Below are 69,101 nucleotides of genomic sequence, written 5' to 3' on the forward strand. Positions count from 1 at the left end.
CCCGGACATTATTCTATTTAAAAAGTTACTCTTTCCGTGTAAAACACCGGCTCCTAAAAAGACTTTCGACGATAATATCTATTAAAAAGTGATCCCCACCAAACCTAACGGACAATTTTACTAGATCTACAACTCTAATATCCTCCATTGCCAATAGTTAACATTTTGATTGTACTACTACTACTGGTGCCGCTACTTCTATTGCTATTACTACATGTACTTCTTCAACTTGTACTACTACTACTACTACTTCTACTACTAGTACTACAACTGCTACTACTGATACTACTATACCTGCTTCCACTAATACGTCTTGTACATCTACCTCTTCTTCTCCTGCTGCTGTTGTTGCTGTCACTTATTCTCTGCTGCTGCTGCTGCTGCTGCTGCTACTGCAACTGCCACTACCACTGCCACTACTACTACTTTCTATTGTTGCCGCTACCGTACTTTACTGCCACTGCCAAGTATTGCAACTTCTATTAATACTAAGTTCTATGCTAGCAGTTTCTTGTGCAGTTTTCTTCTGAAGAATTACTTCATACCTAAGTTTGCAGGGATTATTGACACTAGTGTGTTTTGTGAACGTATTGTAAATTGTTATTTTCCTGAAAAAAAAAATGTATACACCAAGATAGAGCGTCTAGAAATAGAATCCCTTTTCCCGTTGCGGAATGCTCTGATTTATGTGTCAAGTGATGGTATCTGGGGCTATAATGGTCAAACGGAAGGACGGACGGACGGACGGACGGACAAGGGCAAATCTATATGCCCCCTCCCCCGAGTGGGGGCATAAAATGCAGCAATTAGGCCTTAGATACATGAGTTATCACTAAATTTGACCAAATGACCGGGGGTCGTTTTTTATGGGAGTCAATATTCTTCGTGAGGTTCAGTTTACTTCACGTGGGGGAGTCATAGTACTATGATCTGGAGGTCATAATACTATGACCGGGGGGTCACTTTTTCTATAGAATAATGACCGGGGGGTCATTATTCTATGGGGGTCGAAATACTTCATTACACCGGTATTAAAAGAACTGCATTGGATACCAGTTACTCATAGAGTGGACTTTAAGATTCTAGTTCACACATACAAAGCATTGCATGACCAATAACCGATCTATGTTAAACACTTGCTGGCACTCTATCAGCCAGCAAGAAATTTGAGATCCAAGAACAACTTAAAACAACTAGTTGTTCCAAAAAGCAAAACTGTGAGGTACGGTGATCGTAGTTTTTCATCAGCTGCACCGAAGTTATGGAATGCTCTTCCAGCTACCATTAGAGACGCTAAAAGCTTGGATGCTTTCAAACGATCATTGAAACACACTTTTTCTTCAAGGTCTATTGAAACTCACTTTGCACTGGAAAACAAGCTTTACAATGGAAATTATTTCCTAATGTTAATTGTTCTTTAAAATATCTAGTACAATTAAAATGTAGAGTAAAACCTGATTCAGGCTAAATACCTTTTATTGTTGGTATATTTTTTGTGTTGTATTGTATGTTCATATCATTCTGTGATATGTAGTTTGTACAGCGCTTTTTGAACGTTTATTTTATAGATGAAAAGAGCGCTATAAAAATCTGGTAAATAATAATAATAATAAAGTCGCTAACTTCCATTGAAGGAATTACAGAAATGTTTAGTTTATAATCTAGATTATAGACCCTGTAAGAGTCGGTATAATTTAAATTTTCATTGGGCTAAACGATCAAAGTAAGTTTCATTAACTTGTTTACCTGTAAACACCCAGAGTGTTTAACAAATTATTTTGTAATGAAAATTAAACGTTTAGCAAGATAAAGATTTAAAAAGACTTAAACCCTATTTATCAGCATTTGTATTGGAACCTTCTAGAAAACCATAAAATATGAATAACTTTTTGACATATACGATGTCTCGAAACCAGAACACGTTTTACAGTAAAAAGAGACACCAATATTCAAACTAAATGAAAAAATAATAAAGTGAAGCATAATTAGGAATGACATGTGCATAACAAAGAAAATAATGTTAACTGTTTTTTTGTTGTTTTTTTAATAAGGTCATGCCAGTTTCAATGAAATTGGTTTAAGGAGACAAGAGTTATGGCTTTAAGTATTTATATAACATTTGTTCTGGTTATGTGTTTAAAGTCGCTCTTTCTAAAAATAAAACAAAAATAATTTCTGCTCAGTATTTTCAGTAAGGAATATGGCTTTACACCCAAACTTTAAATTTTAAAGCTAGCTTGGTGGCCGTGGTTTTATTTGTATTTTTGATTGCTTGGATGAAGGTAAAGATGATTGTTACTAAATATAGAGATATGATGATCTCTAAGGAATAAGGTAAGTAGACAAAACCGGGTAAACATGTAACTTTTATTGAAATCCGTGTTTTAGTTGTATTTCGGTAGCTTTGGACAAGGAATAGGACGGTATTACAAAAGTAGAAAAAGTAGAAAAAAACTGTTTTAGTTAGTAACTTGGGGTAGGAATGATATATGATTTTTTCACTAAACATGATACTTAGGTATCGTGCACAGAGACCTAGGTTCAGTTGAAATTCGATTTGCCAGGGTCAAGGTCATTGTTACGCATGTACTTAAAGTATGAAATTTCTTTAATTTCTCTTAGAAATGAGGAACTTCTATTAGAAATGTGTTTATTTTTTTCAATGAAATATCTTGAGTAAGGAATCAGACATTGGGACTAAACTGACATCCGTTAAAAATATAAGTACTTTTTATAGGCAGAAAATGCTTTTAAGAATACCGTTTCAAAATAACATTAATGAAGATTTATTTTAAGAATCTTTGCCAAATCTAATTAGGCAGAATTACTTTAATTTCTTTTTAATGTGATGTAATTGAACGCAAGCATGTATTTAAATGTTTGAAAACAATGAGCCTGATCTTTTCCACATATTTTACCAATATTCTTACTGATTTGCATTGGTAAAATATAACCTTGTAAGTGATACCAAATATATATGACATTTTGACTTTAAAGGTTTAAGAATCATGGTCATCTGGTTTAATTTTACCACCCTAGCTGTCACAAGTTTGTTTATCTTGAATCATTACGAATGGTTGTTGTAATACTCATGTTTATTTTAGAGAGATCCCTTGATGAAACATGTGGAGATGATTCACAATGTTCTCTTGTAAGCAACAGCATATGTAACAGTGGTATCTGCTCTTGTAAGAGTGGTTTCTTTCATTCTGGAAACATATGTACAAGTAAGTTTTGTCTTAATAATTTTAAATGCATATTAATGTCATCTTTGGCTATTTAAGTTGGTTAAATATATAGCTGTTTTCACTGGGAAAGTGCTTCAAAATGTGACGCATAAATGTAGCATCCCGGGATAGGATTCTTACTTTTGAATAGCACTTTGATTGATTTTATTTCTTTATAATCCCCACTCAACAGATAAGGGCTATAGAAGTGGAAGTGAATTTTCCATGCGTGTGTGTGTGTGTGTGTGTGTGTGTATCCGTCATGCATGTACCTCTTCTCCAATATATCTTAATGGAATTTGGCTATATATAATGTATAATCCCGAAAAGTCCTTGCTGCAATGGTACAATTCAGGACTAATTGCTTTATATTTATAAACTTTTCTTAGCTTGACAATTGAATAATAAGAAGAGCTAATGTATGTGCACTGATATAACCGCATATCTCAAACTGTTTCTCGTTTTTTACGCATACACCTTCCCCGCCTTAAACCTCTACTCCTTCAGATCATATCCATCCCCTCCTTCAATATTTATATGTCATGTGGAACGATGTGTACAAGGATAACTCAAAGCGATTTGGTTTTGTTTGGCACACACATAAGTTGTATGTTTTCTAACTTCGGTAGTAGTAATAAAAAATAATATCCGATATCAAACTTGCTCACATTGTTAATTGAGAACTACGTTTAGGCCACGTTTGAAAATAAGATGAATCATCCAAATTTATATATGACACTTGAATTTCTCTAAATTTCAAATAATGACCATGTCAATTCTTTGCCTTTGATAGCAGTTTATATTATTATTATTTTTAGCACAGATAAACCTTGTTAAATCTTTAGTGAGACTCTTCTATAAGCATGTTTTCAAAATAAAATCTTTGTTAGGGTTGGCGGGCATGCAGATGACTTAAAACTTGTCGTTTCTGATCAATAAGTTTAGTTATGATTGAGATATTGAAACGAGACTTGGCTATTAAGATCAAAGTTTGGATTACATTTGAATTCACTGTTACTAAAAATCCGCTTAATAACTTAAGTTTGGATTGATGTATAGTAATGAAACTTGGCCAAAAGGCAGCTTACAGAAAAACCAATATTGCCAAGATCAAGGTCAGCATAACTTGATTAATTTATATACTTTAAGAAGCAAAAACTAAAATTGATATAGTTTTTATAAATACAAACATTCTGACTACGTTCAGAAAATATGACCTCAAGTGCTTAACCTTTTTTCTGTCTGTTGTAATTATTAATAACAGCGGACGCGTTTGGTTCCATCCTTATCTGGACTTTTACTTTTTTGTAATATTAAAGGAGCTGTAGATATCGTAGGTTCAAGGTCAGGATCACAGTTGCGAAAACATAAATTCAAATCACTGGGATCATCAGATAAGTAATTTCCTGTTAATAAATTTAGTTATTATTGACATACTGCCATTTAACTTGGTGTATAACAGGTTAGTATAAAGACCTAGATTGTATTAGGAGTCACTGCTGCTGAAAAAGAAGATGATTTTCGCTCAATATCTTCATTTTAGGTATACATTTTGTCACCAACTTTTTAGGGTAGATATTTTTATCAAGACAAAGGTTGGGTTTGTATTTTAGGTCACTCGGATCAGGGTCGTTGATACTATAGACAGAAAATGATTTCCGCTAAATATCGTTAGTGTTGGTACATCTATTGTCATCAAGGTTGGTGTATAGATAACTTTAACTCAGGCAAGGTTGGGTTTGTATTCAAGGTTGCTGTTACTAGAATAGAAAGACAACAGTTTATTAAACCATATTTCGTGGCGTTGCCGTGTTCCTTGTCTACGTAATTTATCTAAAATCTGGACAGAGTGTTTCTCCTTATGACAGCTAGTACAAAATCAAAACAAGGTTATCTGAAGTAATTAAAAAGGGCCATATCATAGAAACATTTTGTTAAGCACTTGAGGTCATATTTTCTGAACGTAGTCAGAATGTTTGTATTTATAAAAACTATATCAATTTTAGCTTGCCTATTTGAAACCTTTCAGATATTATAGTTCAAACATCGTTTTTAACCAATGACAAGCGATGGAATTTCGAAAAAGTAACAAAGTTATTTTCATATTATATCCTAACGGAAAAAATGAGTCACTTAATCACGAAGTGCTTCAAATTTATTGGTAGTCATTGATACGCCTACTTTGAGACAACAACATTCAAGGAGGCAGAAAAACTGCCAAATACATGGACTACTAATAAAATTAAAACCTTTTAATAAACATGTACCTCCTCAAGCATGAGTGAAGATTAGACTTGCCAATAAAGTCCTAGAGACTGAAGAAGGCGTGGTTTAGTTTACTTTAGACGGAGATTTTTGTTGTTTTGACCTTCAAACGGGTTTTTTACCTATAAGTCAAATTGTGTCTTCACTAAGCTCTCTCCGTTTTGGCAAACTTAATTGCGTTAGAATGTCAATAAATGATCTATATCCTATACTTAGCGCTTATTGTTCACATTATTACGATTCGTCAAAGGAGTGTGGTCTCTTTCCCTATATATATATAGTGGAAACTTTTAAAATCTTCTTTTATGAAACTGCTCGTCCAATTTTGAAATAAGTACATAAAGATAGTCCTTGTGTTATCATCTACCAAGAATGTTCAAATTATTTTGAATCGTCAAAAAACACGACCTCCAGAGGGTGTGGTCACTTTTCCCCATTTATATATGGTGGAAACTTAAAAATCTTCTTGAAAGAAACTACTCACCCGATTTGAAAAATAATTTATCATAAATGGTCCTTGTTTGACCCTCTACCAACACTGTTAAAGTTATTTTGATTCGTCAAATAAGATGGGCACCAGGAGGTGTGGTCATTTTCCCTTATATGTATATTGGATATATAAACTATTCTTGTCAAAAACAGCAGGTAGAATTTTAATAATTTTACACAAATGTTTCTTGGGTGACCTTATACGAAGATTGTACAAATTATTCTGTTTCATCAAAAACTATTGCCACTAGATGTGGTCATTTAACCCCTTATTTATATAGTGGAATTATTACAAAATATTCATGTTTGATATTGTCATATCACATCATTCCCCCAATGTCTTACCCTACCTTCGCTCACTTTAACGCGCACATACGCATTACCTGCCTGTATATATTTAGTAGAAACTTTTAACTGTTTAAGCAAGCAACTAAACTCAGGTGAGCAATATAGGGCCACCATGGCGCTCTTGTTTGTATTATTGCTACATAATATGAACTTTACATGAATGAAGAATTATGGCTTGTGCCTATATATACCTTTATTTTTTTTTTGGCTTATTTTGTTAAGTGCAAAATGTATCTCTGTTAGATATGTAGAACTTCTAAAAGGGAGCTTAATATTGCAAAAATCGCGAACTAGCTATTTGGGACCAGAAAAAATGTGTTAAGGCAAGCAATTAGCTTTATCAGCTACAAGATACAATGCCATCGCCGAAGTGTCGTACAACTTCTGCATGCAGATCTACATAATTAAACATCTCACAACTTAGGAAGCCATTTTTTAATTTATAGATTAATCATTACCGATGACAGTTGTAATACTTGTCTTTTCAATGCCTTATTTATTTTAGAGAGAGTTCTAGGTCAAACATGTAGTGCTGATTCCCACTGTTCTCCGGTAAGCAACAGCATATGCAGCAGTGGTACATGTTCTTGTAAGAGTGAATACTTTCGCTCTGGAAACTCATGTACAAATAAGTTCTGTCTTCATATTTTGAAATGTGAAGTTGTCTGTGGCTGCTTAAACTGGTTAAAGCAGCTGTGTCCACCTAAAGCATCACTTAGAATCTTAAATGGCGACCTAGATAGTACCAGTAAGTTCTGTCTTTGAATTTTTAAAGTGTAATAAAGTTATCTTTATCTATATATAAATTGATTAAATATATAAGTTTTCACTGGCAAAGTTCTTCTAAATGTGAGACATTTAATTAGCATGCCAGGAAAGGGTTCTTGTGTTTGAATAGCACTTTCATGAGTTTTATTTCTTTTTAATCATTCATCAAAAGAGAAGGGCTGTGGAAGTGGGAGTGATTGCTCCATCTGCGTGTCATTCATCATGCATGCTCCTCTTCTTCTGTATTCTTAATGAAATTTGGCTATATATAATGTATTATCCCAAAAAGTCCCTAGAAGTTATTGCTGCAATGACAGTTTTCTGAAGTAATTTCTTCTTTTATAAATAAACACATTTATAGCTTGACAATAAGACAAGGTGCATGCGTAAGACTCAGATGGAGCAGCCCCTCGAATGCAGAGTGCCAAGTGGGCCACTTTTGGTAAGCAGAACTGGCGCTGTGGGATGAACCAAACGCCCGGTTAAGGCGCCCGATGCTGACGCTCATCAGTTTCCAATGATCCCTAGCTAAAACGTCATGGGCACACTTACAGGTCAAATAGTTTAAGTAATTTTTCTTCTTCTGTCTTTACCTTCTTTATAACAGATACCCTGGCATAATCACTCGGTTTATAGGTGATATGTGGTTTTGAAGCCTATTACCTTCAAGTTTACGGTCAAAGTCACTTTTAGCTATGACATTTTTTTGTGTCGGTTCGCCGTAAAATCCGATACACTAATTCATACACTCTTAGAATTTTGTCTAAATGTTCCATCATCGAAGTGCCAGTACTCATGTGAACCACACTTCTGTGTCCTGACATTACTTATGAGAGGCATTCATTTCTATATTTTTATTGTTAATCGGCCTTTTTTAAATAAAGAAATATTTGGTACAGGGTTTTAAGTATAATGCTAGTATTCGTGAAGTCACTGAGCATGTTGGTTTGTAAGTTAATTGAAAGGTATTATTTGGGTTGACACTGACGTCTCTCTTAATGTAAATCTCTTGTAGCAAATTGTTTTTAAACACAACACTCACAGACATTATCTATTCTGGCAGGGATTATACATAATACAGTTTTGAAAATCAAAAGAACAAAGATCTCAAAGACATATATATATATAAGATTTTCCCTGAGGTTACCAAGTTTAATTCTTTATGTTTTCAAACACCTTCCATTTCAGAGAGATCCCTTGGTCAGACATGTAGTGCTGATACCCATTGTATCATAGTAACCAACAGTGAATGCAGAAATAGTTATTGTTCTTGTAAGAGTGGCTACTATAAAGATGGAAATACATGTACAAGCAAGTTTCTGTATTTAACTCAATAATCTGAAGAAGGTTAAAAAATATAATAAAAAGATCCACATTAAGTATTAATCCAGAATAAATTACATTATTGTGCGCCACCTTTGAAGAATAGGAGGTATACTGTTATACCCATCGTTTGTTTGCCTGTTGATCCGTCCCTCTGTAGACAATGTGGTTTCCAATCAAAGATTGGGATCGAATTGGCCAAGCTTTATAGGATGATTGCTTGTGATCAGTAAATGACATCTTATTATTTGGATCAGTACGTAGAACAAAGGTAAAGTTCACAGAGAATAAAAATTGTCTGCTCTGTAAGCAAATAATGCTTGGCCTAAAGCCCTCAAACTTCATAGAATGATTGCTTGCGGTAAGTAGATGACCCCTATTATTTTGGGAGTCAGTAGGTCAAAGGTCTAGGTCACCTTTACCTCGTAATAAACTTTCTTCGGATCCATGCCTGCTTTAATTATCACCTCGTCGAAAGGCAAAGGAGATAATGGTCTCCATCAGTCCATACGTTTGTTCATGCAATCGTAACGCTTATTCTTCGGAGCATAACCTCAAAACCATTCAAACAATTTTGTTAAAACCTCACACAATTACGGAGACCAGTGTATGGAAAGTCAATGTACAAGATACATACACCTATTTTGCACAATTGTTGAATTATCACCAAATTTTGATTTGGTCATAACACTTATCTGAAGCATAATTCTAAAACTACGGAATATAATTTATTTACACTTCACACGTGGACTATTGACCAAAAAAGTGTGTACGAACCAATTCATCACTCTCTGAAAATGGCCATTGCGAGGAAGTGCAGTGAAAAAAAACATAGCTGTATCTTACTAAATGTTTTAACTGTTACTAAAAACCTTTCAGTTAGGAGCATAACTCCAAAACTGTTACAGGGAAACTGTTAAATTTTCATGCAATGACAGAAGATATTTTGAGAAAATGCAGTATACAATAACTACAACTCTACTGTGCTTACTTTTTAAACCATTTCCCTTTATTTCATTTACTCATAAATCTTTTGTCTCTAGCATAACTCCAAAACCTATTGAACTATTTTATAGACTTCATTGAGGTCATAGAGGAAGAGCATTGTATGTGTAAGGAAACGCAATTTTTCTTACTTTTTACATTTACTCCCTTTATTATTATTTTTTTGTCCGAGGCATAACTCATTAAGTTCTAAAGGGATTTTATTGACTCTGCCTAATAAGGTGAAGGACATTACTGGCAATGAAGAGTTAGGGAGCTGCAATATGTATAAAACATAAATATTGCATGCATATTGAGCACAGTAGTTCCTGATAACCGTCTGTTTTCATTTAACGCATATGCACAACATTCGTTATTTCAAAACCTTTGCTAAGATAGAGTGATAGCCAAGTGCTGTTCTTATGACCATAATAATGTATTTCTGCACACCTATCAAATATTAGGATATATAGCCAAGAAAAGGACTGCAATTCAATTCAGTTTGTAAATTATATCTCACCAATACAAACAGAAAATGATTTAAAAGTAATATTATAGCTGTTTTGTGGAATTTCTTTATCCTGACACCAGATACTATTTCAGTTAGGTCAAGACGATGACAGTTGTGTCCCTGCGTAAAACTAATAACAAGAGTAGATTGGGTTTATGTAACCTTTTACAATTTAGATTTAAAATTAACACAGGATTTTTATTTTTTTGCACCAGAGCTGAATATAGCAGCTTAGTCAAACTTGTGCTGAAGACCACTTCCTTATGAATCCGGCTATTTTCCCCTCCCGTCTAGCCATACATGGTGTAAATGTACCTGTAACATGAGACTACCTGTCAACAATAACCACCATTTCCAAATTTTCAGTAGTAGTCTTTATAAACAGGTTTGACTGTAGGGTTTTTATTTACTGATATTTATATATGTACCTGAAAGGAAAAACCCGTTCCTGTTATATTCATTATATATAATATTTACATACAATAGAGCGCCAGTTGGGACAATCATGTGATGTAACAAACCAGTGTTCAGCAGTCAATGCAGTGTGTAGTAATAGAAAATGTCAGTGTCGAAGTACATATTATGATACAACCGGATCTGCAACTGGTGGATCTTGTATTCTGAGTATGTTTCTACATTTCTATTTTGGTTACTTGATTAAATTATTTTGATTTTGAAGTCCTATTAATCTAGACTGAGGCTGCTGAAATAGACATTAATTAATATGTTGTGCTAACATGAATTCGTAAATAAAGAGTTAAATTGGTTAAATTGATACCAAACACATTTTATTTTGTTTGCATATTGCTTTTCTTCCAGAGATTCCTCTTGGTGGAACATGTCCACAACCAACAACTACTGTACCAAACACAGCAACCTGCAGTGATACTTATGCTACATGTACAGGAAGTGGTTCTTACACATGTCAGTGTATCAGTACATATTATGACAATATGGACAGTACAGACAGGAAATGTGTACAAAGTATGACAAACCTTATTTCGGTTATTAGCTCACCCGAGCACGAAGTGCTCAAGGGTGAGCTTTTGTGGTCGGGTGAATAGCCGTAGTCCATCGTCGTCCGTCGTCCATCGTCCATCAACACCTTCCAGCCTAAACCACCGGTCCAATTTTGATGAAACTTCACAAGAATGATCCTTGCGTGATCCTCATTATAACTTGGTCAAAGAAATGAATTCCATACAGAATGCTGGTTGCCATGGCAACCGAAAGGAACATTTTAAAAAATCTTCTTGTCCAAAACCACAGTAGTTAGGATTTTGATATTTGGTATTTGGCATCATCTAATGGTTCCCTACCAGTTTTTGCAAATTATCCCTCTAGGGTCAAGTATGGCCCGCCGTTTGGGGTCACATGGTTTACATATATTTATATAGGGAAAAACTTTGAAAATCTTCTCGCCCAAAGCCACAGGGCCTAGGGCTTTGATATTATGTATGTAGCATCATCTAATGTTCCTCTACCAAGATTGTTCAAATTATTTCCCTAGGGTCAAATATGGCCCCGCCCGGGGGTCACAAGGATTATATAGACTTATATAGTGAAAAACTTCGAAAATCTTCTTGTCCAAAACCAAAAAGCCTAGGGCTTTGATATTTTGTATGTGACATCATTTAGTGGTCTTCTACTGAGATTACTCAAATTATCCCCCTAGGGTTAAATATGATCCCGCCCCGAGGGTCACATGGTTTACATAGACTTATATAGGGAAAAATCTTCTTGTCCAAAACCACAAAGCCTAGGGCTTTGATATTTGTAATGTAGCATCATCTAGTGGTTCTTTACCAAGTTTGTTCAAATTATTCCACTTGGTTCAAATATGGCCCCGCCCCGGGGTCATATTGTTTATATAGATTTATATAGGGAAAAAAATTGAAAATTTTCTTGTACAAAACCACAGTAGCTAGGGCTTTGATATTTTGTATATAAAATTATCTAGTGGTCCTCCACAAAGATTTTTCAAATTATCCCCTAGGGTTAAATATGGCCCCGCCCCGGGGTCACATGGTTTATATAGACTTATATAGAGAAAAACATTAAAAAACCTTCTTGTCTGAAACTGGAAGGCCCAGACTTTTGATATTTGGTATTTTGCATTGCCTAGTGGTCCTCTATCAACATTTTTCAAATTATGCCCCTTAGTTGAAAAGAGGCCCCATCCAGGGGGTTCCAAATTTTACTTAGACTTATATAGGATTTTTTTTTTAAAAATCTTCTTGTCTGAATGTTCAGTGTCTAGGCCTTTGATATTTGGTATGTATCACTGCCTTGTTGATCTCTAACAAGATTGTTTGAAATTTGGGTGAAATGAGGCCCCACCCCGGGGGTCACTTGTTTTATGTATAACACATAAGTTATTCAGGAAAAAATACTTAAAAATTATCAGATCATATTTCCTAGACAGTTTAATTATAATTACCTGATGATCCCAAGTGATTAGGGATCTTAATACTGACTTTCAGTGACCATGAATGTAACCTACTGACCTACCTTCTTGTATTTTAAGATACGGCCTTGAAATTTAGATGACACGTACAGTTTTGCACACCGGTCTTAATACTGACTTTCAGTGACCATGAATATGACCTACTGACCTATTTTCTTGTTTTTTAAGATACAGTCTTTAAATTTGGATGACGTGTACAGTTTTGCACACCGATCTAAAAACTGATTTTCAGTGACCTTGAATGTGACCTACTGACCTACTTTCTTGTTTTTTTTTTTAAGATACAGCCTTGAAATTTGGATGACTTGTACAGCTTTGCATACCTATGTTAAAACTGACTTTCAGTGACCATGAATGTGACCTACTGACCTTCTTTCTTGTTTTTTTTTAAGATACAGCCTTGAAATTTGGGTGACATGTACAGTTTTGCACACCGATGTTAAAACTGACTTTCGATGACAATGAATGTGACCTACGACCTACTTTCTTAATATCAGTTTGACATTTGATACATGTAGCTCATATTACTCAGTTGAGCGATCCAGGGTCATCATAACCCTCTTGTTTATTTTTTTGCATGCATTGTCTAAGACCTTTTTGAGAGAAACTGACATATATATAAAAATGTCTTGTATATTGCACTTTAGCAAAATGTCAGACGATTTCTCAGTAGTAACAATTAAGGTGCTTTCGTCATACATGTATAACCATGGCTTGTAATTTAGCAACAAAAAGAATATTGTCACTTACATTCAAAGACGATTGTAACCTTATGATTAAGATATTAGATACCTAATAGAAATATTCAAAGAATGGCATTTGCTTGGTACATTCTTAAAGTTGACCTTGTTTTGCACTGTTTTGCAATTTTTGAGCAACTTTTACTGTGACTTTTTATAAATTTTGTATAACTTCCTTAAGCACAAGTAGAGACAAATTTCAAAGTGATGGCCACTGTCTAAAACGTTTGCAGAGTATTCATTATATCAATAATTTGGTGAAAGAAAAGTCAAACTATTGATACACAATTATAAAACACAAAATAAAACTGTCAGTATCATTTTTTCTAGGGTACAAGTAAAAGGGTTTATTGAGACGGAATTCTAATTCAAACATTGAAAAATTAAGGTCGAGTCCTGCGGGACTGTTTATAATGCTGTCACTTCATTCAAAAATAACCTTGGGGCAGAAATAAAACCTACAATAGAGAACTTTTATCGAATATAACTCAGTAATTTTTAAAGATGTCTAACTCTGCCCCCACCCCCACCCCCCTTCCCTTCTGTTTCAGAGGAAAATTCACTTTGAACAGCAAGAAATCGCTTATCAAATCAAAAATTCCCAATTTTGTAAAATAAATCAATGACAAGTCTTGAAAAAAGTAAACAGGAATATAAGGAAAAACAATTGGTCCTTGTGGGCCTGAACCTATGAAACTTAAAAAACCCTTGAAAAATTGAGGTCAAAAGTAGGTTTATGGTATGAATTATTAACTCTTCAAAAGGAGGTATATTATAAGCTATCTTATATCTTAAAACAATTTTAAAATCTCTTTTAAAATGTTCAGAAGCTGGTACATTTGCATTATCTCTGCAGTGATACCTGATAGAAAGAGTTTTCATTATATTATAATTTCAGAGGTTGGACTTGGATACAGCTGTCCTAGACTAAATGCCTGTGGAACTTCTAATGCCGGTTGTGTTGGTGGAAAATGTGTATGTGACATTCAGTACTATGATGACAACGGTTTCACAAATAATGGAGGAAGTTGTGTCCCCAGTAAGTTTCTTGTTACATAAATTAAATCAAACCTTATTTTTAAGAGTCTCATATATGTATCACATAATTAGTTGGGTTGCCTTTTTTTTAAAAAAAATCCAAGCACGTTATTAAGATAAAAGAGCTTTTTTCTTGTATTTTGGTAAGGGTTTAAGGAACATTACGTTGAAATTCATTTTTGAAGTAAATTGAAAACTACACAAAACTAGAAGGTGTTTTTGTCACAAAAAACATATGTCTCCCCCCCCCCCCCCACCCCCTATGTATACCTTTATCTCTGGCGGCCATTTTGTGCAGCGAAGCGGAACGTGTCAGCGATATGCAGAACTAGGATTAGAACTGATCACTCCTGAGAAGTTTAGTCGAAATCTGTCCAGCTGTTTGACATGTGAAAGCCGGATAAGATTTTTCTACTTTTAGCTCTGGTGGCCATTTTGTGCAGCAAAGCGGAACGTACTGGCAATATGCACAACACTTCTGTGCAGTTTAGTCGAAACCCGGCAAGCAGTTTGACCTATGAAAGCTGGACAAGCTTAATGCGGACGGACGGACGGACAGACGGCTAAGGCAAAAACAGTATGTCTACCTCACCTATTGGGGAGACATAATGAGAAGTTAACTTTAAAGCAGACATGATTTTGTTCATTAGAACACTTTATTGAGCCTTTTTTAATTATTAAATTTGAAATGAAATTTATATATACATATTTCTGGATTGTCAGACAATATGACTCTTAATATACCTGGTATGTACTTTAATGCATGCTATGGATATTTCAGGAATATCTTTAGGAGCTTCTTGCAATGGTAATCCACCAACAAATCTCTATCAGTGCAGTGATACAAGTGCGACATGTTTATGGTCCTCTGGTTCCTACAGATGTACCTGCAATACGGGATACCACCCGGAAGGTTTAGAATGTATTGCCAGTGAGTAGCAAGATTTACTGCATTGCTGTAACACAATAATAAATATTACTGAGTGTCTTTAAAGAACAAAATATCAGGTATTGAAATTTTGTTGTAATTGATAGAAAATACTTTTATTATGAGGGATTCATGTTTTGACATCAGTAAGCTATTCTAATGCCCACAATTTAGTGTTGTTTCACCAATTTAAGGTTCAAAACTCTTTTTTACTTAGATTGAAAGTACAAGTCTTTTATTTACTCGGGTTATAAATCTATACCGGCCTCAGTGTCATACGGTAAAAGCCTGCATATGTTAATTTAATTGCAGGTATTGAAATTTAACCTTTTGGTCACCTACCATGCAGATAAATAAAAGTAAACTATTTTCTCTTATTACTGCTGGCTTTGCATAGTAGCATAATTGAAACTAAGATTCAGTCCTTAATATAACGCCACATGCGAAGTTCGTGCTACGAAAAAAATATGTTCACTGCCATGTTTTGTTTTATACAGATAAGCCCCTTGGGGAGACATGTTCTTTTCCAACTGATTGTTCAGATCCTGCATCAGGCTGTTTGAATAGCAAATGTACCTGTGGTCACAATTATTATGACAATAATGGCTTTACTCAAGGAGGAACATGTTCACCAAGTAAGTTTTCAAAGTTTTATGTTTACCTGCAAAATTACATGATTTAAAAGAAATCCAATAAGTAAAGGGCACCTGCCACAGACGGAAAAGGAAAAGAAATTTGAATATGTTAACATCAATTATATTTGAAAAAATGTCACAATAAATTTACCAATAATAACTATTATGCTGAGAGTTTGACAACTTTCAACATCAGCCGTACCATTTCTCAGACTTTATCTTCTGACAATGTGTCAATATACATCATAAAGATATCGTTTTTAAATATGAGATTTTGATTATTGATTACAACATTTAAAACATAAACACAATTTTAATAGCCTTTTTGGTCTGCTGGTATTTCTGTACGAAATATGTACGACGTCATAAACATTCTCCTGAAGATCCATATTAATGGGGAAACCGGTTGAGATTTTTAACTTATATATTTTACTGAATTGGTTTAAACAATATTTTATTCAGTATAATTACAGTTGTTACAATAATACATATAGCAACACTAAGGATTGAGTAGGAAGCTATATTAGCTTTTTTAAAAACTCTCTCCCTAAGAGAGAATTAAACCATGTAATATCAAAAAAGGCATTTCCTTCAATCTTTTTTCCCGCTATATTATCCGTATTGTTCAACAATAGTACATTTTGGATATATATATATATATATATGCACGCCCAGTGGCAAAGGGAAAACGTCATTCGGCCCCAAAACGGATAATTCAAAGGGAAGTAACGTCAACGTAAAATAAAAAACTCCGACATTCCCCCGCATTTCGTGGAAATTTAATGACGTTGAGTGAAAATGTCTTTATTTATCAGTTTTTACGCGTTTTATGCTAGAATAGCGTTAGTGCATGTTTATTTCGTGGTATAACATCTTCAGAATTTCTGGGTTTACGTTGGTACCATCGCCCTACCGAGCTCGGGCACCAACCAATCGTTCGGTATTCTGCAGATGTTAAAGCACGAAAACAACATGCGTTGTCCCTACATGAGAAACAAGGATTTGCCTTTATTGATAATAACAGATTTCAACGAACGCAACGTCAAAATATTTTATGTTGAATATAGACATTAATTCTTTTTCGAATTTCATATGTCCGCATTGACCAGCATTCTAACATAAAATTGCTGTTCTCGTCACTTTTAAATGGTGGGTGGGTTTGGGTTAACAGGAGAGAAACGTGTATTAGCAGAGAGATTCTCGCGCGCACGTGCTGTTATAACTCCTTTTACATTTGCACGTTCCGTGGCAAAGCATAACGCATTACGGCCCCAAAACGAAAAATTCAAAAGAAAAAGACGTCAACGTGTAAAAAACAACACAGACATTCCCGCGCACATGTCATGGAAATTCAGTGACGTTGAGGGATAATTATTCGTTTATTAGTTGTTTACGCATTTTATGTTAGAATAATGTAAACGCAGGTTCATTTCGTGTTATAACATCTAAAGAATCCCTCGATAAACGTTGGTACCCTTGCCCTACCGGGCTTGGGCACCAACAAATCCATCGGGATTCTGCAGATATTATAACACGAAAAAACATGCGTTATCTCTACATTCAAATTTTTGTCGTATATAGGTTTTTGCACGACGTTAAAAAGTGTTTGAATGTCTAATGTTTTACATGTATGTTGTATGCTATGCGAAAACCAAAGTTAAATGTCTTAGTTTAAACTTCATATATACAACGTCGTCTTTTGCACGACATCCGCATTTTTATTTGTGCTGAACAATGTTCATATTTTCCGAGTGTCTGATGTTGCGTACTGATCGATTTTTTTCGAAACGGTTGTATGTCGTATGTCGGGTGCTAAACGATATTGAGCTGTTTTGTTCGAATATCGTATGTCCAATGTCGTTTTGTTTGCACGACATTCTTTTTCTCATTAAATTGTCGTATGTCGCTTGTTGGACGGCATTCAATAGTTTTTGAATGTTGTATGTTGTATTTCGCTACCTGAATGACATTCGTGTTGTTTGTATGTCACAAACAGAGTTTTTTTTTCGTATGTCGAAAGTCGCTAGCTAAACGACATTTATTCTTTTACAAATGACGCGTGCTGAAGGACATTTAAAATTTTATAAATTGTCGTATGTCCAGTGTCGTCATTTTTGCACGGCAGTCATATCTAAATATCGTATTTCGCGTTTCGAACGACATTTACATTAGTTTTTTCGAATACCGTATGTCTTATGTCGCATGTTTAACCAACTTCACTAAGCATTGTTGCTTATGGTTAAATGTTTTTTTTTTCAGTGACAAATCTTCAAGTTACAAATATTGTCTTTCCGTCATCCTCAGTAAAAACAAATGAGATTACAGTAACATGGTTAACACCAGTTAATTATAAACAGTTCATAGATCGGTATACTGTGGAATGGAAGCGGACTTATGATAACAGTATTGCTGTTCAGTCAGAAAGTGTTGCTTCATCCGGTACATCACTGACACTTACAAGAGGAATAGAGTCCGGTAGAGCATACACTGTGACCATCATATCAATAAATAACCAAACACAGACAAATACAGAAAGAACTTCATCAGTTAGTAAACAACAGGCTGCAAGTAAGAGATTAATATTGTTTGAAGTCCTACATGAGGTTGTTTGATATCTACATCCATTGTTTTCGTTTTATTTTCATAATTTAAGTTAAACAATAAGTCCAATGAAATATATATTATACCAGATTTATAGCACCCTTTTCACGATAAACACGTTCAAAGGGTCATAACATAGCACAAAGCACTCTATCAGGGCGCCAAGTTCATCTTCAAGTAAATACACAGAGCGATCTGACCAGAGAGACAGAGTGAGAGACAGCCCCCAGAACACACACACACACACACACACACGCGCGCACAGAGAGAGAGAGAGAGAGAGAGAGAGAGAGAGAGGGGGAGGGAGGGAGAAAGAGAGGGAGGGGGGAGAGAGAGAGAGAATTCCTTTAAATACAGGCTAACTTAGCCTAGCTCTTGATAGTCTGGTTCGTCTTTTATCGCAAATGCACACGAAGCCGTCTTTCCTGGGTAGATCCAGTACTGGCCTCTAAGTTAGGTGGGATACACACAAGAGCATCTCAAAATGGCATGCAGGTCACAAATATAAAGCGTGAACAAATGTTAAGAGTATAATTGCATTTCAAGCATGTTATCGTCATTTGTTTCTTAAATGGAAATCAACTATTTATTCCACAACAAAACGGACAATATTATAACAAACCAGTTGTATCTTGAGACTCATGTATTTTAAAAGATATTGTCATGATAGTGGTCATGGCTGTAAAATGTTCGCAGAGGACATTAGAATGTACAAAATGTTTTGATAAATATATATATATGCATATATTCAATGATTTGGTGTTTTATGTTTACGTGCAGAACATTAATCTAAAGGCAACGTGAAGCTAAGGAGACAAAGACCAAATAACTTAAATCTGTGTCCGCTGCATTAAACCGCTGCGCCGGTGGGAAGATTTTCCTAAATCTAGGATTAAATATTTACCTCCTCAAGACGACGTAAATATCACTTTATGTATGATGGCTGATTTCTGCCATTTCGTGTTTTTGTGTTGGCGGGGCGAAAACACGTCAACACGAAAACACAACAGCACGACAAATTTTACACGAAGGCACGACATTTAGAGGGCGCCGACACGACACATTTATTTGTCGAGTTTTCGTGTTGGCGGGTATGAATATGTCGTATAGGTGCCCTTTATTTGTCGTGTTGTCGTGCTTTCTTTATGTCACTTTGAGGTGAAAGATCAAATTGGTATTTTTTGTCTATGTTCCCAACTACTGAAATAAATTTCATAAAACTGTCATCAGTAATTACTCTCATGCAGACTACCTGCCGGAAGCACATCCCGTATCACTTTATTCTAGGTCAAGGTTACACTAAGAGGTCAAAGATCAATTAGCTTAATTTCATGTCCGCTCGCTCCTTATCGTCTTAACCACTTGAAGGATTTTTATAAAACTGGCATCAATTGTTAACCTCATTAAGACGATATATAGATTGCACAACTCAGGATCACACTTGTATATCAAAGATCACGATTAAACAATTTTATTTTTTTTTTGTATCGACATCTGGCTGTATTAATCACCTTAAATCACAGCTCTAGTTTTTTTATTCCAGCATGTTACTTTTATGTGCTTTCTGTAATGTTATACTGCGTTAATTTTCAGAACCAGCTGTGACTAGTGGACTAGACTGGCCCAACAGTGATCGAGATGCCACTACTGGTACTATCAAGGTGGCTTGGGTTGCTGCAGCTGGTTATGTAGGTCAGTACCAGGTACAGTTGCTAGATGGAACAACAATGATCAGGTCAAAAACAGTTAATTCGCCTAACACACATGCTGAGTTTCAAAGTTCAGGACTTAGAGATGGATATAGATACAATGTTGAAATAGAGGCACGCAGTGAAAGTTACGATTCCGGAAAACGTGTATCAGGAGAAACGTTCACAGCAGAATTCAAAACTACGCCCAAAAGTGAGTTAATTTTAAGAATTAAAATGCCTTTTTTCTTGTAATAGCGTTAGAAAAGCAGGTTTACAGCTATAAAATTTATTTTCTTATTCAGCGTTGTCAGCTTTGCAACAAAATAATTCTAATTACTTAATTTTTTAATAACTAAGTGCTACATTTTGTGCGGTTACACGGGTATAAACCTCAATCTGATAACTTAAAAATCTATGAATTGCGCTAGCAATTCTTGAATAATTTGCAATAAGTTCTATTAATGTTATATCCAACAAACCGCACAAGAAATCAACCATTCAGTTCTTATATATACATTTTAAAGTAACTTTCTACAAAAATAAGTTATTTTCTTTTAAAACAAAAATGATATAAATGCCAGGTCATCGATCTTTGCATTCAATTTTAACAGCCAGACTCTGGTTTCAGACTCTGGTATAATGAAAATGACTTGACTACTTTTAATTGTAATTTGCTTTCGAATAAACAGTAAGTTACATGAACTTTGTCCAATGATAAATCATATAGTCGTGGCGAATCAGTTTTGATAATCACTGTCGGATAAACGAATTTTAATTGTAATTGATTGCTTTTTTTGAAATTTTAGTTTCCAGTTTTGAAACAATATTTTCGAACGATGACATTTTGATTATGTTTAAGGAATAAGGTCAGTAATTCGGTCGAAAATGTTATTACTTGTATTTGTTAAGAAAAACATGACTTCAGTTAGGATTTTAATTTACCAGCCATTGTTTCGACCATTCATCAATGATTTGGAGATCACGGTTTATAGTCATTTCTATATAAGGCGTGTCACTAGATGAGACAGCCAAAGACCTGTCGTCAACACAGAGGCGCGTTACACTTAGTAGATTTTCGGCAATGTCATTTACATAGACGGTAAATATCACAAATCCCGAAAAGTTGTAAAGAAGTAAATGTAATCGGTTTGAAGTTGCCAGGACAACATTAGAAGCAAATTGAGCAGTGAACTGCTGCTACTGCCATGAGTTAGACAGGTTAATAAAGCTGTTTTACAGTTTTAATGATATTAATGACACAAGGTATAGTTCGGTTTTGAAGTCAGTTTTTAATAATGATTTAGGTAGTGTTTACATATCAGTATGATTCAGTATGAAATAACGATATATTTTGTATATTAATTAATTTTAGCGACATAAAACATGTACTGCCTTAATAGACATAATAGTAGTGTGCAGTCTTTGTATTTTGTGGGTGTGGGTTCAATATCCGTCAGTCGCAAATATTTTACTTAGAAGTGTAATCTATATAATCTTTCATCATAAACATGTAAATACATAATAGATCAAATGAAGTTATATGGATGTCTATTGCGTATTATATTTTTCAAGTACGTACAAATACATGTGCAAATAAAATAAGCTGTATTTTTATGTAATTCGTGGCTAGAAAATTTGTATTGTGGACTCTGACTCCAGGAACCGACGGACATAGCTGGCGAAACTTACCTCTTATGAAGCATTATGCGTTAAAATGAAATCTATTGTACAAGACAATAAAAATTAAAAAAATTAATTAGAAAATATATGAAAGAATGAATTGATTTAATTGCACCTAAAAAATCTTAAAAATGAATTGACAAGAGTGTTTAACCAAGCGCTTATGTGACATGCCGCCATCCAACCATAACATCATTTAATTAGACAGGAAGTGAATATATCTAAACAAGGCAGATTTCCATAATCGACAGACGAGTCTATAAGCTGAACGGTCAAACGTCAAATCAATTTATATTTAGTGCATTGTAACTCTAAGTTTAGGCCTTAACTATGATATAATTACCCCCCTGATTGCACCTTAAGAAAATGAAAGTAGGAAATCCATGATAAAGGATGGTTTCGAATTGTGGCCCGGGCACGTTTTCTAAATAAAAATGTACATGTATATTATAGGCATTTATATTCAAAGATTTACTTTTAATGATAACTGAAGTAAAAATACCAAATAAAATTGCAAGAAGTTCCTAGCTCCAAAGAGAAGCTTGGGACTAAAACCTAAAAGAGGTGAGGAAATCAGAAAAAAACAACAACAGGAAGTCTCAATCATCCATCTCCATCCATACATTCATCCATGTAGATTCAGACCATGATTGATAAATAAGAAAGTGTGGGACTCCGCAGATCCGACCAAAACCTTGACTTTTGGATCGGACCGGATGGCCGTTGTAGAGAGGGTCTTCCCCCACGGGTGGCCGCCATTCCTTGTTTGGGAGGAACCCAGGATAAGGTATAAGGCTGCGGTGGCCTTAAATGCTTACAGCAGTTTATAGGCCGAAACTACGGGACCCTAACTTTGGAACAGGACAGGATGTTTTTTGTAGAGGGTGACGGTCTCTGTGTGTGTGTGTGTGGGGGGGGGGGGGGGGGGGGGAAGCAAAATGGCGGTTATTCCGGTAATATTCTTGTTTACTCATGAGCTTGTCTCAAATTTGGTCCGAGACCGTTTTTGGGAAAATTTCACTTTCTTCAGTTTGGTCACCCCAGCTGTGGCCCTGACCATAACTTTTGGATCGGACCGGGTTGCCAGTGTAGAATGGGTTGTCCCCAATTCGGATGGCTCGAAGAAAACTCTTGTTTGGGAGGAACTCCGCGTGAGGTTAGAGGCGGTGTTTGCCGGGAAAATTTTTGTTTGGGAGGAACTCTGGCCTGAATGGGGCTTGAGTGGCTTTAATCGTTATGGCAGGAAATAGACCATTTGTCTGTTGGCAGGAATATATACGACATTGGTTAATTGCTCTCATGTTCAAATTATCTGTTGGCTGTAACAGGAGCCTTGTAAATTGCTGTCATAAACCATTTAACTGCTAGCAGTAACAGGAGCTTGGTAAATTGCTTTAATAGAACATTTAACTGCTGGCAGTAACATTAAAGGAAACTCCAAAAAACTGCTCTCATTGATCATTTCATTGCTGGAAGTAGTAACAGGAGTCTTGTAAACTGCTCTCATTGACAACTTAACTGCTGGCAGTAACATAAATGAAACATGTAAACCATTTCACTGCTGGTATTACATTATTCATAGGAGACTTTTAAACTGCTCGTATAGCCAGTAAACTTCTAGCAATAACATATATAAAAATGGTAGACTGCTCTCATAAACAATTTAACTGCTGGAAGTAACATCTAGGAAACTGGTAAACTGTTCTTAGTAAATATTTAAAGGCTGTCAGTTACAGCTCGTTTAAATGTGTCAACGGTGTTGTTGTACTTATATAATAGACTGACCCGGTTTATAGGTTGGTCAGGGCTACGCTATGTATTGTATTTTGCCATCGAAATATTTCTATAAAATGCTTCTTCTCCTTCCGTTTGGATCCGTCCATGTTTACAAACACGTTTGTTTATTTTATGGACTGTATGTATATATGAGACTGGTAAACGTTCTTATAAACAATTTAACTGCTGGCAGTAAATTGTGTAAAAAGTGACGAAACTGCTCTTAGTAATATCGTTTTATTGCTGGAGGTTGCATATTATATTAGGAAATAGTAAACCTGCTCTTAGAAATATCATTTAACTACCAGCAGTAATATATACAAGGAACTGATGAAGCTGACACTGGCACCAGATATCGTCATTTAACTTTTGAAAGTAATGTTTATAGGGAATAAAAAAGACCCTCAAATAATTTGTATTTCAACAGCTTCCAATATCATATAGAAAACAGCTGAAACTGCACTTAGTAACAATATGTAACTGCTGGCAGTGACATACGTAAAGAAATGTCATTTACCTGCTGGCGATAACATCAGTAATGGACTGAGGAGTGTTCGAATCCTGACTTGTGCCGGATACACCTAGTGTTAACTTGGGATGTGTCTTACACACGCAAATAATCTACTGACAATTTACAACCCCTGTTACGTTTTATGTACTTTTGGTTGACATTATTAAGTGGCCGCAAACCTTATCATATTCGTGCATAAAATAGTTTTGCGCAACTAATTCGACCAGCCAAAGAACCGCCATTATGCAATGTTTTAGATGACAAACTTAAAGATACAATAGTTTCTCACAAGGTACCAGAAAAGAAATAGAGGATATTAATTTCTTTCAGTGTGGGATTGAAAAATCTTTCACGAGTGAACACTAGATGCAATATATTCACGAGTAGAAAGTGAAAGATATGTTGATCTAACCTGTAAAACAAACAAATTTTCTTTTCATTACATATTTTGACTAAATTGTCCACTTTATAGTTTCTTACCAGTGCAAAATATATTTAAAAAACATGTAATAAAGCTCTATCTACTAGTACCTCTAATATTGTTAAGCTCTAATAATAAATATACAAAAAAAATACGTTTTACGCATTTCATTAATCATTGTATTCCGAGGCTTGATTCCGTCAAAATAACTGACCGCTCATTAACTACAATCGAACAGAAGTTTATTAATATGAGGGCAGCCCTACGCAGAGATCAGAATGTGCATTGCTGCCGAGGAGTCAACATTGTCCCAAAATATGTGTTATAGGAACTTTTATCGCAGTCTGAGCCTTGACTCAAAACATAAAATTTTGTTTAAGGACCACGGTTATAAAGGAATTTGACATCTGATAGTATTTTGATAAATCCTTCGTAAGGCATTCACTTTACAAAAGGACCCCATCCTGGTCATCAGTTAAAATGAAATAGGTATATATTTGTGTTCCTAACAAATCATTTGCTTTCCAATCGGTCGGCAAGGAACCCCATAGAAACAAAATTGTGTCATACTTTATAAACTGAGCTAAACGGTGCGTGCTACAATATCATAAAAGTAAAGATGATTAAACAGATGTGATCTCTATAAGTCATATGATAATCCAGTATTATTGACACACTTTTCCATATTATTGTAATTGATTTAGAATAATGTGTATAATTATCTACAGCTCCAGACCCACCACAAAATGGTTTCTGCAAGGATTCAACAGACAAATCTATCACTTTGGAATGGTCAAAACCTGCTGATACAAAAGGAGACTTAGTGAAGTACCACATCTATGTCTACCAGAACTCTAATACTCCCAAATTTATTGTAAGCACAGCAGGAACAGAAACTCAGAAGATAGTTGGTAATCTTGATCCAGGTACTTGGTTGAATATCTTAGACTTTAATTTGGATATATATCTTAGTCTATGTGTATTAGTTGCTTCGTTGAAAAAGTTTGAATGACGATGATGCTGTCTACTAGCAAAGAGAATTATATTTTCAGACGGATAAGGTCTCAATAATAAAAGATAATCCAATATAAGAAATTAATTTGTATCTTTTTTATTTATGCAATCGTGAACGTTTATTTGCAACACGCGACAGTACAATATAGTAGCGTATTGAACGCACGTGCGTACAAAAAACCCTGTATTTTTCAGTATTTGGACGGTTCAACTGTCTCATATTAAACATACGAGAAAGCTCGAAATGCCTGAAAATGTGTGAAGTAGGCTTTTTGAATATGCGTATTGATATCAAGATTATTTGTTATTTGTTTGTTAAGTAAACACAAAAAACGAAAGTACAAGTCACGACAACACTGTCTGTTTTGGATAAAAACACATTTATAAATGACCAGTATTCAATGAATCATTTTTTATTTTAACTAAAATAAAATAGGTAAATAACAAAAATGTTATTTAACATTGAACTGTACAATATAGCCTGGGAAGCCGTTGATAATATTTGTGCTTTGTCAGATGAAACATACCTAATATCTATGCAATAAAGATCCCACTTAATTCACTCTAATTGCATTCGTCAAGTTTCTGATATTATCAATTTGCAGGTAGAAAAATGTTACAAATTGTCAGACTGGATTCCCAAGCTATGTACAATACGATATATATTTGCACTCGTACCCGGCTGGGAAAACGAGCTAGGCGAGTCGAATATCGTTTAAGCCAATTAAAACTGGTTTTCTCAGCTGGGTACTCGTCCAAATATTATGATGTTATTTAACAGTGTTGAGTACAATACTGAATTCTATTGTACGAGTCCAATTGAATTCAGTATTGTGCTTACGTTTTTGTTTCACACCATAAAAAGATAGATCTGATGTAAAATAATACACAAAGTATTCAAATATTTTAATTCATAAACAACAACACACTTTAATTTGATACGTTCTTCTTCGATTCATAAAACGTAGATCTACATTTACTTTCAGCGCAAAAAAAAAAAGAATCGAAAACTTTTCGTGGATACGAAACTAAGAAATTTAGTGCTTACACTGACATTATTCGTTCAAAATATTAAAGTTATCGCATTTTGTAAATAAATTTTACTGCTGCCGCTATATACAAGGGAAGTAATTCGAAATGTCTCATTAAAAGGAATCGGAAGAGTTGTCTCTTTCAATATAAAAAAGGATTTTTGGCACTGAGTCCAATTTGAACGAATGGAGTTTGTGAATTGTAGATTTCTGATGTTGCTACGTATACTTAAGAAATTGTGAATGCGTACTACAGTACTGGTTTCTATTGTATTGTCACGTGATTGAAATGGTTAAAATATATAGGTGTGAAATAAATCTCCTTATTCTACATAAGAATGTTTAATAACTTAATATTAATCATAAATAAATAAATATAGATAAATAAAACAATGGTCTGTTTTATGGCAATACATGCTTATTTAATCACCCAGTATGGTCAAAGTAATTTATTCATTGAAGTTAGGTTTAAATACAATTTGTATTGTGTGTAACCACAACCACTTTTTGCAAAATGTGTATGTCTAATACATTTATTGTTTTATCAAACTTGTATGGCTTATATGAGTTGGTTTTTTTTTGTTTTCTGCAATCCACTGATATGCCATTTACCATATTGTCCAGAATAAGTAGAAATAACTTTCTACAGGAGTTGCTGTGTTACAATAAAATTGACTACCCATGAATTACTTTGTATTCGAAAATCATTTTTTTTCAAACAAGATATATCTTTTCAGTAGACAGGTGGCGTAATGTATGATTTCACGAACTTTCAAACTGAAAAAGAACAACATAAGTATGATGCTTTGTTTTGTTTCGTTTCAATAAATTTTATGCTGCGCAGGTATTCCCGTTTCAAACCACTTAGTACAAACAAAATGTAGGCTATGCGACTTTCGAATATTGTGAGTCGAGTCGGTTCATGGATATAATGCAGATACATTTTTGGGACAGACTTTTTGGACAGTTGCGGTAGTGTTAGGAATTAAATAAAGATGGTACTTAATGTCGAAATTCAAATTTTGAATTGGGTAAATGGAGTATTAATGCAATTTTATTTCCATGCGTATCTAGCGTTATATTAGAATTAGTCCGTGGTAGCTATTTGGTTTTCAAATAATATTTCTATACTGATAGGGATGTCAGTCACTAATTGAACGGATTTAAACAAACGGTTATATTATTCTTTTGCTTCGGGAGAAGAAACTTAAAACATATTACATATCAGATACTAATTTGACCAATCAGCATAGCGGTCACAAACGTTAGTAAGTTCGTTTCATGAAACTGTGCCTTCAACACTCGCTTTAATAAGGCTGCGCTGAAAACAAAGTTTATTTAACATAAATTCTGGCGCTTAAACCGGTGCTAGGGGGCGTGAGAGGTGTTGCACATTTCATTACCTTTCATGAACAGAGTTAATCAAATCGAGTCTGCTATTATTCTTCTTGGATGCATTCTTTACTTCCATAGGATCTTTTTACACATTTTATTATTTTTTGTGATTGGTATAATTATGTGTCTAATATATTTCCAATGTAAGTCATCGTTTACATTGCTCATTTTGGATATTAAACAGTTGTATTGTGTATGTTTAAGGTACATCATATACATTCTGGATCTATACAGAAAATGAGAGGTACAATTCAACCAGTTATAACAGTGTAACAACAGGCTGTAGAACTAAAGCTAAAAGTAAGTGACATAGCTTAAGTACCGCATCTGATCGAGTGCAGAAATATCGGCTTCATTATGACAGAATTATGCTGTTGATAGTAACAATACTTGTTATCATTTTCAAAGCCAATAATAGTGTCGCGATGTTTTTGTGATTGTAGATTTCTATATAACATGTATTCTGTGCTCCTTCAAAAAGACGACTGTTTGAAAAGTTGATTAATTTCTTTCGTAAATAAATTCTTTGTCCCGCCTTGAACAAATGAGTTTATTATTTCTTTATAGTACGTTTCTATCCAATAACTACATGACATTTAGGCATACTGTGGTCAAACTTGATCGCTGTGGTCTATGGATTATAAGTCCGGAGGTTAAAGGATACTATCACAGTGATGCCAAGACTAAATTGCTTCCGATGGAGAGCTTGATTTCCTATCTGTCAAAGTTAGTATGATTACCTGTGGTTGGTAAATGACCCTAGATAAGAGGTCAAAATCACCGTGACCTTCAGGCAGTTAATGGTTTTCGATTAGTTGCTATAAATTTATCAAAGAGACAAACTTATTTAGCTCCTTCAAAGGGCTGGCGTGGGCCTCACCGTAAGCGTCACTGTCACCATCAGCGTCTGCATGACCATCGGCGTTGCATTTAAGATAACGTTTTATGACCAGCTTCTCAGTTTCATTATATCTTCTATAATCATCAAACCTCACGTAAAGATTGGTAATGGGCAGACTTCATTTTATTTAGGGTCAGGTTACCCCAGAAGTCAATGAAACTGGGGTCAGAATTTGTATAAGTTAAAGTTTCATGACAAGTTTCTCAATTTAAGTTCTCCTTATGTTATTAAACTAGCGTATCTGATATCAATTTTAAATGACTCTCCTACTCATTCCTAAACTCCCCTATCAATTACATACCCTCGTACCCATCTCCTCAAAACACTTTATAATACACCTGTTTTGAAACAAAAAATGATGGCACATGCATCATTATGTCTGTCTGTTCGTATGTCCTTCATATTTAGTGTACGCAGCATAACTGATGACAATTCATGGCATTGACTTAAAACGGGGCTCATAAGTGCATTAATTGATAGGTCAAACGTTAAGGCTGTAAATTGAGCTCAGATAACAAGTTTGTTTATATCTGGAGCAGTACTATTGATAAATAATCTAAGCGTAAAGGTAGATGGCGATTAGTAGTTATGCAGAGCGCATGAACCGGGTCGGTAGGTCATATGTTAAGGTTACGGAAAGGTTCAACCTGTCCGTCATAATTTGTGTCCAAAGCACAACTTTATAACCATTCAACGAACTGACTTCAGAACTAACATATAGGTAGGTGGCGATGAGACAATGTGCAGAGCGCACGGACTAGGTTGTAAGTCAGATGATGCAAAGGTCATACACACTGAGTTCAAATGTCAGATAGGTCCTTTGTATTACGTGCCCGGACTACAGCACCAAAATCATTCAAGGTAATGATTTTAAACTTGGAAAATGAGTGAGGACAAGACGATTTGCAAAATGCAACAGTCCACATAACTTCCTCCCCATCCCCGAAAGGTAATCTCTTTTAGTTTCATGTGCCTGTTAGTAAGTACTCCGTCACAGCACCCCCGCCCACACAGCCCTCACCGCTACATTACCTAGCTCCATTCCAACCCCCCCCCCCCCCCCCCCCCCCCCCCCGCCAAAATAAAACCCTTTAAATTCTATTTCTCTCTCATTTTATTGCGTATATTTGCCCGCTTTCTGGAGCTCTTGTTTGACTTCTCACACGCTATAGTACACTTAATATTGTCTCTACGTATCGCCCACAGTTCCCTCTCACTTGTACCTCAATATGTGCACTCGCCCCTGCTGACAAAGTCACCACTTTTTATCTCACCTGAGCCAAAGACTAATGGTGAGCTTTTGTGACCGCTCAATTTCCGTCGTCCGTCGTGCTTCGTGTCTCGTCCGTCCGTCAACATTTTCTAAAAAAATCTCCTGCTTGAAAACTACTTGGCAATATTACACCAAACTTCACAGAAATTATCCTTGGGTGGCCCCCTTTTAAAGTTGTTCAAAGAATTGAATTCCATGCAGAACTCTGGTTGCCATTGCAACCAAAGTGAAACACTTTAAAAATATTCTTGTCCAAAACCGCAAGGGGTAGAGCCTTGATATTTGGCATATGGCATCAAGTAACTGTCCTCTATAAAGTGTGTTCAAATCGGGTCCCTTGAGTGAAAAGAGACCCCGCCCCAGGGGTCCCATGTTTTACATAAACTTATATAAGAAAAAACACATGTCCCAGGCCTTTTGTATATTTTGTATGTAGCATTGCCTTTTGATCCTCTACCAAAATTGTTCAGATGATTGATGAAAAGAGGCCCTGCCCCAGAGTGTCTCAAGTTCTACATAGACTTAGATATAACAAGAAATATCTTTAAAAATGATGGTCGGCGAATTGTAATAAGGAAAGAAGTTTATGAATTTTTTTATCTAACATTCATCTTTCATCTAACATTTTTCAAACTGCAAAACTAAACACCGCACTTTAACAATTTAAATGGTTCTCTTTTAATTTTTCGCAAAGGTTTCGTAGGGTTGCAATTTTGTTTCGTTTATCCTTAGACGAATAATTACAGCAGTAGTTTGATGAAGATTCATGAAGCGGTTCATGAGAAGAGGTTATTAAACGTGTTTATATTTTTAGCTAAATTGGTCCCTATCCCCATTTGTAACAAAATAGCAGGAGACCTCACGATATTGTTACACATCGAGTTTGATAAAAATCCATTACATTTTAGTGGTTAATGCGAAGAAAGGCATATCTACTTTTAGCTATAGTGGTCCCTAATAGGGCCCAAGTTCCTATATAAATAAATTTGGAAGAGGACCTTATAATGATGCTCCAGACCAAGTATGACAAAGATCCACCAAGCTGTTCATGAGACGCTGTATAAAGGCATTTCTAGTTTTAGCTCTAGCAGCCCCTAAAAGGGGTCAAATGTCCCAGCTGAACAAACTTGGCTGCGGGCCTAATAAAGATGCTACAAATCAAGTTTGATTAGAATACATGAGAAAAAATCAATTAAAGGATTTTTTTTATATATTATTTTTATTTATTTCTAAAATAGGCCAACTGATTCCGCTTTAACAAATGCATATTCGCTATTCGTGAATCTTTGGACAATGACGTCACACCTATAAAAAAGTGAAGGTCAAGCAAAACATACAATTGTAATTATATCACATAGATAAACTGTATGCAACGTACCTTCATTTCAGTGTAATGAGATTCAGTCATTATATAGCATATATATAATGAAACAGATTTCAACTGAGTTCAATATTTGCATACCATACTAAAGAAAAATATTCATATATAATAAATCAGTTAAATAATTTATAACAAATATATCAAAGCAAACAAGTACTCATTTTAATATGCAATCTGAATAAGTCATAAAAGCAAGAAACCTTTTCATATACAGACGACAATTGTAACAAGGAAAATCTTTTAAAAAGCACTTCTCTACATAAAAGACTCTTATCACACCCTTATTCATGTGATACGCAGACCGTATTCAGCTCTTTCTTTAATTTGATATATGTTGGTATTTGAACAGGTTTTTATCATATTTATTAAACTTACTTATCATTTTGAGATATATCAATATTCTTGCTAAATGTACTGAGCCAAAGTTAGCTTTAAAACTGTGAACAGCGTCGTTTAGAATAAACGCTTTGTCTACATTTCACTCAGCGTAGCACAATCAACAGAGTGAAAGAAATTGACACTCTCGTCCAATCAGACAGAGTGTTGCATAAATCTTCCAATTTGATAAATTATCTATAATGCGTTATCAAGTAGTTTGATTTGCAAACTGAAGTCACGTGGCATAGGTAACGAAAACGAATTTAGACGGCGTCGCCGAAAAAAAACTTTAAAAATATTCTTGTCTGAAACTGCAAGGCCTAGGCTTTTGATATTCTGTATGTTGCATTGAATTGTGGTGCTCTACCAAAAGTGTCCAAATTATGCCCCTGGTTTGAAAAAAGGCCCTGTTCATGGGTGGTGGGGGTAGGTGGGGGGGGGGGGATGGAGGAGGCTCAAGTTTTGCATAGACTTATATACGAAAAAACGTTAAAAATTTTCTTGCATGAAACTGCAAGGCATAGGCTTTTGATATTTGGTACTTTGCCTGATGTGAAAATATGTCCTGCCCTGGGGTCCCAAGTTTAACTTAGAATTATATAGGAAAAAAATTCTTGCCTGAAAGTTCAATGCCTTGGCCTTTGATGTTTTGTATGTATCATTGCCTAGTGGATCTCTAACAAGATTGTTCAAATTATGCCCCTGGAGTGAAAAGAGGCCCCGCACTTTGGGGTCACTTGTTATATGAGTTATATAGGAAAAATACTTCTAAGATTTTCAGATCATATTTCCTAGGGTGTTTTATCATAAATACCTGATGACCTCAAGTGATAAGGTGTTACTTGACTGTGACCTTGAACTACTTTCTTGTTTTTTTAAAATACAGCCTTGAAATGTAGATGACATGTACAGTTTTGCACACCGATCTTAAAACTGACTTTCAGTGACCATGAATGTGACCTACTGACCTTCGTTCTAAATATTTTAGCATCAGTTTTCCGTTTGGAACATGTGGCTCATATTACTCAGGTGAGCGATTCAGGGTCATCATGACCCTCCTGTTTAATTTCCGAAAAAAAAAATTGATATAAATCGACAAAATATCATTTTTGTTTGTTTCCGCCAGCGTTTCTTTGATTGAAATTCCAACATAAAGTGACTGAAGGCGGAACTTAATCGGGTAATCGTACTGGTAGCTTCTTGCACATTTTACTTAAGAACATGATGGTCCACACGAATAAATGGATTATTGTACATCAGGATCTTAACAGTACAGAGAATAACTAATTAAACATATATATATATATGCTACATCTTATTTATCTTATTTATGGGGGACTGACAGAAATTTCAAAATCGACCCAAAATGTTATGAGTATATTACACAGAGTAAAGGGCTGCTTTAGGAAGGTACTGTATAGGCAGTCAAGTTTTAACACACGAAAACTGTCTTAATGGAGAACATAAAAAAACAACTTTTTATTTTCAAAGTTTCACAAATACCCCGATATTTGATCTATTTCGGTATGGTTCACAAATGCAAATATTGTTATCTTTATTGTAACTGCATAGAATACAGATAATGCCAGCTGTATTTTACTTATATAGTTAATTTGATATTATTATCTTTGGAATATTTGTTGTAAATGTAATATCACTATTAAAGTAAACAAACAATTAAATGCTATAAAATAATGAAATATATCTTACGCCGCTCACTGGATTTTGTTAGTATCTACTATGACACTGAAAAATAAGAATATGGTGATATTCCAATATTGTTGTAGCTTTTTATTTGTGCTCCAAGTTACATCAAGGCCGCAATTAATTGACTGTAAAGAATGTTACCTCTGTCTTTCTTTAACTCTTACGTTGCATCGAATTCCCAGCAGATACTTTTTTATTTTTGTTATAAGCTTTCCAGAGGTAAGGTTTAATAATTTCAACATGATCCTAGACTTTTATTGATCAATATTGTAGTGTTTGAACAAAGAATTTATTAGGTTTTGATATTACTTTTGCGAGAAGAAGAAAATATTTCGATATGGGTATCTTGGGTAGTCTGATTTCTAGGATAGTTTTATAAATTGAATTTTTGGAGTATGCTAATGAAAGTTCTATGAAGAGATTTTTTTTTCATCGCAAGACATAACTGTTAACGACAAAGAACGTACGGCGGCCTTTCACATTGTTTGAATATAGACACATTAATTAGAGAACTCTTATTGTATTTTTTTTTGCAACTAGGATACAACTAGCAATGTATATCATCTTATTCCGATATTCTTTTTTACAGCAGACGATAATGGCTTCGATTATAAACAGTGATGTTAAAAATATGTCTATGAAATGTATAACGAATTAAACATTAAAATATCAAAACGATACAAACTATAAATCCGAATCAATAAAAGTTATTCCGATTCTTTATTTGAATATCAGGAGATAAATCTGTATCAAACGTAAATGAATGGAGCTTCACATATATAGATCTATGAATAAAATGTATAATATAGTAAAGACGGTGCAAATTAAAAATCCAAATCAGCAATTGCATGTAGTCCAATTGTTCGTGTCCACTCATGTTTCAACCTGGCAGACTGCCTAGCTGAACAGATTTACTCCAAGAGAGACAATATTCTCAGGGAATGAGTTCCAGTGGACAATAGTGTGAGGCTTTGTCCTTCTGGTTAGATCGCTCTAGTAGTGGATGAATTTGGCGCCCTGATTGACTGACTTTGCGCTATGTAAAGCGCCTTTGAAGAACGAGCTTTTTATGAAAATGGCGATATACAAATCAGGTATAATGTATAAACCCCGCAAGCTGACGAATGACAATAATCATGCTCCTTCCTCACTCCATAACTTGACTCATCATCGCTTCTTGGCACACCTTTATCCCCACAGTAGACATCCGTTTCTCTCCTGCTCACATACTGCTCCAGTATTCCGTCTTTTTCACTTTTCTACTGGCACTAGTAGTCGAGCGCGCTGCCTTTCAGACAATTCTTGTTGTTTTTGTGATGTGTCAGTCTAAAGGATCTGATTCTGTTCAATAACTCGAGTGTATGCCATGTAAACACGATAGAATGATTACCTTTTATTATGTTACCCTGGTGGAAACGACATTCAATCTACACTTCGAGATTACTTGCACTTAAGGCTATTACAATCAATATAAAGCGGTTGCCTGTTGTCAGCAGAAGATTATCAAGGGTTCTGGGATTGGCTGCATAAATATGTAAAATATAACAGCATAATCCTTGACTGCTACTTCAATTTGTCTATCAGAATAAGCATTTTAATTTGTTTTCAGTTAAAAAAGAACGTCAAGGTTCAAGTTGTTTAGTAATTGCTTATGCATTCATTTTAAATCATGTCAGTCTTTAAATGCCGAAAGTTGCACACGAGTTTAGTAACCAATGAACATGTTTGGTTTAATATTTTGCAGTGTCAGAACCACCAACCAACCTCCAAATAACTGGAATTACAAGTCGTAGTTTTGATATCTCCTGGATGGAACCTACAGAAACCTACAGTCCAGAGAACTATGGTTATGTTCTACAGATTAAGGTTGATCAGGATAAATGTGTGAAAGAGATCATTTATAGATGTTCAGACTGTGTAGGCAGTTTTCAGGTGATGTTGTTTCTAATTTCCTTTCTATTTATACGCTATTTTGGCCATGAAACACTGCCATTATATTATTAACATCCAATAATACAGTATAATGTATAAATCTTTGAAAGAAAGTTTAGGAGTAGAATTAATATATATTGTTTTCAAAACAGTCATAGCAAATTATAGATTTAGAAATTACAAGAAAACGTGTATTTTTTTACTTAAATAAACATATTCAAAATAAGTAGTACATTGACTTATTTTGGTTAAAAACAAAGGTAAGTATCAAACAGGGAATGCCACGCACCAAAAACGCAGCCTCCCTCCCCAAAACGAAACCCACAGCACGCAAACTACTTTTATATTTTGTCTGTAAGAAGAGGGAGTATATAACGTACTGTTTAATCAACCGTTATCGTACTATGAAACAAGGTGTTTCCCAAGCAGGACAATATCACTGATATTATGCATCACTCTAGAGAACACCGAGAGTTGAGGTAGGAATTTTTTGGAATGTTCAAAAATATCTTAATAAGGTTTGCATTTACCGTGAAAATGTTCGACGGAATGCTTCCATTGTACATTTCAGCCATTTTTGACATTATTTGTTTTATAATTTTCAATTTAGACCTTATTAGTAAATGGATTGATATAGATATCAGGATATTTTTGCAATTCTGTGCAAAATATTTGCAAAATAAATGAAAATGATTTTGACAGATTTCTCCAATCATGAAAAAATACCTTTAGTCATAAAAACATAAGTAAAAGATTCTTTCTAATTAAGAAGATCCTACTATCAAGTTTGGACACCCTAAAATGATGCGTTTTTAATATATCTAGCAAACTAAACCTGAAATTCATGAACCCTGTAACGGATAAGGATCTAGCCGTGAATTATATACCATGCACTAAGCCAAAGGTGCATACCTAATCTTTCAGGTGTTTAAGATATCAAAGAAAATTCATTATGTTTTAGAATACAAACAATCATACCATCACTGTAAAAGTTCAGAGAGTGATACCTTTTGTTACATACTTCAGAAATAGACCACATTTAAAAGAAATTTAACGCTACATAAGTTATAGTGTGCACCTGCATGTGTAACGGATAACTGAGGACTTCAGTAGATACTACGAATACATTACAAGTGTTAAATGTTAATATTCATTTTAGTATTTTAATGATATCAGTAACTTAGTGATCTAAAAACCATAAAATAATGATTTATACTGACTGACCAGTACACACTTTCAAATGACATTTTAACGTATTTTTAATTCAAGGGAATTAGCATTTTAAATGACCCAGTAATATTAAAAGGAAAACATCACGTGTTCTAATTTGAAAACTGATTTTTCAGTATAACAACGGAAATCTACTTTATACATCAGTGACTATAATTACATTTAATATGATAAAAATAATTCCTTCAAGAATATTTTAAATTACAAAATGATCAAAATGCAGTCTAAACCTAAATTCAGAAGAATCAACGCTTAACATGATGTCGATGTAGGAAAAGGCATATTAATCTGAAATGAAAATGTTAACCTAATCAGAAATTGTTTGACAATGTGTGGTAACTTAAATATTGAAGTCGCTAGATTAAATGCATAGATAGAGTTCTTCAAATCATACCTATTTGTTGATGTATCAATTAATTATTTTTAAAAAAGTAAAAAATAAACGGTAGATTTTAAACGTTGCTGGTATAATCAGAAAATTGCTTATTTCAGATTTCAAACTTGAATGGTTTATGCAATTCTACAGTTCGATCAACGATAGGCAAGACTAAGCAAGAACTAGAAGGTCAGCTAACATTATCCTGTAAGTCTTAATAGGTTTGCTTACACAGTGACTGTTACTCATCAATGATGTAGGAAGAGGATATCGGCTAAACAAGACAGAAAAAACTATGGAAGAAGGTACCAGTCAAGTCACTTTATTTTCACTTTCGTGTTGAGTGACATTAAATCTGGTTTGGTGCATAAGTAGAACTATTGCGAACAATAGTCTGTGTATACTGTGACACGAGGTACCGTTTACACGCAATTGACCCAAATTCTGTAACCGTTTTTAAAGTAGTTTTAGAATATCCTCATCAAAATAGCCAGGCTCTTATTGAACCAGAGTTTACATGAAATGACTCTGGCATTGACTGCGCAAAGAATTCCAACCCATTTGCAAGATTACCTCTACACATACATGTCTGTCAAGATACAGTTTAGACCCCAAAGAAAATGTCAAACATTTTTGTCGCTTATAAGGCATCTGAAACGTCTGCTTAGAAGCTGTAAATTTCTGTTTCGTTTACTAATAAACAGCAAGGTTATGACTCTTGAAAAAGCATTTTTAAATTTAGGGTTTGTGCTTATCATAAAGTATGTGACATACAGTGTTGAAACTTTAAAGGACAGTAAATAGCTATGTGCAACTTACTTGTCTTTGTCACGTTTAATTATATACAAATACATTGTTTGTTAATAAGGTTTGTACTATTAAAACACTACAAACTGATGAAACAAAAATCTAAATAATACTTGAGGAAAATAACAAATTTGTACCATTAATGTTTCTAGACTTCAATACTCTATAATCAGTTCAAACAGAAGTCTTGGAGTATATGAAAACCGAGCCGTAGATATGACCTTTATTATCTAGAATTAAAAAAATGATATTGACATTATTTTTCTATTGCTTATGTGAAACATTTTATTACGATTCCCAATCAATAAATCTCAGAAGTAAGCGAAGCGAGGAAATCCAAAGCCCGCAAATAATAATTAAGTATGCGTATAAGAGGCGCGACTAAGATGATCAAGGCTGGCGCAGTTCTCACAAGCAGACTGCTACATCCCAAGATGAAGTCTTTTAAAGTAACATCACTGTTTAATCAATGATCAAATCCATATTGCTGTAGCAAAAAAAAATATATTTGAACTTTATTCAGAGATTTGCACTAGTAAGCTAAGTTAAAATGTCGAAGGGGACTTTCGATTTCCACCCTCCCTAATTCAGTATGTCAGTCCATCCGCGCAAATATGTTGGGTTTATGAGACTGTCAGTGTCAATTTATGGTATGTGGGATACAGTACGTGAAGTTTGGGTTAATGCGACTTATTGGGGTGTATGTTTGTTCCCCTATGCCGTTTTACACAAACCCAGATCGTTAAGAAATCCGTCAATCCACACGGACTCCAAGTTAGATCCTGTGATATCTTTAAATATTTTGTTGACGTTTACTACAAGGATAGATTTTGATATGGATATACTAATGTTTGTCATTTTACTTGCAAAGGCGCCTAATACCACAGTTATATAGCACTCATTTCATACAAAATATGCGCGTTCAAAATTGCTTTACAAAGACATAAAATATATGTAAATGCAATGGTAAAAGGAATATTAATCAAAACAAGATCATCCTTAAAATTTGCTCAACGTTAAATTACATTACATACACTATTAAATCAGAGCAATCCATTTCTCAGCACGAAATAAACCTGTCATAATTTTGTTTTTTCTTTTGTTGTTTGGTTGGGTAAAACGCATTTTCAAAAAAATTTCGATTTTGTTATTTTAATATAACATGTGTGAAGGAGATGTTTTTCAAAGATATTTCGAAGATGTTTTAAATGCGGTCAGTGAGCTGTGATCTTTGATGCTTGCTGGAAGGGCATACCAATCTGTTACCATACTTTACTGTTCGACTACTCGGAACAACCAAAGACACTGGGCCATCTGCTGACCTTAAGTGGCTTTGTATTTTAATGTCAAGATTTTGAACTCCTTCATGACTGGTGTGGCGTGATTGTATCACGGAGTCTTGGTTATGATGCGGGTCGCTGTGTTTTGTACATATTAAAGTTTTTGCAGTGTGTCTTTCGAAATTCTACATAGAGAATTACTAGTAACATGCTGTGTCATGACAATGTTTGAATCTATTCTAGCTCTTCGATTCTATACACAAATTAAAGGTTTAATCCGAGAGGGTCATACTTTCACGCAGATATCTTCGGGAATGTTTGTGTGAATTGTGTGAAACAAAATGACCTCAGTTTTTTTCAGTATTGAGCTTCAGCATGTTCTGATGCATCCAAGAGACTGTGTCTTTAAGACATATTTCAATTCGGGATAGGGCTGCATGTTGGTAAAAACATATTTTTGCTTAAACGACAGGTATAGTTGCGAGTCGTCAGCATAAAAGTGATAAAAGTCATGAGCTTGCTATGTATTAAACATTTTGACAGAAAGTGCAACATGTTGTAAATTACAACGTACATGAAGAATTTTAATCAAACTTGGTAATACTATATAGATTTAAGCTAATATTCACAACATACACATTATTTTCTCAGTGTAACCATCACTTCGTCCATCTGTCACATATGGTAGATTCAGCCATATCTGTAACAGAACCAGATACTATTACATGAAACCTAATAAATAGACAAAAGACAATTGAACGCATATGGACGTCGTTTGATTTTTTGTCCTTCTGTATGTCTTTTTGTTTGTCTTCTGTCCTTGCACCATACAGAAAAGATAGGTTTTGAATTAACTTTTAAAGAGCAAGTGATTTTTCATACTATCAGGTTAATCTAGGGAATTTGCAGTTACTTTAATTTAGTTCCAAAGCAAAAACAATATGTTCGTATTGAGTAAATGCCCCTAACATTTATTGCTTGGCAATAGTCTTGTTTAAAGTATTGCTTTTTTTTTCGAAATAACAGAAAAATATGAGAAAACGTTTCTCTCAGGTTAAATAGATGTCAAAACATGATGTAATAGTTATCCTTGATTCCAGGGTTGTTATATACAAGAGAATATGCCGTATACGAACCAGCAAATCAACATGGGAATTCAGGTGCTTTGCCTTCGCAAACGAACACTACATTTATTGTGCTTTATGTGACATAAAGTGTTGTATAATAGTAGTACTACCTGCATACAGCTTGGATCATTAGTGACATATCAGTACACATTTTGTGATATTCTTGCGATGCGGCTTTATTACTTCTAAGACATAAACAGGAATAAAATAAATGTAAGGAATGACCAATTTTCGATACAGATTGCTATATAAAATATTTATCTCGCTATCATAAATCTAAATTGCACGGCACCTCTATCGGTCAGATTTACGTGTCATCACTGCTGTTGCTTTAACTTTCCAACTGTCACTGCTAGTTGATTAAGATTCTACTACACAATTAAAACGTAAGGTTTGGTAAACTTAAAGTAATCTGTATAATGCACGGTATATGTTGTTCATGCACGTAAAATCATAATAAAACAATCGAAAGAAGAAATTTAAAATTAACCTAAAATATGAATGTAACCGAATTTTGCTGTATTACTTCTGTTGGTTAAAGATCAAATGTTGCATAATTTGAACATTTTGGCAAAGCACATATTCTGCGTAGTGAAACCCGTGTATTTTTGCTTTTGAAGTAAAACAAATGAATAAAACTATTATACAAAATTTTTAAATAGATATTTAATTGAAATTCGAAACGCTGAAAGGATAGTAAACAAAACAAACACTGCTTTATGTTTAAAACAATAATTATTGTATGTATCACAGAACCGTATTTCTCCGAAGTATGTTGTGCATTAAATTGTAAGTTTAGTTTTGTTAGTTTGAATTTAGTTTGGTGTGGATGTTGATGGTACCGGAGATACAGTAAACACTGAGAAGAGTAGTATTTTTTATAAACAAATGTGACACAGAAGGGTGGAAGGCAGTACTTATCCAGAATGTTTTGTATCGGTTCGCGTAAGCGGCGATTACAATATAAATGGATTATTTTACCCAGGAATCAAATCAACAAGTTATCAAAACATCAATAAACTTAAAAAGTAAAAGTAGTAGAGAAGAACAATGACTTTAAAACAGATTATGTAACTGGTAATAAAAATCAGATTTCGAAATCTATCCATGATCATGCTTTTCATTGATAATGAAATAACAGCTAGGGAATAAGCAATCATACATTTATATGTCAATGCTAAAAACTAATTTTTATTTGGGTTGCTTCCTTCCTTTGAATGCATTGGCCGTGACTCTGTTCCTGTTTTTTTTTTTTTCTATTTTTCTTTTTGTTTCTTCCAGCCGCAGAGTTAAGCGGGTATTTAATATATATACCCGTTTGTCTGAAATTTATGTTTCAAGGACATTATCGAGATTGGAACACACTATCATATGTGAATCTAACCTAACCGTTTTAATGATATCTTTCTGGAACCTGGTACATAATTGTTAGCACATAGCATATGTGGCAAACTCTAGAGGACGCGTTTGTTTAATTGTGGAGGTTCTAGTGTAAGATCTTGAAGAGGAGACAATTGCGCATAAACGTTACCTCATGTGACAGGTGTGATATACGTTAACGTTCGTGAAGTTTGTTATCAATTTGGAAATATCATCATAATATTTGTCTTATTTAGTGTTCACTGGCACATAAGGACACTTTTAATTATATCTGTTTTACAGCTCCGCAGGTACCGTATGGTAAAAACATTGAGCGAGATAGGAACAACATCATGTAAAATAATTGGGAAAAATAAATGGACCAAAACCTGGAAAGCGAACTTCACGTAATTTTTGATGGCTGACCCCTTGCAACGTCAAAGGAATTTACAGTAACGGTTTTTTGTATTTGTACCTCTTGGAGGCCTGCATGTATAAGGACTTTGAAGACTTTAAATCACTTATCCTTCACTAAAGGTTTGACACCTCGCTTGATTTGTATGATTCCTTAATGTAAAGAAGTCATCCTGTCTTACGGAGGGCGGTAGTTCTATCATTATGAAATATTTCACGTAGGACACCAGGGGTCTTCCACCGCCACAAAAGCTAGAAAATCGTCATATGACATTTAAATGTTGAGTTCTGCTCAACCAAGGGTAAGATAGCGTGGACGGTAGCTTGCATTTCAACTACCGTCCATAAAAAGACTCAATCAAACTGAGCCTGTAACATTTTCGTTTATGTCGTGTTTGGCGAGCTGTGGTTGTTCACTTTTTTTTTATTTTGTTGCTGATGATGTTAAACCCACCAACTAGACAGAAATAAAAGATATATAAATATAACTGCGGTTGTAAATTGATAGGCTGTGTATTAGGTGGTCCATTAATTTGTAGTCAGTTGTCAGTTTTCCACCCGCTGGAAGTTCAAATTGATAACATTTCGCATGGTTTTGCATCTGTTTCTTTTTATCTTCTGTGTGTTAGCCATCGTTTAAGCTTCCGTGCATGTTTTTCATATCCATCTTTTAACTTTTTAAGATAAGTGTTTTTAATCCTCGTATTTAAGAGCTCGACTGACATAAGTAACTTTAACCCCCTAAATTCGAATTCGTTTCATTTGCACAAATTTTCAAATATAATGCCACAAAACGAATGAAATTTTATGAGATATCTGTCCACAACCCGTTTTGAGAAAAAATTACTTTTGAAAAATTTGAATAATGTCTTGTTAATACAGATTTTTAATTTTCGTTTTAGAAGCCCTGTTAATTCATTGATCACTTAAATACAAAGTTGATAGGTTTTAAATGCTTATTTATTTTTTTTCGCATTTAAAAAAAGGTAAAACAGAAATCACCGCCTATAGAAACAGCCTTACTTTTAACATTGTTGCTGTATTTCTCTTCTAAAGCATGGCTAATGAAAACGGGAAAAGGGGTGGGTGTAATTCTACAAAAGATTTAAAGATATAGTTTAAGCACCCTTTTTTTCTTAGCATGAAATTATACATACATGAAATATAAACAAAGTATATATTATACCAGAATCATATTGTACAAAGTTCAGGTACCAGGTGTCCCCCCTCCCTACCCCTCCTCTCATGAAATTGTTTATGCAAATTGTACTTTTATAGTTCAGAGTTAGTTTTACTTTTTTGCACCTTTGTATCATCATCTCCACAATTTGGAGAAGTGCACAACAGTCATTTGGTTATAATTAACATTTTTGTTGCTATTTTTATCCAGATTTCCTTTTTTCCTCAATCTCATAAGAATACACAGTTGCGATAAAGTTGAGTAATCTATTTTATCAAAACATTGTAGAACAGTATTGACCACCTTTTTTATTTTAACTTTGAATCTATTCATAGTGATCTTATATCTCCGATGATACAATGTACCCTTGGAGAACATTCAGTGTAAGTAATACTGCCAGTAAAACGGGAAACACTGTCTAAGAAACTAAAGAAGGCTTCTTAAGTTTACTTGAGAGATTTATTTGGTAAAACCCGTCAGTTTGTCAGTAAAATGAAACAGGTGTGTGTGCGTGCGTACGTGTGTGTGTGTGTTAGGGTACTTATAAGTTGATTATAATGATAATGAGCTACGTTACACTTCGTTTAGGCAAACTTAATGTCATTATAATGTCAATAAATGATCTATAACCTATACTTATTTTCTAATAGCAGCTGCGACATTAACTGCGAGCTTTTCAGGCATTGGCTTTCTGTGAAATAAATAAGTGCTATTGAATTGCATGTCTTTATAACGCCGTTCTAGAGTATTGACTGTCCTTGGATTCCACTTGCAGGACTGTATATGTTTTCTAAAATTAACTTACCATGATGGGTTAATCTGGGTCGGCACCTTTTTAGCAATAACATTTCTTTTTTCGATTGCTTAAAGTGGAATTATGACCTGTACTAAAAGCTTGTATGTTTACAAGAATCCCTCAGACGGTGTTGTATTTTCTTACAAAATATAAAGCGCTCTGGCATTTGAAGCAAACTCGCTTTAAAATGATATTTGGCCTTTCTATGTCTTAAGGATTTGACATAAGAAGTTACCTGGCAGAAGGTCTAGAAGAATATTGGAGCTACAATGTAACTGTGACAGCCGCTACAAATGTTGGCGCTAAAACATCTAACCGAGTACATTTCAGAACTCGTCCTACAGGTATTTGCTTTGTTTAAGCCAGACAATGTTGATAAAGCTTATTTTGTGACTGAACATATTTGTTTTTCAAAAAGTGAAAACCTGCTTATTTTAAAATTGTTCTGGCTGATGTATAGGACAAAGCGATGTTTTCTTTAGACGCTTAGATCTGTATCTGTTGAATTAGAATTAAGATGTTTTGTACGTGGCAAAATATATGTTTTGTTACTTTACATTGTCATTATTTGTGTTTCAGTGTGAACAAAAGTGACCAAAGCAAGCGTTCAGTGATTAATACTATTGAGAAAAAGGGTTAGATGTTAGATTGGTTTCTAACGAGTTTGCCCTGTACTTCATTAGCGCAATTTTACGAACGGGGAATAATTAAAAACAAAATCTTATGAGATGCAATATTAGAAGTCTTGCAAACATGTCTTTAAACAGTAATCTCCTAATACAAGTTGTATATTGCAATTAGGGGTTATGTTTCAAAGTCAGAGACCTTAATAGAATAACGACAAAATATTTTAAAACAATCGTACTAAAATGAAATAAACTAATTCTTTCGTTTGCCAAACCTGTTTTAGCACCAGGGAAAGTTTCCGACTTACAGATAACAGAAGCACCAGGAGACATATATACATGGATGCAGATTTCCTGGAGAGCACCTGCAATTCTATTTTGGAATAGTATTATTAAAGAATACAGTTTAGATATCAGTACATCCGATGTATGTAGCTTTATGTTGAAATTTTTATTATTATTTTTATTATTCCATCTGTCGTTTAAAATATACCTGTCTTAATTACCAAACTTAGGTGATTAGTGTGTAGCGCATGCACAATAAATTTCTCTAGACACAAATGATTGAGTTCCATTATTACTGTTATAAAGAATTTTAACATCATTAAAAATGCAGTTTTCCTTTTAGTATGTATGTTAATCTTAAGAAAACGAATAAAATATGTTTTCAGAGGAATGCAACGGCACAAAGTTTGTCACATGAAAATAATGAACATCATGACTATACGGTAGTTGTGAACGTAGTACCTGAAGAAACATACACATTTAAGGTTAGTTTATTTCATGGACGTATTCACATTTTATACTGTATTGTCTTAAATCTGATATCAAGAAAATAAAAGCAGTTTTGACCTCAACTTTATATCGTAAATATCGTTCTCAGTAATTAATTCCTAGCACAATGATGATTTGAACATTTTAATGAATAAATGTGTGTAAGGTTTTTGCAGGTGTATGCTACAAACAGTCTAGATATGAAGGGTGAAGTTTCCACTGTCGTGAAACAAGCCCCAGCTGGAGGTTTGTTATAGATTTACCAAATTTTAAGTTAGGATTTGTGTATGTTTTTACATTTAACCTTGACAGTGTTTGTTTTCTTTCAAAAAACATTTTCATATAAATTAATATGTTCTTTACTCTCACACGGAAGCCAGGGTAAGGTACGCGATGGGGTTTTTACGTTCTATTTGTTAGTTAATAAAAATATTTAGAAATTTAATTTGATCATATCACAGTCATTCATTAAATATTATTAAATATGTTAAAATTTGTTACATTAGCTTACAAAGTTTGGAAGCATCATATCTTTTTTTAGTGAAACAGTAGGTGACATACGCCAAGGATAATGTGGAATAATGTTGTTCCATATTATCATTTGATTAAGTTAATCTACACATGAATTATCTTACGAAAAATTCGTCTTTATTCTGCCCATAATGTAAATTACAAAACCTCAAAGACCTTTGCTCATTTACTTTTTTGAGTCGGCTAAACGCTTTCAAGCGTTTGACGAGTCCTTGCTATCGCCCGATTTCTCATTCTTATTAAATGGCCTCACAACACAGCGAAGTGATGTAGTTCCATTAGATTGTCTCTAATTTCAAAGAGTTCATTGATCGAATGAAGTTCAGTTATGACAATCCTATTTGCTATGACCAATATACGATGTAATATGTCAAATTTATGACCTGTAATTGTGCAGTACTCGAATAAAGCCACGTATTTTCTTCCGCGGTAACTCATTAAGCATAAACACGCATAACGATTCTGCGGGATTTGGTAATACATTTGCGCATATGATTATGGTGACGAATTTTATGCCCTTTTGTCACAAAATAGCAAATATGATGTTCACAAATTCAAATAAAAACTGCATATTAACTTATTAGCCAAATTATCCATTTGTTACCCTGTCCGTTTCAAAAAATAATCTTTAAAATCATTGCGCAAATAACAAATTTATTGCGCTGTGCATTTTATGAATTGCGCAGGCTTACCAAGCCTGTGTAACATCCAGCGAAAGACAAAATATAGTTCCAGAACATACTGCTAGTATTTTATTGAGTCTGGTACCTCTGAAAGCATTGGAATGTCTCTTATCAAAGAGTTTACCACATCGATGAAATTAAATTATGACAGCTTCATTTTAAATGACCCGAATAAGATATGTGCAGTACGTTAATTCTTCCGCGAGACTTCGCGGATGAATCCTAACTACATTCTGGACACTTGTCGGCGAACACGCGTGACCTGTTTATAATAACGCTTCTACGAATTTGCGTGGGTTGAATTTTGCAGTCAGTAAGCGGATAAATTATCGGAAGAAGAAGCTCTTACTGGTTTGTTTAATTACTACTGATATTAAAAATGATTTTAGTTCTTATTTTTCGAGAAATAAACAAATCGGCGAAACATTAAATTGTATTTTCTTGTAGTTTTTGAAATCGAAAGTAGATCGTCTATGTTTGGCTGCTTTAACGAAACCAAACAACTTTTTTATGAAAAGATTTAAATAAGAGGTAATTTAACCGTAAACTTCAGATACTGCCAATTGCTGCTAAATGTCTTCGTATCATCACAATTTGTAAAACATATTGTTGAAACTGGAGATTTAGAAAAGTGTAATCGTATCCGGATATAATATTTTGGGTAAATATCGAGCTGTGTTATGAAATTTTAACATTCAAGTAACAGACCTGATAGATATTATTGTTACAGAAATGATTCTAGAATTTATTTTTATAACACCTACATAGAATCTATATCAGACTCATATTCTAGTCCTGAGGCATGATCTGAAAGTAAAAAGATCAAGTGACAGTCATTCAAACTTTGGATATTGTAATACTAAAAAGAATCTAGGTAATATTTAGAAATTGAAACATAAAATTTTCAGTTAGAAATCGCACCAAAGGCTGTATCAAGGGTCTACATATTCAAAACTTTCTTGTGGTGATACCCCAAACCCTACTTGCAGGAGGGGAGATCCTCCCACACCCTTCCCCCATATTGCCACTTTACAGTTTGATACATTTGCCCTTTTACCACCTGCCACAATGCCCATTTCAAAATCTGACTGCAATTTAAAGCGGGAAGAAACACCCCTCCCCACACCCACGCTGGTACCGACCACGTAAAACGGCTCAAACATTTTTCAGCCCAGTCTGGGCCTGTCTGTCTACATGAATCAAAATGGATAATTGAAAGTCCATGGACTTCGGGATTACAGACATGATTTTGAAGGGGTTAACAGGTCTGAAATAGAATAAATGATGGTTTTAACTAAAAAAGAACTGCATTTATTAATATCGGTTACAGTATATATTGGCACTCAGCAACATTTACATACATGTATCTCTAAACGCAAAAGTAAGTATACTTTAAATTGACCTCACTTATAATATGATTGAACAATACCTAATATATGACACGGTTATCGCCAGGCCCATTATCTGTAAAATATCTGAATAGTTCTTCCGTCCATCCGTTACAAATTGTATGTGGCAATCCGCGCTGTAAAATTTTAATATATAAATTGTCATATTCAAATTTTATCATGTGCCAATATATACCAGCCGATAATTGCCTCTTTTGGCAACGCCGGACCCAAATGTTTACCGGAAAAATATATATAGTCATGGGCAGTATCTTATAGTTAGCTGTCAAATTTTATTTCTGCGAACCACTCTTCAATTTTAGAGAAATATAATGGGTTTAAATACTTGTATAATGTCAATCAAAGTTTTACTAGGCATCGACTGAATGTTCATTTCATTTATTGTAACAAAATCTCTGTTTAGTTGGAGGAAAAAAACTAAAAACAAACTGAAACTGGTAGACTATACTACCAGTACATCAATCATTAGCCGACTCTCAGGCCCTTCAGGCCTTTGATTTACAATACTAACATTGTGATCAAGATACAAATACAAAATGATATTGTCATTGTTACCGCATTATGTAATGTCCAGTTGATTTTGAAAAGGTATATTTTCAAGTAAAATAATTTAAATGTTGTGTAGCTTCTTCGAAGATTTTGAATATTTTTGACATTGTCAGTAAAAGCAAAATTATTAAAACGCAATTTCGATGTCTTTAACTGATTAACATACTACACTTTATAAAATAGTGTCGTTAGCATTTTGGTAAAAGTCTTTGAAATTTAGGGAAAGGTTATAGTATATAAAGTAACATGTAAGCTATAATAAACACAAGCATAGTGTGTACGGTTCAATTGTTTTCCTATACCCTTTTAAATAATAGAGGTTGACGTTACATAGAACGCAATTACGGTGTATGATCAGATCTATATTTTGCGGATGAACACTCGCTTTTTATCTCACTTTTACGTCCAAGCACCTCACTTTCACTATATCATGTTTTTGATAAACAATGTAAGACCTCAGTTATCATCCGTTTATGCTTACATTAACCTTTATTTTATAATTTAAATAATCTTAGGAACATCTTGATGTTGTTTAAATGTAACAGGCACAAAATGTTTTAAAGTTCCGTATTAAATATGGCAAATAAAACGTTTTTCTTCTCCTGTTATCTCGGACGAGGATGGTTTGTGTGATAAAATGTTTTGTTTATACGTGATTCCCTGTAGTTTGAATTTCTTCTGCTGTTGAATTAAATGATATTTAGTATCAGCTTACTGTCTACGTAAATGAACATTGGGAAACACTGTTACAAATTGCAAAATTTATCATTTTTAAAGTTGAGTTAAGACACGTGCATTTCCTGGCTAGTGGCACCTACATTGTAATTGCCATGGTGTAACAAAAGATAATGTAAGGCTCAATGCCTCAATAGGATTCTACTTTTTAGGTCCGCTTATTTCCTGAAACTAGTTTGATACCACATATCACATATGGTACATCAGAAGGAACGTATATGGTGATGCGTGTGTTACATGAAACTTTTCAAGATATTAGTGTTCATCCTTAAATTGTAGGTGCCTGATAATAAGGAAATACTGTCTTTACTACACTATAAACAGAAACAAACTTACCGTTTTTCCTTTGTAACATATCTAAAGGTGTACATATAATTGCAGAAAAGGCGTGAAAATCAACACGAACGTTACAGAAATGTTATAATACACTGGTGTTTTCCACATGTGCATAGCGGTACTCCCATTGTCAGGCTTAATTCTCGGAAGTTGCGGACTATATACATATTTTCTTTATACAAGTTTACTCCTGGTTGTTCCATATGTTCCGTAATAGTAATTGTTAAATCAAATTACGTGTTTGAAGTGATAGGTTTGGATGATCTTATTTGCTGTTTCATTATTATTATCATTATTATTATATTATTATACCACATTTATATAGCACTCTTTTCATGCACATGTACACGTTCAAAAGTGCTTCACAGAAAAATTGCAAAAATACTAACAAATACGCATACAAAAATAATGCATTCCACAGTAACAAAATTCATAAATGTAAAACGTATAGATTATTATAATAAACAAGATAAACATACACACATATTTAAAAATATTTAAGTACCCTAGGATAAAATACTGTTCTACGCAGTTTTATGAAGAAGAAGAAAAAGCATCAATGTATCGGTCAGTTAACAAAATATTGTACAAAAAAGTGGGTTTTTAGCAGGCTTTTGAAAGCAGCTAGCGTGTCAGCTTCCCTGATCTTTACGGGAAGGGAGTTCCAAAGCTTTGGAGCAGTGCACGAAAAGCTGCGATTGCCATACATCATGGTTTTAGTTTTTGGCATAACCAGTGACAGTCTGTCTTGGCATCTTAGGTTTCTGACCGGTTTATACACTTCTATCATATCCCTAATATAGGCAGGGGACTGATTGTGTAAAGCCTTAAAGGTGCGGGTCAGAACCTTGTACTGCACCCTGTATTTTACTGGCAACCAATGGAGCTCCTTCAGAACCGGTGTTATATGATTGCGACGGGGCGTCTTGGTGATGACGCGAACTGCCGTGTTCTGGACATGTTGCAACTTGTTAAGTGTGCTGTTTGAAATAAGACATAACAAGACATTACAGTAGTCTAACCGTGAAGTAACCAGGCTGTTGATAAGGGTCTTTGTGGCATCACTGGTAAGATATCGTCTGATGTGACCTATTCTGCAAAGTTGTGCATATCTAGCCCGGCACACAGAGTTGGCTTATTGTTCCATATCCATATTGTTGTCAAGTACTGCACCAAGATTTCTAACACATATTTGCCACAGCCTCTATCGGCTTAAAGGATATGTATAATTGAGAGTCATAGGCGTAGAAATGGTGAAGAAGTCCATGCCGTCTGCATATGGCACCACGGGTTTAGTGTACATGATATAGTTCTTTGGACCAAGCAATGATCCCTGGGGCACACTGTATTTCATCAACATAGGCGTCGACACCTCACCGTCAACGCACACAGTTTGATAGCGGTCACTAAGATATGATGACATCCATACAAGTGCTTTGTCTGTGACTCCAAAATGATATTCGAGTCGGTGTAACAGTGTTTTGTGGTCACTCGTGTCGAAAGCTGCAGACAGATCGAGTAGCACGAGGACTGTTACAGAATTTTGGTCGAGAGATGTGAGGATGTCATTCTGTACCTTTATCAAAGCCGACTCAGTTGAATGAAGCTTTCTGTAAGCAGACTGCAGTCCCTCATGTAGCATATTTTCGCTCAAGTGCCGCTCAAGACGCGCATCTACTACCTTTTCTGAGATTTTTGAAATGAAAGGGAGGTTAGACACAGGCCTGTAGTTTTTGAGAATGTTTGGTTCAAGACCTGGTTTCTTAAGCAGTGGTCTTATCCTAGCACTTTTAAACTCTTTTGGTACATAACCTAATTCCATTGATGTATTTATGATGTTTGTTATCAACGGCAAGAGCTCATCGAGACATTTCTTCAAAAACCATGTTGGTGTTCATGAATATGCTTTGTTTTCATCAGAATAAATGTTGTGCTTATCCGAAAAAGTGAAGGTATCGTAAGTTTCAGCCGCAAAATATAGGTTTGGTCAGACACCATGACAACTGTTCAGGTAAATATGCACTGACAGTATTGACCACTATAGAGGAGTTTTCTTTAATGTCGTAAACAGTTTAGACTCATTAAAACATTTTGTCTCAAATGTACATGTGTATAAGGTCCTCATCAATTGTATTTAGATTTATTTAATAATATGAATTATGTTTTCATGTAAAGCTACATTCATAATTGAATGTCATGCAGTAACAGTTGATTGTTAAAAAGTAGCCAGTGTTTTAGTGGTAGTACACATTTATACTACGTTTACCTATACATGCCTTTGTATACAGTGCGTTCTAGTTTAAACCTTAAGCTTAGTAAAGTGTACTGCTAATACACATACAATGATATTTGGATCTATTATACCTTTAAAGAAACATTGTTCTTTATTTCTTAGTCCCAGTTAATATAGAAGACACGTTGCAAGTCGATATAATATCTTTGCATCAAATGAAAAATGTTGAAGATAGGCAGTTCACTGTTATATTAGTGCAAGATTTTTTCGAGGAGTCAACATACGGGCAAATACAAGCATCCGGGCTTATTGCATGTGCGAAGGACTGCAATTTCGAAGGTACGACATCCTTTGTCGGTTTTAACCGGTTGAAGGCACTGCACTTATATACAGTTTAAAAAAACCCGAATGCCTGGTTAAGCTATGTAACAAAGGCGTTGATTTCGATACTCAACAGGTTTTAAGTCTATGTATCAAACAGTAAGAAAATGTTTATAATATATAATTCCTCTTTTAGTTGCATAAAGGCATACATTGCATTCCAATTCAAAAGCGCTTTAAAGAAATTGTAAAAGTGTTGGATTAAAATAGTTTTAGCTGCACGTCTCCAGATTAATGTCATCTTTGTCGAAATTTTCAATACTTAGTAGTTGCAATAAATAGAATATTAAATATGATTTTGTGCTTTTTATCTACGAAAAAAATCGTTTGATTTATAAAGTGCTAGTCACGCTACTGAAATTTGATGCAAAATAAAAGGAATGAAGCTTTTTCATATTGTAATTCATGATACACGTTATGATATCTACTTAAACATAAAAAGTTTATCATTTTCGATATATTTTATCTGTTCCTAATGATTAAAATTGAAAGTTTCATATTCATCTGGAGGCTTGTCTCTTTAAATCATTATAAAATAATCAAAGCCTTGAAATGTCTGATGGTTGCGGGTTTTTTTTTTTTTGTAGATTTATTTTCTGTTTAAATGCCAGTCTATGAATATACATGAATGAGAAACAAATACAAATTTAATGTGCCTCATATCTAAGATGAACTCTGCCTGACCTAGCTTGTGATCTAACCATGGGCTGGAATACATTATCATTGATAGATCTTAATATATAATCGAAATGGTCAGTGTGAGTGGATACAGGCTGAATAAGAATGTTTGTTCATTGATAATTCACCAGAATTGTTCATGAATAGGACTATTTTTTGTAGCACATGAACATCCTTTGGATGTGATTCAGAATAAAATAAAGATGCAATATGATTGTCAGAAATACACTTGTAACTTTGGTAGCGGGATAAACCCGCAACCTGCCCGCCCGCTTAGCTCAGTAGGGAGAGCGTTGGTCTACGGATCGCGGGGTCCCGAGTTCGATCCCCGAGCGGGGCGTATGTTCTCCGTGACGATTTGATAAAAGTCATTGTGTCTGAAATCATTCGTCCTCCACCTTTGATAATTCATGTGGAGAAGTTGGCTGTTAATTGCGGAGAACAGGTTTGTACTGGTACAGAATCCAGGAACACTGGTTAGGTTAACTGCCCGCCGTTACATGACTGAAATACTGTTAAAAACGGCGTTAAACCCAAAACAAACAAATAAACCCGCAACCAAAAACTATAATGAAATTATTGTTTATCGTATATTCTTACTGCAACAAAGAAAAGAAAAATTCTGATTTGGTAACAGTAGGTTTTAAAAAAAAAAACAGTTCAGTCCTGAACAGGCAGTTGCTTGAAAAGAGGATTGGTATTTGAAGCAGTTAACATGCATGCAATTCTGTTAATAGGCATTAAGACACTTGCAGACTTCAACACAATGGATAATTGGCAAGATGCATCACGAAGGGGTTTCACGTTATATCGTGTAACCAATCCAGCATGGATGGATAAGATGCAAACACAATGTACATGTGGTAAGCAAATTTAAAGCAATCTTATCTGTCTGTGCTTGTGTGGTTTAGATCGTTTGCTTCGAATCTCACTCGTAGATTGTTTGAATCCCCTGAATGGATAGAATAGACTATTGCATGACAAATTTTCCAGGTAGTAGTTACACGCGGAGGGACATACTGAGTATTCTGAAAGGAAATCTGGAGAGTCGCAACAGACACACATTTTATGTGTAAAAGTTCCCATGTAGACCCACTTTAATTTTTTTCAATAATATCTTGGTATTTGTGCTAATTACTTCAGAACTAATAAGTTCCCAATCGTGGTTTATCGTAGAATAACCCGTGATTTGAGTTCTTATGCGTAAGAATATATTACGAAGGCCGTAGACCTTAGTGTTATATTGTTTCGCATAAGAACGAAAAATTCTGGTTACTCTACGATAATCTCACTTGGAAACCTATTATTTCGAGTGGTTTATTGCTGAATAACCTGAGATAGATTTTGCTCTACATTTTGTTATTTGCTGGTCGTGTTAGAATGTTAAATATGTATTTGGTTTTAGCTTGATTTCACGTACTGTACTAGCTGTACTATATTTCATATATTTGAAAGTACCCGTATGTTTTATCAATAAATTGCAAGACAAGCTGCAAGACACAATCCAACTTCAGTATATGAATATTAATACATAGTGTATGGGGACTATACTCTTGGGACAGATGCTTTCTAAAGATGATCGCAAATTACAAAAATCAAACGACAGACAAAGCCGATGCTCGTTGCATAAATTACAATACAGTTTCGGTAATAGAACATTCGGCCTAAATATAAGCAAAGTGAATTGATTGAATACAAAGTAACGACAAGTGTGATCAAAGTTGGAAACAGAAATCTATAAGAAGATCTTTTCGAAGCATGCATAACATGCTACCAAGTTAAATAACAAAATCTAACATAAATCGTGGCAATAGAAACAAGAAATGCCGAAATTAACTTGAATTGTATGCAACATACTGCCATATCATCCGTATATCAAAGATGCATTTAAGTATGCGGTTTGAAGAAATAAAGTAACTATCAGTTGATTTAAGATACTTAAATGATCTCTTTCAGGTAGAAGTAAACGGGCTGTAACAAATGTTGAATATACTGTTGGTAGCGATGAATGTTCCGACACTCCTCAAAAGCAGTATTGTAATGGACCACTTAAATCTGGAACAAGTTACAAGTAAAGTTTGTTTCTCCGGATAGGATAAGATAAGATATGCTATCGTTTAGTAATTTAAATCACGTTGATAAACTTATTAATATGCGCATGCGCCATCCTTCCGTTGACATATAATTATCTTGATAAAAGGTTGTTTCGATGACTGGAAATTGTTATTTTTATATGTTCCGATGCGCAATACAAACCAATTTAACACACTTTGTTAACTTTATAATTGATAGGGTAATTAAGAAATAATAAGTTCCCAAACGTGGTTTATCGTAGAATAATCAGTGTTTTGAGTTCTAATGTTTAAGAATATATCACGAATGCCGCAGGCCATCAGTGTGATATATTGTTTTACATAAGAACGAAAAACCCGGGTAATTCTACGATAAATCACACTTGGGAACTTATTATATCGATTGTAACACGACCTACTAGTTTCAACAGTGTTAGAGAAAATGGTAACTACTTTTTACGACCGTGCTAGGCACCTGGATCGGATGAAGTCATTGCACGCGAGTGCTTTATTGCAGAATAACCAGAGATAGATTTTGCACTACATGTATGTAGGTAATTTGCTGGTCGTTTTAGAATCTAAAATATCCAACTAATTCTACACATCGTTTTATCACAGACTTGTTGCTGTATCATGCACTAACGGTGGATGTCTTTTGAGTCAGGTGTATGGACCTTTTGTAACAGCCGCTAAAGGTATTTTCATATTTAATGAAGACAGTTATAATATACAAACACAGCGATTCATTTCTATGGACGTTTTTACAATACCATAGTAATAAAGTGTTTAATGGTATTCTTTAAAGAGAACAGACGCCAGATTTCGGCTTAAGTGATCTTTCTTTTAAATTGAAGTAAGAACATATTATGAACATACGAACATAAGATTGTGTTTCTTAACTATCTAATTCAAGAGGAAAACAGCATGTACCTGTCGGGAAATAAACCCGGGTTGATTGAGAATAAAAGCTTTCTCACCATTTAGACCATAACACCAAGGAGGAATTCGTACTTAGCGGCCGTTTATAAAAAGCTTGAGACAGTGTACCTTCGGTACCCCGTGACAAACGCCTTTTCAATAATAATGAAAAATAAGTAAAATCATCTAATTATCGTGTGTCTACAACAAATAATCTGTGATTAGCTTCTAAAACTGTAGCAATAATTTCTTGTTATCTTAAAATTTGCTTTTTTCTTTTTATTGTCGTGCGATCTTTTAGAGAATAATTCTGGGCTGGCCCCATGTTTACAAAACATTTTTCTTTCTCAGCTGAGTTTGAGCTTGAAATTTTGATATCAATTTTACTAAAACTGCAATGTTAAATTCCAACTGAGACTGACCATCAATATGGAAAAGTCACTTGGAAGTAGTCATTAACTTCAAACTTAGTTTTAAACATAGTATTTAGATATAAATAGCAAATAAAGTTTCATTATCAAACTCAGCTGAGACTGAAAATGTTTTGTGAACACGGGGCCTGATTTCATGCCTTTCCAAATAATTGCAGAACAATCTGACGATGGATGTAACTGTTCGACGGAGTCCATCATTATTGGCGTTGTACTTGGATTTACAAATCTTCTTCTACTCGTTTATGCGGGTTATACAACGTTAATAATCAGACGAAACAGAGTCGATAAAGGTATAGTATTTTCAGATAGTAAAGTATATGACTGTTTAGATGATTCGGTTACATGTATACGAAAAGACTCCAAGCATAAAAATGAATACATGAAGACAATGTGTAATGTACGCTATTTATGAATTTCTTTTATCACTCGCCGATTCATTTCTAGTAGTACTGGTCAAAAAGAAAAAAAAAACAATTGAAGAAATTGTCTTAACCACATGTACTTTGTATTTAGACAGGTCAAGTGAGCCTTTCTGACCCTATACAAATATCTTGCCAATGACAAAACAACTTTATTTAGTGTCTAACATTATACCATCAAATGGGAGTAACTAATAGTGTCAGAACAAAAAGTGCGTTGAAATATGTATTCCGTGACACTTCATGAAAGCTGTTTTGTTTTTAAATACAACAGCTTCTGTCGTTTATAATATGTGATTTGAGATATTAAACGTCAAAGCTAAAGAGCATAATTAAAAATAATATATATAAACAATTAATTTATATTTCAGATGGACTAAAAATGAGCACATCAAATAAGTAAGTATTTCAGAGTCAACATTATGCTTATACTTCCTATATGATTACGGATTTGGGAAGTTTTGAAAGTTTAGTCACATATCAGTGTTAACATACATAGTAATATTAGTGCTTTAGGTAAATAATTACACATACAAATAAGTGAATGCATTACAGTATAAAAGATAAAATACTGTTGTCAGAGATAGAGCGAAGCCAAGATCGTACACTTTAAGATTTTAGAAAATTCATTTTACATAGCTTTACTTTGTAAATTAGAGCACTAATATATGTGTATAATTCAGATGTGATCATAAAAGCCAAACATACGTAAATGAATCGTTCATGGTAGGAGTCGCAGGTGTCGGGGGAAGTGAAGACTTGGAAACATTTAGTAACGTTGCGCCTGGTAGAGAATCTGAGACTGAATATTCCAGACTTGACGATAATACAAGGGAGGACAGAACAACTTATGATATTATTCAGACCAGTCGTCAATATTAGTATAAACTGAAGCAGACAGAGAGATGTTTATAAAAATACTACAAGTGTTCTACATTTTTGTTTCCTTGTTATCTTTTAGAAATATTTGGGACAATAATATTGCCATGATGCACATTTAGCTGCTGTCCATAACAAATACGCTCAGTTTTATTCCTACATCTATAAAATGGATGCACCATTGTTAACTGTACTTTGTTAACTAAGAACTGCTTTAATCCAATACGAATCTAGACTTCAGTAATCTATACCATATTTCAGTTTAATATACTTATGAGGTGTATTGTATCATCGACCTCGACAATTTTGTGCAAATAATGCATTTTACCTGTAGTCATGAAGAATGCAGGCATATTTACTATAGTAGGAATTTAAATAACAAAAACACTGCAATGTCATTGATCCATTCATATATAAACGAAATCTTAACTCGACTTGTATACAGTGCGCGCACAATTCAAACTTATTTTTTTTTAACTTATTATAATTACAAATTTTAACTGGACCTAAAAAGCCTGCATTTGGAAATTTGCCCAAAACAGTCAATAAAATCAAAGTCAATTTAACCTCGTTGATGTCGTGTACAACGTTAAGCAAAAGGGTATGTACATACGACAGGGTAACTAAATTTTATGTATATAATAATTTTTAATATAGTGCGGGTTAACATTGTAACCGCTTGTAACTGCTTGCTATGTAGAACGTTAGATATATTATGCCTCGGATACATTCGACTTGCGTTTCTTTCTGGGATGTCACCCTTCCAGTCACACAATAGGCCTTATCCCGACTTGTCTGCGGACTGGTAGCATGACGTTTAGGGGTTTGTCGCGCATTAACCCAAGACTACATGTTACTTTCAAGCAAAGTTGGACTGGTCGTGCCACTGGTCTCGATTGGCCGTGCGAATTATATGGCATAGTTGAGCGCGTCTTGGACAGCAGGAAGGTCCCATTATAAAACATTCAAAACTTGACAATAGCGCTTTTAAAGGCTTACCTCAGGCCAACTACCACAAGCTACAATCAATTTAGTCACAGGCAGTGTTTTGGAATATGAAAACCTCCCCAAATACAAAACCACGAACGTCCATGGTTTGTGGCAAGAGTTTTATGCATTTTCTTGCTGCGACATCCAGTCGTAGCTGGTCATTAGTTGTCTTATATCAAACAGTGACTGGAACTGTAGTGATAATATATGTTCAGACTGTCCCCGAAAAAACAATCGCATTGTAAATATTTGTCTCTGCACCTGCCGTATGTACTCATATGTGTTAATTTATAAATGATGTTATTTCAATGTATATGTACCATTGGATCTGTTTATAAATAAGAGTATATGTCTTTCTGTCTGTCAATAAGTGTTCCTGATAACCGATTAATTGTAGTAATAGCATTGTTTTTGTCCTGCCGTCCGTCCGTTCGTCATTTAATTTCCGATCAATAACTTGAGAAAAATTCCACGTAGAACCTTCAACTTCAAAGAGTGACAGGGCTTATGAAGTAGATGACCCCTATTGTTTTTTGGTCATTCCATTAAAGGTCAAAGTCACAGGGGTCTGAACATGGAAACCGCTTCCGATCAATAACATGAGAACCACATGACCCAGAATGTTTAAACTTCAAAGCGTGATTTGACATACAGACTAGATGACCCATATATATTTTGGGATCACTTCACTAAAGGTCAAGGTCACAGGGCCTGAACATGAAAAACCGTTTCCGATCAATAACTTGACAACCATTTGACCTGGAATGTTGAAATTTCATAGGCTACTGGACATGCAGACTTGATGACTCCTATTGAACATTGGGTCACTCGATTAAAAGTCCAGGTCACAGGGGCCAGAACATGAAAAACAATAAGTTGAGAACTACTTGACCAAGAAAGCTGAAACGTAATAGAATGATTGGACATACAGAGTAGATGACCTCTTTTAATTTTGAGATCACTACAGCTAGAACCATTTGACGCAGAATATTGAAACTTCATGGGATAATTGGTCATGCCGAGCAGATGATTCCTATTTCATTCCACTAAGCCAACCGTCAGTGTCTCTTTGGTTTTCCCTCTTGTCCGCTATTGACTTCTTGCCTATTATTTCTGTGCTTTGGGGAGACGCGCGCTTCTCTACGAAAGCATCTTCTAGTTTGATGTAATACATTATAATTGTTTGACTGGCATTCGATCACATTAGAATTATATAAACAATACCCAGTCAGATGAAATATAAATGTCGCTTAGTTAAGCAGTTACGTGCGCCGACGTGGTAACCTAAAAATAAGGGCATGATTGAAAAGGCAATTTGATCGCAAATCAAAATATATACATGAAACAGCTTGTATCTTGTGGAGATTTTTTTCACTTGATTGAGGGCAGCATGGAAAATATTTTTCTATCTTTCAAGAAAATTACTAGCGAAGAAATTTACAATTTAGACAGTTTCAAGTATATCTTTTTGGTATGAACTGTACAAAAATGATGGAAATAGTGGGAATATCACAAGTTCTAACGTCTCACAATAGTTATTTTCTCAGAAATTATAAAATATAATTTTTATACATACAAAACTACAACACAGAGATTATACTGATTTTATTTCTTTTTGTAATCAACAAATGAATCAAAATTTCACAATTACTCCTGTTTTTTCCATTTGGTAAAACAAAATAACATGAAAACTGAGAAGAATGTCCCAGGAGTGATATAACAGAGACTTCCAATGAAAATGCATTTATTCGTCACAGTCATTATGTTACGTTAGTTTATTTCAAAAAAAACAAATTGTACCAATCACAGTAAAATATGTTTGCCTCAGACAACATAGTAGAAATAAAATAGTTATCAAAAACATGTCTAACGAAATTTAATAACTTTCAGACTTATTGTTCACCAAAACAGGGTATTTGTAACTTACGTTTCTTTGTAACTCTTAGAGACTCATTTAAAGATATTAACAGATTTACAGTCACATACTTAATTTTAACTCTTTAAGATTTCATAGGAGGTATTGGTCGTGATAATTAGAACTGTCCTTTAAGTAACGTTTGTGACCAAATATCACGCCACCATAGCTGTGTGTGTTACAATTAAACAGAATGGCAAGCATTCTAATGTACACACTACTAATACATGAATAAAGATATATTGATTGAATTTAAATATGACTTCTTTCTTTGTCGTGATTACTATTGTTAAATACCTAAATATGGAATTCTGTGTCTAATTCATCTTAGTTAAGGTTTTATGCTTCTGTTTTGAAATCTTCTACTTCAAATAATTCAGTTTAACCTTATGGAATTTAAATGAATCATATTATATGAAATTGTGAAATGGGTGATTAAACGTAACAGATACAAGCAGTTACATAATCAACAAAATCCAATGCCATGCCATTCTATTCTATTACGAACAAATTGTACCTAATAATAATACCCTAAACTTATGTTTGACTGTAAGATTAATGCAATTTAAGCTTTGTAGTTGAGAGTTGATATTTCCTGCTTTCCAAGATGAAGCTTTAACTGCCAGTTTTATATGAAATCACTTTGCCTGCATTTATTTTTCCTATTTTCCATAACAAATAGCTGTTTAAAGATGAGGTTGGGAAAACTACAGTTTGCCTATTTTCATGATAAAGTATGCCGTTTATAAATACGTTAATCATTACATCTGAAACCGTTAACCGCATCCTTGACATATCAGTAAGACTTATCATGCAAAGAAAAATGCAACAGTTTTACCTTAGTGCTTTAAACCTGGTGTTAAAAATATGCACTGGATTCAATGGTCCACATACACATAATTCTTACAGCTAACAAAATTTTCGTTCTAAATATACTCTTACTCTTCGGTTACCTCTTCGATGCAACAAAACCCTTGTTGACGGAGTACAAGTTGTTTTCTAGATAAAGTACATTTATCACATATTACATTAAGAATACACCCGAAAATAAATAGCTTTAGCATTTGACATTTGTTGGTTCTTGATATTTCCTTTAAAGCCTATTTTCGTCATTTTTGACTTACTCTAAGTGAGTAGCAGTTTGAAGTTCACATTCATAACAGAGTATACATGCAACTCGTTCTTTGATATCAACATTAAGATTGTGACTTTACCAATGATATTTGGTATTGTTACCAACCATATCGTCGCTTACTTTTTATAGTGAGCTATGTCCTTTTTCCGTTTCGAGAAATAATGGCTTCAAAACTTTAACATCCCATATTTTCGTTATAATTGGAGATAGCTTAAAAATGAAAAATGTCTATCGATATTTCTGCCTATTACAGTGCGCTAAGTGATCATAGCGAAACAAGAAGTTAAAACAATTGCTTCTAATTTTTCTATTTTCAAAAATGATCTATCTTCAGTGGACGTTTACTAAATAATAAACTTTTGAATGTACGATGACGAATACGAATGTTGTTGTTGCTGTTGTGTTGATTTTAACGCCATTTTCAGCAATCTTTCAGATATACACGGCGGGTTTAGCTTAAATGTATTTATTTGACTGTTTGACCTCTATTATGAAACAAGGGTTACGCCCGGCGCTGCTTCCTGGGTTTCCAGTACTCGCGCCTATTTAGAGTTTGGAGAAACAGTGGAAGAAACACGTCTCAGGCGGAATTCGAACCAACGACCTTTGGAGACAAAGTCCGGCGCACTACCCCTAGCCCACGACGCTTCCCTCATTTAACCAACTCACAAGGTTCCTGGGCAGACCGAAGCCGTTTACCTGTACTAGGTAAGGTCGTTTCCGAATGCTATTCGGATATACTTTGTGCTTCCGGAAGATCATACTACTTTTGGTTGTTTGTTTGTTTTTAGAGCTTAATACCCTGTAACAATCTTGCGGTAAGTTCAGCACATACTGTTCTGGGCGGGACACGCAGTTTACCAGTACTTGGTACACAATTTCCTACTCGAACCTGGGACTAGGGGCAATGGCAGTGTTGCTCTCGCCATTACTGTCAATGAGCAGTCTAAATTCAACTGAAACTGCTATAATCGTCACTCTTTTCCTCCGAAATATGCACAGAAAGGGTAGTGTAAACTACCAATTTCGAACTGAAGGAATTAGTAAAATGGACGTAAAGGACACAGATGCCCAAAGAAGGACACTACAGTTTGCCACGCAGGACAAGTATCGCTCAACATATATTTATTCCATAGGTGCTGCCATGGAGGACTTAATGTACATACACTTAGGTTAAATGCGGGAAGATTGAACCCTGTTAGAGAAGGTGGTACCGAATACAATGACAAGGTTTCTAGCAGTTGCAACCACCAGGCCTATATACCCTCATGACCTAGACAATACAAGGATAGATTAACTGTTGGTTCACAACAGTATTAAAAGGCAACTGTCCAGTGTTACTAAAGGGCAATACTCTAGCGAGCTCTTGATGTTGAATGGGGTTGCTTGTGTGAGGTCCACAAACCTTTGGAAGGAAGTGGCCTCCCAACTTCACACAAGTGGCTTGACTTGTAGTAACAATGTTCCCCATTATTGTTATTTGTCTCTAAATTCTCTAGAAACCAGTTGAGGTTCAAATGACTGGAAATCAAATTGGGCCTCGGTCTGGCATAAACTTGTCAAGGAGCAACGGCCTTCACCCAAAGGCCATAAAATATAAAGTCCCATATTTGCCTTCAAAAGAGTTAGTTTTGTAAAAACTTGCCTTCAGAGTGGGCAAATCTAATGTGCTATTTTGCACTTTACTTTTACCTACTAGAGTTACATCAATTTCACTTACAGAATATCTTATTTTGAGGAAGTTCCTATAATTGTATTATTGAACTTCCATCAATATATACAGACAGTGTTAAAGAAAGTCGCAATATTCAAGTCATGACCATGAATTGGATACCGACTCCATAGAAGCTAAATGTACATGGTATATGTTTTCTTAAGGATACAGTTGAAATTGACAACATATCAGATGAAGTCTATATTGATGAAGGAATCTACTGTACACTCAAAACAACCACAGTTACAAATTATAGCAGTTAACAAAATGTACAATTTGTGTGCATAAACTTGCACAAGTTTTCTAAATATAGTGATAAGCCTGTTTCAAATTTAGCATCATTATAGAGCACTGTTTCGGGCAATATCTGTATATATTGTATGTCACTAAAATTTGCTAAAAATCAATATATATTAAATGTTCTCATGAAGGTGTGATCATGGACCGTGTTGATAAGGTTCTAGTTTCATAGTTTGGTTGTTAAATGTATGTGTTTAAAATATAAAGCAAAATATAAAAATAAAACATTGTTAGTTTTCTATTTTCCAAAAATAAAGTAGGTGTTCACATTACAGAATACATGAAAATGTATGGTTTATATGTTCGGTAACGTAAATTGTAACGTAGATTTTTTTAAATACATGGGTTTAAAGTTAAAATGCAAAGCTATGTTAAAGCATATTTTGACTGAACTGTAAATATGCTATTTCTAAGTGCTACAGTATATCAAAAGTTAACAGAACACAAGAGATATAGTTAGTGTGTTCTGTAACGTAATTTGTAACTTATTTTGATATATTAATACATGTGTTTTAAGTTAACCCTACAGTTTGAAATGCAAAACATTACTGTTCAGAATAGAATTATATTGTACTTTTTAATTTCAAATTATAAAGTATGTTTTAAAGAAACAGAAGATATACTCTACAATTTGTATGTCTGGTAACGTAAAATGTAATGTAAAATCCAATGTAACATATTTTACAAGTTAGAGGCTTGTTGATAAATAAGCATATAGTTGAATTACATGTAACTAAAGAATGTCAATATACAATTGATTCAACATTCTTAAGAAAACATATTTTAATTAGGTATGATTGAAAAATAGCGTATTTTGGAAGAGTGACGTTACATTTTAAGAATCGCTAAAAGTATGCTTTTCCTTAACTTATACAAGCAATCTATATATAATTATTTTTGCTGAACTTTGCAGTAAAACTTTATGCCAAAAATGTTTGGTTTTTAAGGTTAACGTATCTTTTTCCGATATTTTCCTTCTTTTACATTAATTTTAGACATAGAAGTTTAATCAAATCGCAGCATCTAGTATATACTTTGAAATAAGATATACAAACTTGAAATGATTTACTTACATAATGGTACCATTTGTCTGTAAAAAATGATGAAAAAATTATTGGTTTTGAGGGTAACGTATTTTAAAGCGTTGTTACGGAGAAAAACCCCACTCGCCAGTTGCAAACTTTATGCCAAAATGTTCACCACACATTAGAGTTTCAAAACAATGTAGTCCACAAAATCCCCCTGAGGGGGGAGCAAAACCGCTTCTGGCTCATGGCCTATAACTGCTAAGAAAATTTTCAAAGGGTCATAACGCTTTTGTTTTAAAAAAAAATTAAACCAAATATTATGGGCATCAATTCTTTGTAGTAACAAAATATAACATGTTTGGTAGCTTAGTTGGTATTTCCATTGTTCTCAAACAAAACAATGTCCATTTAAAGGACAAAGGAATTTAATGGTTATGCAATATATAGTCGTACAATAGATTTCTTTCGTATTAGCCAACACCTTTTACCACAAATCTTGCGTTTGCACGGACTGACAGACGGATAGACGACCCTTCGAGCGTATGAGATATAGATTTACTGGCATGATTAGGTTGGATGGAATTCAGTATCCGAAACTGTTATATCTGAATCTTTGCACTAAAAATTCACCTAATGATCACAGAATTTTAAAGTCATTCAGCAAACGTTTTTGGAATAGTTATGCAAGTAAGAACATGTGGAATACGGAGAGAAAAAAACAAACATTGTCAAATACTCACATTTCTATTTATAATACTGCAAAAATACAACTGTTTTTATATCGTCTGTATCACTCATGCAAAACTACGGCGGGAGCATGCTGTTACAGTGATTTTATTGGCTAAATTGGTCATAGCTTACCATAATGTACAAGTGCAAAGGAGTTAACTCGCTATGTGATGGAGCAAAAACTTATCACATGTCTGTCAATCGTAGTGTCATTGGATAAAAGTGGGGTTACTGTTATATTACGCTAACTCCAGGACTTAGCTCACTATAATAGGTAAACCTTGACGTGTTTTCGATAAGTGGAGATAGCTTAGGATGTGACTGAAAAACTTTTTAAGGGGGGCTCCAAATCTTAATATAAAGGGCACAAGGAGATAGCTCTCTCTGAGACAAATCTTAATATCTTCAAAACTTGCACTTAAATCACTATAAGACGCAAGCGATGATATTATTTTTAAGTCTTACTGAACAATTAAGAGAAGGACAAAAATATTTGGACCGGGTTAGATGCTGTCACTATTTTTAAACATGTAAACGTATAAGTTAACAGTGTATTTAGATAGAAGAGAAGAATATAACTTGAAAATAATCGCTCCAACACAATTTAACTTTCCTTTGCTTAGTTGATATATTAAAAATTTGAATATATTTTTAAGCTGGTTCGAAAACTAAAGTCAGTATCTATTTAAGTACTATTACTGTCAGACACGGCCAAACTGAATAGTATAAGTACTTTCTTTAAGGATACTGATCATTAATGTAAAGTTATATAACAGAGAAATATTTCACCTTATAGTTAATAATATTTGGCTTTTCAGATATTAACAATTTTAGTAATTCATCTTTAGAACATGGTGCAACCTGATACATGTAGTCAAGAATGGAGATAACGTTATGTTAGTAAAAACTATACCAGATGTTTTGCCGTCCAAAAGTTTCATCAGGTACGATTTTCCTGTTCTGTATAGACCTGCTATGGCAAAAACATTCAACGATGCATCTTTCTTTCTCAAGATCCATAATTGTATCTTCTACACCCTCAAGATGAACATCCGTTGTAGTAATTTAACAAAAAGGTTTCTCAAATATCGCCATTGATTCCCTACGTAAACTTAAATAGTATTTATGTAAGCTTCCATAGTCTACAAACAATTTACTTACAAGAACAAACACATCCCAAATATGAATATTTGTTGTTTGTAACACGTAAAAACAGTTACGTTGTTTTTTTTTTGCCCATGAAGCGAATTACATAAACAAATCGATCAGGCATGATTTAATTCTCTGTCTTTACAAACTGCCATTCCTTTTGTACTTACCCACTGTTTTAACCTTTTCTGACATGTTCTCTTTTTCTACATCTTAGACAACTTCAACTTTGGTCATCCTTGATACTTCCAAAGTTCACTGGCCCTTCATAGGACACCATTGTTTCCCTAGAAATATTAATGCATCTTTTGTGTAAAGTTAAACATAAAAATCTACATCGATTCACTAGAAATATGCTTATAGTATTATGTAAAGTTTTAAGAAGCCAATAAACATATTTAAAACATTAATATTAAATCTGAATATTATTTTTTCCTTTTGGTAGAGGGTATCCCTAAATGCCATTTTTGCCATCATTTCCTAGCAGTTTTTCAAGATCATTTGATTTGCCTTCAACAACTAGATTGACCATCCTTTTCAGTTATTAAACACTGTTTCTCAGATATACCAACCCATTTACTAGAACAAATGAAACAATATTATTTCAAACTTAAAGCCGCAATTGCTATGTGAAAATGTAGTTTTTAGAAAACCAATATAATTTTATTAAATACAAAAGTCAATATAAACCAAAAGAGAAAAAAAAGATATTCCTCATTTGCTTAGATAAATGATAACACTAGCTTCATATCCGAAAAATAAATATCTTAACGGGGATACAGTTAAACACTGGCACTAATTACCGCGACTGAACTGATTTATGACGTCATCAAACTGACGACCAAGTTTGAAAATATGATTTTATATCGTATGTCATAATTAGTTAAGTCACACAGCAACATTTCCTCTCATTATCTTTCGTTTTCCATCCTAAAATATTTGTTGTCAATGTAATAACAATATTTAAGTATAAAAACAATTGAACTATGTGAAATTATCAAAATATGTCTCATCCCAGCCACATTATTTCAACAGATTATTTTTTGTTGAATATTTTTGTTTGGTATATGCTATTCCATTACAATATACGAATATCATCATATTCTAATAGTGTTGTAGCTTTTAATGTGTGTTTTTAACTATCTCAAAGGTATGTTCACTTGTCAATTTCGATATTTATGTAGCCTGTAAAGGCTCAAAACTCATTCTCTGCTACACATGAACATTATTCTGTACCAATTTGCTGGCCCAAAATTCATATCGCGTTGAACTCCACAATGACCTTAAACGTCAGCTCTTAACTAAATTCAATTCAATGATTAGAATTCCTGTCCTTCTTCTAACGTAGATATACCAATATTATATCTCCTATGGTAACTGCTTGAGGACACAAGCTTTAAAAATAAAGTATGTTGAAATAAGGACTCGGTTCAAATTTACATGCAAAACTGCACAGGCTTAAAAATAGAAGAGTTTACAAGTTGTTCATGCAAAAGCCTATGTAAAATGAAATGACACTTGGGATTGGGAAAAGTTTGACATCGTGTCCTGTTTTGAACGATATTGGTAGATGACTATGGTACTATTTATTTGAACTGTCAAAACATATTCCAAAATCTGGCAAGAACCCAACAAAAAAGGGGGTCTTTGAATGTATTTGACTTTATTGGCGGTACTTAATAGGCTGGTGAACTGAGTATACACATTTGTCCAACTGCAATGAGCCTCTTGCTGTCAGCACTTTCAGTGCTTTGATTATTAAAAAGGGGCATACTTCCGACAATAGCAATTATATCACACTGGAAGATAGAAATTTGTGTTAATTGATTTTTGTACATGTAATAACTGGTTCTTTGTAGTTTCCTGTAGAGGAAGAAGAGTTTTTTTTCTATTATAACTTGTCGTATAGCGCAGATACAGTATGCAATACTATCTCATTTATTGTTAAAAGTACATTAATTTGTTTTAATTTGAAAGTGTTACAACTTCTTACGTAAATATGTAGACATTTTAATTGTCATTGACCAAGAAAAATTGAAAATACGATTTAGAATATTTGGCTACATTCGTAGTGCAGTGTATCTTTCCGCAGTGTGTTCCGCGCTATTGTCAGATCAAAGTGAACAAAACCTTATCTTACTTAACAGGAATATAGTCTTAAGTTTCAAATCAAGTTGATTTGAGTAACAAAAAAGATTCAAACAATGTAAGATAGAACTGACGTAAAGCTTAGGCCAAACAAAACTGAAAATTTGTTTTCCAATGATCATGAATCCCATTTTAGCAACAACTCTATTTGGGAATCCAGTCTAATAAAAGGATATAAGTGATTCTGGGAAAAAATGACGTTATGTAACTAAAAATAAATAAGAGATTCACCAAGTGGAGCAATATACACCCGAAGGTTTATATCAGAGGTGGATGGGGGAAAAATTTAAAGAACTTGACTGTTGAAGCCCAAAGGATATGGAAACAAAGGGAAGTAATTCAAATAAAGATT

The 69,101-nt window shown here is 34.3% G+C and overlaps 1 protein-coding gene across 1 annotated transcript; it reads left to right on the forward strand.

The window, feature by feature from the left end:
* The first annotated feature begins 3,058 nt into the window (after positions 1-3,058).
* LOC123552061 (tyrosine-protein phosphatase 10D-like) lies at positions 3,059-57,922 on the forward strand. Its single transcript, XM_053535973.1, has 25 exons — positions 3,059-3,227; positions 8,286-8,408; positions 10,402-10,539; positions 10,735-10,899; positions 14,021-14,161; positions 14,942-15,091; positions 15,586-15,723; positions 17,983-18,291; positions 19,918-20,226; positions 25,132-25,329; positions 28,048-28,143; positions 35,228-35,415; positions 37,138-37,228; positions 41,898-41,915; positions 44,200-44,328; positions 44,895-45,037; positions 45,282-45,380; positions 45,561-45,630; positions 52,023-52,199; positions 53,657-53,782; positions 54,876-54,990; positions 55,610-55,686; positions 56,499-56,633; positions 57,134-57,161; positions 57,446-57,922. Exons 1-25 carry the CDS (start codon positions 3,074-3,076, stop codon positions 57,642-57,644), a joined length of 3,516 nt encoding a protein of 1,171 aa, XP_053391948.1. The 5' UTR covers positions 3,059-3,073; the 3' UTR covers positions 57,645-57,922.
* Positions 57,923-69,101: the final 11,179 nt, after the last annotated feature.

The sequence above is a fragment of the Mercenaria mercenaria genome, unplaced genomic scaffold (genome assembly GCF_021730395.1).
Source record: "Mercenaria mercenaria strain notata unplaced genomic scaffold, MADL_Memer_1 contig_618, whole genome shotgun sequence".
NCBI lineage: Eukaryota > Metazoa > Mollusca > Bivalvia > Venerida > Veneridae > Mercenaria > Mercenaria mercenaria.

Bases quoted from the DNA above. Each gene is read 5' to 3' on its own strand.
- LOC123552061 (XM_053535973.1), top strand. From the start codon at position 3,074: ATGGTTGTTGTAATACTCATGTTTATTTTAGAGAGATCCCTTGATGAA. The intron at 3,228-8,285 runs GTAAGTTTTGTC...CTTCCATTTCAG, and splicing joins TTCTGGAAACATATGTACAA to AGAGATCCCTTGGTCAGACA. The intron at 18,292-19,917 runs GTAAGAGATTAA...GTTAATTTTCAG, and splicing joins TAGTAAACAACAGGCTGCAA to AACCAGCTGTGACTAGTGGA.